Raw genomic sequence first — 72,089 nt, 5'->3', positions numbered from 1 at the left:
GGGATTTTCCAGATATACCATCATATCATCAGCAAAAAGTGAGAGTTTTATCTCTTCCTTCCCTATTTGGACTCCCTTGATTTTGCTCTCTTGCCTGATAGCTCTCGCAAGGACTTCCAATACTATGTTGAAAAGTAATGGGGACAGTGGGTAGCCCTGTCTGGTTCCAGTTCTAAGTGGGAGTGCTTTCAATTTTTCCCCATTCAGAATGATGTTGGCTGTGGGTTTGTCATATATGGCTCATATCATTTTTAGGTAGGTTCCATCTACACCTATTTTGTTAAGCGTTTTTATCATAAAAGGGTGTTGAATTTTGTCAAATGCTTTTTCTGCATCTAATGAGAGTATCATATGGTTTTTGTTTTTGCTTCTATTTATGTGGTGAATTACACTTATAGATTTACATATGCTGAACCACCCCTGCATCTCTGGGATGAAGCCCACTTGGTCGTGGTGGATTATTTTTTTGATAAGTACTTGGATTCGATTTGCTAGTATTTTATTGAAAATTTTTGCATCTATATTCATGAGAGAAATTGGTCTGTAGTTCTCTATTTTTGTTGCGTCCTTTCCTGGTTTTGGTATCAATGTTATATTGGCTTGGTAGAACGTGTTGGGGAGAATTCCATCCTTCTCAATATTGGAGAATAGTTTATGTAGGATGGGCACCAGTTCTTCTTTGTATGTATGGTGAAATTCTGGTGTGAACCCATCTGGACCAGGGTTTTTCTTTTTGGGAAGGTTTTTTATTGCTGTTTCGATTTCAGTTCTTGATATTGGTCTACTCAGGTACTCTATTCTTCCTGGTTGATCCTGGAGACTATGTGTTTCTAAAAATTTGTCCATTTCCTCCACATTCTCCAGTTTGTGTGCATAAAGATTTCTGTAGAATTCATAGATGATATCTTGTATCTCTGTGGCATCAGTTGTGATTTCTCCTTTCATGTTCCTAATGGAGGTTATTAGAGATTTTAGTTTTGTGCTGTTGGTTAGTCTAGCCAGAGGTGTGTCTATTTTGTTTATCTTTTCAAAGAACCAACTTTTTGTTTTATTAATTTCCCTTATAGTTTCTTTGTTGTCCTTTTCATTTAATTCTGATTTGATCTTAGTAATTTCTCGCCTTCTGCTGGGTTTGGGGTCGTTCTGTTCTTCTTTCTCCAGTTCTTTGAGTCTATTCATTAGGTTGTGTATTTACAGGTTTTCTGTCTTTTTGATATAGGCATTTATGGATATGAATTTCCCTCTAAGGACTGCTTTAGCTGTGTCCCATAGATTTTGATAAGTTTTATCTCCATTATCATTTAATTCAAAGAAACTTTTGATTTCCATCTTGATTTCTTCCTTTATAGAATAATTATTCAGGAGAAAGTTATTTAGCTACCATGACTTTGAGTAAGAGTGAGGGTTTCTGTTCGTGTTCATTGTTTTTTTATTCCGCTGTGATCTGAGAAGCTGCATGGTATAATTTCTATTTTTTTGAATTTTTTAAGACATGCTTTATGTCCTAGGACATGGTCAATCTTAGAGAATGTCCCGTGAGCTGATGAGAAGAATGTATATTCTGTGGACTTTGGGTAGAATGTCCTATAGATGTCAGCCATGCCCATTTGTTCTAGCATTCTATTTAGGTCCATTATGTCTCTGTTTATTTTCTGTTTAGAGGATCTGTCCTGTACAGTCAGTGGGGTGTGAAAGTCTCCAGCTAATACAGTATTGTTATCTATCATTTGGTTCAGATCTAGTAGGGTTTGCTTTATGAATCTAGGTACACCTAGGTTGGGTGCATATATATTGAATATAGTCATGGCTTCTTGTTGAATTGTGCCCTTGACCAGTATGTAGTAACCATCTTTGTCTTTTATTATTTTTGTTGGTTTGAAAGCTAAGTTATTGGAAATTAAGATTGCCACACCAGCTTTCTTTTGGTTACCGTTTGCTTGAAATATCGATTTCCATCCTTTTATTTTCAGTCTAAATGCATCTTTGCAGGTTAGGTGGGTTTCTTGAAGACAGCAGATACTTGGATTGTGTTTTTTTATCCATTGGGCCAGTCTATGTCTCTGGAGCGGGGAATTCAAGCCATTCACATTTATTGAGAAAACTGATAAGTGAGACGGTTTTTTGTTCAGCTTGTTGGGTAGAACTTCATTGGGATGTTTTCTCTCCTGAGCCATTGTGGTATGTGGAATTTCATCTTTAGCTCTTGAGTAGTTTTACATTCGTGGATCTTTCTTGTGCTGATCCGTGTGTAACTCTCTTTTGAGTACTTCTTAGAGGGCTGGTCTTGTCTTGGTGAATTCCCTCAACCTTTGTTTATCTGAGAATGTCTTAATTTCTCCTTTGTATAGAAAACTTAGCTTAACTGGGTACAAGATTCTAGGCTGGGCATTATTCTGTTTCAGAAGCGTGAAAATGGGGCCCCAACCTCTTCTTGCTTGTAAGGTTTCAGCTGAGAAATCTGGTGTAATTCTGATGGGTTTTCCTTTGTAAGTTACTTGTTTCTTTCTCCTTACAGCTCAGAGAAGGGACTCTTTAGTGGATATTTTGGTCAGCCTGATGACTACTTGGTGTGGTGTTTTCCTATTTGCTATGAATCTCCCAGAGGTCCTTTGAGCTTCTTGAATCTGTATGTCTAGGGTATTAGCAAGGCCTGGAAAATTTTCCTCCATTATGTCTTCAAATAGCTTGTCCAACCCTTGCTTATTGTCTTCTTCACCCTCAGGAATGCCAATAACTCTCAAGTTAGATTTCTTCACATAATCCCACATTTCTTGAAGACGCTGATCATTTCTCTTACTTCTTTGATCTATCTCTGTGACTGACTTATTTAGTTGGAAAGAGTTATCTTCAATTTCTGAGATTCTTTCCTCTATTTGATCTACCCTGCTCTTGAGACTTTCCACAGTGTTTTGTAACTCTCCGAGTGAAATTTTCATTTCTAGGAGTTCAGTTTGGTTTTTCTTCAATATTTCAATTTCTTTAGTGAATTTTTCCTCCAAATCCTGTATTTTTTTTTTTTTTTGTGGTTTCTTTGTGTTGGTTATCCATTGATACTTGTATATTATTCAGCTTGTTTATAATCCATAATTGGAATTCTTCCTGTGACATGTTGGTGTTTTGAGTCTGGTTTGTGTCAAATGGTTGAGAGCTGGTATTACTCTTTGGGGGTGAGCTTTCCATTTGATTCTTTGTGCTCCCTGTGTTTTTTTTGCTGGGCCCTTCCCATCTAGATTAATCATTGGATCTTTTCTTATAGATTTAGTCTGGTTAACAGCACTCTTTGCGCTCTATTCTTAGGCTGTGAAGCAGTCTATGTATATTGCTTCCTTTGTCAAGAGGGGGAGACTGTTGTTAATTGTTTAGAGATTTTTCTATTTCAGTTGGGGGACTGCTTCTGATGGGTCCAATCCTAGAGGATTGGAGTGATCCAAGACCGCTTTGGCGAGTTAGAACACTGTGTTGTGGTCTTTCAGAAGGCAGGCAGGGTCCACACTAGTAGTAGACCGAAATTCTCTTTATTTGTTTGTTTGTTTGTTTCCCTTTGGTTCTTCCTCTATAGGGGTGGTTTCTGTCGCTAACCGCAGGAAAGATACTAGCTATGGGGAGTGGACGGTGCCCTTGCTCACTCAGCGCCCCAGTTGCTGCAGCTCCCATGGGCAAAAGTCTGCCTTGGCCCAATGTCCCCAGGGACCAGGCTCCACACTCTCGCTTCTGGAGAAGTATTCAGTGTTTACACATGGGTGGGGCCCCTATATAAGGACCGTGGATCAGGGGAGGGGGCCATCCAGGGAGCCTGTTGGCAACCTATTGCTCCGCAGTGACTTGGCTGTGGGCCCCAAGATGGCGATTGCGTGCCCGCAGATCGCCGGTGCTGGGGTGACTACTCAGGTTCCGGTATGTACCAGAGCCAGGGGCCTGGCCTGTTCTGAAGCTCACTGTGGCTCCTCAGTTAGAAGGCAAAAGAGAGAAGAAAGAAAAAAAAGAAAAGAAAAGAAGAGAAAAGAAAGAAAAGAAAGAGAAGAAAAAGAAAGAGAAAAGAAAAAGAGAAGAGAAGAGAAAAAAAAGAAAAAAGAGGGGAAAAAAAAAAAAAACCTAACCAAAAACACCAAAAACACAAACACAAAAGAACAAAAACAAAACTACACAGCACCACACCACATCACTAAACGAAGAGAGACACAAATCTGAAGTATATAGTTTGGCGTCTCAATGATTGTGTTTTTACGTCTTAGCGCAGCTCCGCCCCTTCATGCTGAGCTCAGCCTGGCGGAGATTCCCCCAGGGTACAAGCTGTTCACCCTTTATTGTCTCCTGCCCAGTGTGCCCATGCCTATCCTGCGCTCCCGGCGCGGTGCCCAGAGACCAGTGGAGGGCGCTGGGCGGAGAGAGCCGCTCAGCACCTTATGGCTCCCGAGCAGTTCTGCTTTTGCTTTCAAGATGGCGCCCTCAGCGCTCTGGGGTGGGAGGGGGACCGGCTCCCCAGCAGGCAGAGACCGCCACTGCCGGGGGGCTCATGAGCAAAGACGCCTGGGGCCATCGGCTGGAGAACTGCCGAAAAAAGCAGCAGGGAGGCAGAATGCAATTCGCTGTTCGAGGATCCTTCGTGCCCCTCCCCCCTGGCACAGGTCCATCCCTCCTCGCCAAGAGCTGTCTCAGCTGAGACTCCCCAGGTTCCAAGCTATTCTCCCAAAAAAGCCTCCTATCTGCAATGCCCCACGTCTCCCTCGGTGATTCTGCTCTGGCTTGCGGGAGGTCTCCAAACAATTGGGATTGGAGGTCAGTGAGGAGAGCAAGCCGCTTTCCCAGGAGGCTGCCCCCGCCCCACCTGGGGGCGGGCGCAGCTGACCCACGCTCCGCTGACCACTGTCTGTCCCACGTTCCGCAGAGTTTCGCGATCCTAATTTTCATTCACTCAGACTTCACTCGCTCTGTTTTTCCCATGTTGATTTTCCGTGGATTCACACCGCTGTTCCTGTGTGGGAGCGGTCCTCTAGCACTGTGGCAGGTCCAGATCGACGACTTCCTCACCAGAGCGCAGATCCAGGCAGTCACCACCACTCCGCCATCTTCCCATCTGAGTGTATAAAAGACTTTGATGAGCTCTTACATTTTATGTTATTAGTCATATATTTGTAATATATATATATATTTACACACACAGTCATGCAGCACATGACAATTTTTTGATCAAGCATAGACTGCCTACGTGGCAGTGGTTTCATAGCATTATAATATCATATTTTTATAGTACCTTTTTATGTTTAGATATATATAGATACACAAATACTTGCTATTGTGTTATAATTGTCTATAGTATTCAGCACAGTAATGTACTATATAAGTATGTAGTAGGATCCACTGGTTATACCATATAGCCTCAGTAGCAGTAGGCTATACCATCTAGGTTTGTTTACTCTATCATATCCACACAATGACAAAACTGCTTAATGACACATTTCTCAGAACATATTCCATTGTTTAGTGATGTATGTCTGTATGTATATTCTTTCTAATAATTATTAATCATTTTATGTGAGCCTGTGAAAAATTATAATATACTCTTCTAATAATTGTTTATACCTTTCTTTTGTTAGAATTTCCCAAAGGCTAGTTCTATTGTTCAAAGTTCAATAACCTTATCTAATAGAAGTTATGATAAAAATTTTGACAGAAATTCAGAAGGACAAACTTAAAAATGTTAAATCTCTGATGAAGTTCTTGTAAATAGTGTATTTTAGGCAATACATTACTATGTAGATACTCACCAAAATAATAGCTTAAGATCAAATATTATATGACACTTAATTTCATGCAAACAATTGACTATATATTTTTAAGAAAATAAACATCTTATTTTCGTTTAAGAATGAGAGTATAGCCACGTAACAGAAAGCAACTTGGAAAGGAATTTATCAGTGAAGATATTTGCTGGAGTCTGAACAATTAGGGAAGTTGGCAAAGATTTTCAAAGCCTTGTGCTACTGCCAGCTTGTTTATCCTAGATGATTCTTTCCAAGGTAGCATATCTCATCAAAATACATTCAAATTAATAAGATTTATAGTCCTCTTTAACAAAATAAATTTGAACAGTATTTTTACTGAAACATCAATTTATACAATAAAACATAAATTTATTATTTACAATTGTAAATAGGAAATCATGTTATGAAAGTATGTATCTATTATGCTCTCCAGTGGCTGGTCAATATATATTATTTTTCCAAATTTAAAGAGGGAAGATCTTTTCTATATTATATTTTCTGAATCTTCCCATTGTTAGCTCTCTTCTGATTACTTTAAGAGCTAATGTCATCATGGAAAAGTAGACATTCCTTCCAAGGACTCAGTCATTTACTGATTTTGTGGTGCATTTTTTTTTTTTTTTTGCTTTTTTCATATTTATTAAAGCTAGTATACATAGTTTTCAGCTTGTTTACACAGGTTCACTTATGCAGGTAAAAGAAACTGTAGACCTAATAGGTTTTTAGCTTTGTAACTTAACCCAAGTAGCAAACCAGTTTAACATCTTCCTACAGACCTAGTCTCAATTGCAAAGAGAAAATTCACACTTAACTTTGTGCATTAGTTTTCCTTAAGAGCATAGCAGTGCTTTCTTATGAAACATTAAAAATTTATTGCAAAATATTCATTGAAGATCAGTAAATGTGTGCTTACACGAATTGGTTTTACAAAGGAGGCAGGGGTGTGCCTTATCATAGTAAACATGGCACATTTTTGTTATGTAACCAAGAAATTAAATCTCAATGAGTTTCCAGAAAAAAATATTTTTTACATTTCAACACAAGGGACAACATTTAAATATATATTCGCCATCTTCTTTACCATGACATTTTATTTCAAAAAAAGAGAAAACATTAGATCCAATTCTCATTATACGCCACAAAAATTTGGAAAGTTAAATAGTGTCTATGTTGCTTTCCTATTGGTCATATCACTAATTCCTATAAACTTCATGGCTTAAAACAACACAATCTTACTATCTTACAGCTTTAGAAGTTAGAAATCTGAAAAGTTTCTTAGGGGATAAAATCAAGGTGTCCTCAGAAGTGTATTTCTTTTAGAGACTCTAGAGGAGGTTCTATTTCCTTGCATTTGTCAGCTACAGGCTATCTGCATTCCTTACTTTCTGACTACTTTTCTCATCTTTAGAGCACATCATACCAACTCTACTCTTTACATCACTACTCGTCTTTCTCACTTTAATATTTTTGTCCACCTTTTATAAGGATCCTTGTGCTTACACTGGGCCCACTGGGATAATCCAGGATAATCTCCTCATTCAAGATTCTTAATACAATCACCTCCATAGAATCCCTTTTACCAAGTAAGATCACACATTCTCATGTTGTACGGTTTAAGACCAACTTAGGGAAGGCATTATTCAGCCTACCATCCTTTTTCTAACCTTAGAAAAAGGTACAATATAAAAATGAGCTATGCAAATTATCAAAGCAGAAAACAAGTAAAATATCTTCACAATGTTTGAATATTCTCACTCTAATTTTATTTAAATATCCTTGCTCTTAAAGCTATATAACAGATTGAATTATGTAGAAACAAATGTCTTTAAGTAAGAGGTGAGTTGCTGAAGGGATTGACAACATGACTATTGTAGGTACGTGAATAATGAACAAGAGAGAAAAATAGTTTGAACCAATTGCTCAATCATAACTTCGGAAATTTGAAGAGGGACTTAAAGAATAGTAAGATAACTGATAGAATAAAAGAAAAATAGATACAAAAAGATATGAATATTTTAAAATATGGAATCAAAACATTTTTATTTTCACGAACTAGAAAATTTTGCCTTCAATATTAAGACATGTGTATTAAGTTATAAATTTACATAAGATAAATTAATAAGAGAAACTTTGTAAAATAAAAAAACATTCTGCTCTGCAAAAGACATTAAATGATGGGAAGACAAGAAACACACTGGGAGAAAATATTTGTAGGTCATCTATCAAATAAAGGACTTATATTCAAAATATACAAAGAACTCTTAAAACACAACAATAAGAAACAAACAACTCAATTAAAAACTAAACTAGTCTGGTGTGATGGCTCACTCCTGTAATCCTAGCACTCTGGGAGACCCAGGAGGGAGGATCGTTTGAGCTCAGGAGTTTGAGACCAGCCTGAACAAGAGCAAGACCCGTCTCTACTAAAAATAGAAAGAAATTAGCTGGCCAATTAAAAATATATAGAAAAAAATTAGCCAGGCATGGTGGTGCATGCCTGTAGTCCCAGCTATTTAGGAGGCTGAGGCAGAAGGATCTCTTGAGCCCAGGATTTTGAGTTTGCAGTGAGCTGGGCTGATGCCATGGCACTCCAGCCCAGGCGATAGAGTGAGACTCTGTCTCAATAAAATAAATAAAATTAAAAAAAATAAAAAATAAACTAAAGATCAGAAGAGACACCTAACCAAAAGAAAATATACAAATGTCAAAGAAACACATAAAGTGATGCTCAATACACATTTTTATTAGTAAAACATAAACTAAAACAACAATGAGATACTAACACATACCTATTGGAAAAACTAAAATCTAAAAAACTGACAATAACAATTGTGAGCAAGGATGCAGAGAAAGGTAAACTATTATTCATTGCCAGTGAAAATTCAAAATTGTATACTCAGTTTGGCAGACAATTTGTCTGATTCTTGCAAAGGTAAACATAGTTTTTGCAATATGATCCAATAATTGCACTCCTAAATTTTTACCCAAATGATGTGAAAATTTATGTTTCTGTGAAAATCTGCACATGGATATTTATAGCAGCTTTATTCATAGTTGCCAAAAACTATAAGCAATCAAGATGTTCTTCAGCAGGTGAACAAAAAAACACAAATGTGGTACAATACAACAGAATACTAGACAGCAATAAAAGAGAATGAGGTATCAAGCCAGGTACAAACACTTGTAAACTTTCATGCATATTGTTAAGTGGAAAAAAGCCACTATCAAAGGCTACATAGTGTATGATTACATGTGTATGACATTTTTGGGGAAAGGCCAATTGATAGAGACAGTAAAAAGATCAATGGTCGCCATGGGTATGGAGAAAGGGATAGGGGGCTTGAATAATAAAGCACAGTGAGTTGCTTAAGGCAGGGAAATTACTCTGTATGATACTGAAATAGTGGGTACATGACACTATGCCTTTATTAAAACTCATAGAACTTTACAGTACAAAGACAAAATCTGAACATAAGCAATGCAATTAAAATCAAATAGAGTCAACACACAATGGATAACAGACTTAAACCTAAGGCATGAAACCTTCAGAATTCCAGGAGAAAATGTTGGGAAGACTCTTATAGACATTGGCCTAGGCAAAGAATTTATGAAAAAGACCCCCAAAGCAATCACAGCAGCAACTAAAATAAATAAATGGGGCCTGATCAAATTAAAAAGCTTCTGCACAGTCAAACAAACTATCACAAGAGCAAACAGACAACCTACAGAATGGGAGAAAATATTTGCATTCTACACATCCGATAAAGGGCTGATAACAAGAATCTATATAGAACTTAAGAAAATTAACAAGAAAAAATCAAACAGCCCTATCAATAAATGGGCAAAGGACATGAACAAAACTTTTTAAAAGAAGACAGAAGAATGGCCATCAAATATATAAAAAAGTGTTCAACATCTCTAATCATTATGGAAATGCAAATCAAAGCCACAATGAGATATCACCTAACTCCAGTGAGAATGGCCTTTATCAAAAAGTCCCTAAACAACAAATGCTGGAGCGGATATGGAGAGATTGGAATACTCTTACACTTCCAGTGAGACTGAAAATTAGTACAAACCTTGTGGAAAATAATTTGGAGATATCTCAAAGAGCTAAAAGTAGAAATACCATTTGCTCCAGCAATCTCACTACTCGGGATCTACCCAAAGGAAAAAAAAGACATTCTATAATAAAGACATCTGCACTCAAATGTTTATAGCAGCACAATTCACAATTGCAAAGATGTGGAAACAACCCAAGCACCCATCAATACATGAGTGGATTAATAAAATGTGGTATCTGTATACCATGGAGTTCTACTCAGGTTCAAAAAAAAAAAATAATAATGGTGAACTAGCACCTCTTACATTATTCTGCATAGAGCTTGAGCCCATCCTTAGAAGTGAGGTATCACAAGAATGGAAAAACAGCACCACATGTACTTGCCATCAAATAGGTACTAACTGATCAACACTAAGGTGCTCACATGGTAGTAATATTCACTGGGTGTCTGTTAGGTGGGAGGGGGAGTGGGGATTGGTTAAATTAACAACTAATGGATGTGGAGCGTATTGTATGGGGGAAAGGCACGCTTGTAGCCCTGGCTTGGGTGAGGCAAAGGCATTATATGTAACCAAAATATTTGTACCCCCATAATATTCTGAAATAAAAAATTAAAAAAATAAAATAAAAGGTCTTGTTCAGGAATCACATATAGATATTTCACTCATCAAACCTGATATTAAAGCAAAATATACCTGCAAAAACAAAATCAAATGGAAGTTTGAAGAATCCCAGAATGGAATATAGCCAGTGACCAAAAAAAACCTAATAGTATAACAGTATCAAAAAGTGTTCCTAGGGGATAGGGAGCATGGAAATGTGAAGATGTCTGTCAAAGGATACACAATTTCAGTTATGCAAGGTGAATTTGTCTGGAGATCTAATTTTCAACAATGTGACTATAGTTATCAATACTCTTTTATATTTAAACTTATCTAAGATGGTACCTAGGGTTAAGAGTTCCTACCAAAAAAACAAAAGGAGAAAAAAGGTAACTATGAGATGATAGACACTTGATTTGGTAATTATTTCTTAATGTATATGTATATCAAATCATCACATTTTTAATTATATGGAATTTTTAATTTTCAATTATACCTCAAAAAAAGCTGAAAAATATATAAAATAATCTCACTAAAGTGGGTAAAGAGGTAATGACCTAAATAATTTGGAAATGAATGGAGATTGTAAGATTCAATTCAAAAGGAAGAACATATAAGAACTATATTCTAGCTAGTAAAATTTTTTTCCCACAAAGGTAGCATCAACAATTCTGAAATCAGTATATGAACATACTGCAAATGAACAATTCAGTAAGTAGATAGTGTATGATGGAAGCCAGGTTTCTCACTATTGAGTGTGAAGTTACTGTCAAGCAAGGGGATTGGCTAGAATGATGTAATACTAAGTTAGATTTGGATACAACAGCTTAAAATCTCATGCTTAATAAAGAAACAAATATACTCCTATAAAAACAATAATAGTTATACATGTACACACAGACTAGGAAGTACAAATATATTTCCTTGCTGCGTTAGCTGTAAGGGCACAGATGCAACAATACCCCTGTAGCAATGAGCACCCTCAGTGCTCAGATCTTGGTTTCTATTAGTCTTCTCCAGTAAAGGAAAACGGGCCTTTTGGGAAATGGCTATTTCTGGGGCTGATGCAATGAAAATACAAGACAAGCCTCTTGTGGTGCCAGAAAGTTAGGAAGTGCTGAAAAGAAAGCAGAATGACAAAAATATGTCAAAAAAGCAAGGGAAACAACTGTTAAGAGCTTCCAGAAAAAGCTGGAATTAGAAGACTTCTTTCATATGTCTCAATAAAGTTTTGTAGTTTTAGCCATAGACATTTTGCACATCTTATGTTTGGTTTATTTCAGATTACTTCATATGCTTGATGCTATTAAAATTGACATTCTCTTATTTTAATTGTAGTCTTCTAATTGTTTGTTACTAGTGCACAAAGAGAAAATTGACTTTTATATATTAATGTTGGATCCAAAAGCTTGCTGAAGTTTCTTATTAAACTTATATTTTATTTTTTAAAAAGATAGAATTTTTGAGTAAAAATTAAATTAAATATTGTTTATAACCAAAATTATAAAATAAATATGCATGAATCCATGCTGAACATAAATAAATAAATGAAGAAATAAATAAATAGGTGGGGATAGACAAATCTCCCATGAAGAATTTTAAAAAGTTATTTATATACACCACTCTTAAAGATGGAGATCATAATTCCTAACCGCTTAAATGTTCACTGATTTCTTTCAGAGTACAGTAGGGAAGTAGGTGAGAGTAACCACACAGTGAAGTATTCTGACCATCACTATCTCAGCTGGGTGATCAAGGTTAATATAGTCGGTGATGACATTCATGTTGCTAGCATGTACCCTTGTTATGGGGTGTAACCAGCATGGCAGTTTACCTTTGTGATTTTCCACCTGAGAACTCCTAACCTCAATCTAGTATTGAGGAAAATATCAGAGGAACTCTAATTTAGGAATATTCTGCAAAACATCTAACAGGTCTTCCTCAAAACTCTTAAGTCATAGAAAACAAAGTCTGAGATATTGCCACAGCCTAGAAATGCTAAGGAGACGTGATGACTAAGTGTAGTGTGGTGTACTGGATGGGATCCTGAGCAGAAAAAGGACATTAGGTAAAAAGCAAGAAAATCTATATACAGCATGGACTTTGGTTAACCACAACATATCACCATAGGTTCATTATCATAATGAATGCATCATACTCTTAATAATATAAAATGTTAAAATAGAGGAAACTAGGATGGGGTATATAAAAACTCAGCCACCTTTGCAACTGTTCTATAAACCTAAAACTGTTCTAAAATGAAAATTCAAGTAAATCAATTACCCTGGAAAACTACTTGAACCTCTCTCTTATCACTCTTTCATTGAGCTAATGTCTTGTCCAGGATATTTAAATTATTTAATGACAAATGACTGCTTTATTTTTTAAAAATACATATAACATAAAATTTACAATTTTTACCAATTTAGAAGTACAGCTTCATGGCATTACATTCACATTGTTATACAACTATCATCATCACCCATTTCCAGAAGTTTTCATCTTCCCAAACTGAAACTCTATTCTCATTTAAAAAAAAAAAAAAAAAACTCCCACTCTTCCATCCGGTCAAACACTGCAATTTCTGTCTCTATGAGTTTTACTACTATAGGTAACTCATCTAAATAGAATCATATGATATTCGTCATTTTGTGCCTGGCTTATTTCACTAAACATAATTTCTTCAAGGTTCATTCATGTTGTAGCATGTACCAGAATTGCCTTCCTTTATAAGGAAGGATAATATCCAATGGTACACATGGGCCGTGTTTATCCATTTATTCTTCCATGGAAATTATGGTTATTCTCACCTTTTAGCTACTGTGAATAACGTTGCTATTATAATTCTAATAACTCTTTCATTCCCTCTTTTCAATTCTTTTGAGTATATACCCAGAAGTGGAATTATCAAATGATATGGTAATTCCATGTTTATGTTCTTGAGGAACCACCATAAATTATAAATTATTTTTAATCCATGAGAGAAACATATGCACTCTAACAAGAAAAAGAGGTTAAGAGAAAGAGAACTTACTAAAACAAAACAAAACAAAACAAGCTCCAGAAAAATGTTGCTGTAAGGCAAAGGAAATCTGTAACTAAATATTATAGAAGGAGTTTAAGAAAGATGAAGAAATCACTTTAATGAAGAAAGATCATAAAGTAGATATGCAGGATAGAAGAAAACACAAGAAAGATGAAAATAAAACATTAATTTTTAAATTGAAAGAGCATCTTATACCAAGAATAATTGATTTATAATTATAAAAATACAAACAAACCGCGTTATTTTTATGAGACTTTGCAAATAAAGAAAAAATCATTTGAACCTCTTCCTACGTAAAAAAAAAAAAATGTTTTACAAAAATTTAAATAATTTATAAGTAATGATATATCAAGATTGCATGGGAAAGTTCTAGTTTATAAGTGTCTAGAATAAATATATATGGTGCTTTTTTAAAACTTCCATGTCCTAATTTCACTAATAGGTCCAATGTTCTAAGTCATAAAATAAAATAGCAGATTGGCCTTAGATTTCTCCAGAACCATTTGCAGTACCAGTGGACTGTCCAGATCTTAGGAGGTTTTATAAACACATCTGTAACATATAAAATTAAATTAATATTTTCTTCTTTGCTACTCTAATGAATAAGTAGCCAAAATATAGCCTGGCCCTAGCACATATGAGTTAACATAGTTTCTTCTTGAATGAAGATACAGCCAAAATTCCCTTACTCAGAGAATGAATGCTAAATAATTCTGCCTGTATCTCTATAGACTCTTTAAATTGAATTTTAATGGCAGCAAAACATCCACATGAAATTGAAAATGTGTTTGTGTGTGTGTGTGTGTGTACTCAACCCTCTTAATATTTATAACACACCGTTGTTCATTTTTTTTTCTTTTCAGTTCTTCTCTGTATTACAGTTTGGTTTCTTATTTGTAAAGTATATAATGAATTACTAAGAAACAGGGAGATTGTCTTATTGCTGTTACTACATATCAATATTTAGCATATCCTATAAACAGTTAATGTGGACTAACAGTGAATATATAACTTCTCCCAAAATAAGATGAGAGAAAATAACAATATATAACCTCATCCACCCATCACACATGATGTTTAACAATATGTTTATAGAAAATAGCAAGTCTATCAAAACGTGAAATGTCTTTTGTTGCCTGGAAAATGTCATTCACTTTTCCAATACTTTGTCCCAAATTTGAAACCACAAATAAAATAGACATATTAATCAGAGCCAAGAAATTTAGTTGAATTTAAGCTAAGACCTATAAATAATAACTGTAAAAATATTGTTGGTACTGACATCACAGAGTTTTGATTTTTATGGTATAAGTCAATACATATAACATAACTAAATTATAGTGGAAAATAATAAACACCATGTTAGTATTAGTTATTATTATTTTGGCCACATTCTTAATGGATGTTTATCAAAGTTCTTCTGTGGCAGGCAAAATTTTGAGCTCTACACACCAGTGAACAAAACAATGATTCTTCCCATTGTGGAGTTATTTTTAGTAGCATGTGTTAGGGAAAGAGAATATGGGCAATGAAATATTAAGCAACTGTGTTACAGTATTTATTATGTGATAAGTGAAAAGAAAAAATAAACTAAAATTGGGCAAGACACCATATTTCAATATAAAATTTCTACCATCTCTTCTGAGACAATAATTATTTAAAAATAAGAATTTATAAAATAATAAAATAATATAAAATGTACAGCAAAGCATGTGGGGTTTTGTGAATGGTTCTACTTTTAATTAGTCAGGGTAGATTTTACTGAGTAAATAAATATGAGAAGGTGGGCACAAATAGAAAAGTAGAAACTGATGGGTTAATGAACTAGAGAGACTATCTTTATTTTGAAATATTCAATTTTTTGCCAGTATGCAAGCCAAAAAAATAAAAAATAAAAAATCCCCAGGCTGTGTTCCACTTACGTGCTATTATTTTGTTTGACCTCTATTTTAAAAGAGGAAATACCTCAGAACAACTGCATTCTAAATTTAGTCTACTAGCTTTCAAAACATTTATATTATCAGTGTTACACGCAAGATTTTTCGAGTTAATATGAACGTGGGTGGTTGAAATCTATGTCAGCTTTTCCTTGAGCTATTGCATAGCCTCTTAAGTAGTCTAGCTGCCTCTTGTCTTCTCTTTTTCCATCTCTCTTACCCAGATAAACTTACTTTGACCTAATATATGAATATTTTACTCTCTTAATCATAAACCTTCAGTAATATCTCAATAGTGTACTGAATCAAATCTGAACATTTTAATCTCTATCACCCTGTCTCTTTTGTTCTACATTACATTTTGCCACAGCTGCACTTTCAAATGACATACCTATTCTTGTCCATCATTTAGACTGTTGCATTATTCCCCTTTTCTCACTTCTGTTATTGTGCTTGGAGCATTAATCAACTAACACCTTTCTGCTGAAATAATACCCTATCTTTCAGGGTTGTGCATGCAATTTTGTGTCATTTTCTCTAACCAAAATAGTCTTCTGAAATCTTACATTCTCTTGTTGGTGTTCTTATTACAACATAATTTAGCTGTATTATAATTCCTCTTATTTTTTAGATTCCTTGTGAGTCGGAAAATGTTTGCAAATGAAGAATACATAATTTTTCTTTACTATTCAGAACCAATCTCAAATAGATTAAGTATTAAAGAAAAATTTGTAAGTATATGAGGGTCCCTATTCTTCTATTCATCACATTATGATTCAAATTAAACCATAGATGAAATTACTTCTTTATGGAGATACTTTATTTTGACATAGAGAACTGTTCATGATAAAAGTAGCTCTGCTTTACGCTGTTATTAAGGAGGGCAAGGAACAAAATAGGGTAGATATTACTATGTAAACAATTACTGTTTTTTACAGCTGCAAGAATTCATGTAGCTTAATATGTTTGAGAGCGACAGAAAGAGAACGAGCATAAGTAGAAGAATGAGAGCATATCTAATATCAAATTTTACATAAAAAAACCGTAGACTCACATGTGTGTAAGAGTAATTTACATTACATATGGCTGGGTATGGCGACTCAACACCTGTAATTCTAGCACTTTGAGAGGCCAGATCAGGGGATTGCTTGAGGCCAGGAGTTAGAGAGTAGCCTGAGCAACATAGTATGACTCTGTCTTTACAGAAAGTAAAAAAATTAGCCAGGCATGGTGGACTGTACCTGTAGTCCCTGCTACTTGGGGGCCTGAGGCACGAAAATCACTTGAGCCCAGGAGTTTGAGGTGACACCACTGCGTTCTAGTCCAGGCAACAGAGCAATACTGTCTCTGAAAAAAAAAAAATGCAAAGCAAAGAAAGAAAAGAGAATAATTATTTACATTATATATAAAAATAAAAATTCTTTAATTAAATGGCACCTTATTGTCCAAGTTTTTAATCATTATATTTTAATTTTAATAAAGCCCAGTTTATCAATTATTTCTTTCATAGATCATGTCTTTGGTGTTATTTCTAAAAAGTCATCACTATACCTAAGGTCATCTAAGTTTTTTCCTATGTTATCTTTTAGGAGTTTTAGAGTTTGCATTTTATAGTTACATCTATGATCCATTTTTAGTTAATTTTTGTGAGGTTCTGTATCTATTTTTTTTTTTTTTGGAAGTGGATGTTCTGTTGTTCCAGCACCACTTGTTGAAAAGATTATCTTTGCTTCATTTTATTGCCTTTGCTTCTCTGTCAAATATCAGTAGACTATATTTATATGGATCTATTTCTGGGCTCTCTGTTCTGTTCCATTGATCTATTTGTTTATTCTTTGCCAATGCCTTATTATCTTTATTATTATAGATTTATAGCAAGTCTTATAGTTGAGTAGTGTCAGTCCTCCAACATTGTTCTTCTCCTTAAATATTTTACTGGCTACTTTGGATCTTTTGCTTCTCCATATAAAATTTAGAACCAGTTTGTTGATATACACAAAATAACAGTGACATTTTGATTTGGATTGCAATGCATCTATAGATCAATTTGGGAAGAACTAACATCTTGACCATATTGTCTATCTATTAACAAGAATTATCTAGTCATTTAATTCTTTGATTGTTTTTCTTTATTATATTGAGTATTTCATTGAAACAATTGAAATTGTAGAATAAGTTAATTGGTTCAAGGAGAAATTTGAAAACTTGACTTGTGACCAACTACAAAGGTACTGAATTAGTTTTCAAAAATCTTCTCACAAAGAAAAGCCCAGTCTTAACATGGCTTCAACAAGAAAGGGAAGCTTTAGCAACTGATGTGCAATCTCTCTCATTCTACCTCAGTAGAATGCAATCTTGATGCATAAGATTGTATCAGATATAAGCTAATGTTATTGATGAGATTACTTAATGAAGGCTATTATAAGAATATATCTGTCAAGCATCTTGTGTGTGTGCACTGTCAAAATGGTTTATTTTATTTATCTATAATTGTTGAAAGCAGCAAAAGAAATGAAGCTAATCTAACACTTCAGAGTGCTGCTTGCAAAGCAATGTGTGAAAGTGGAAAGGATACAGAAATGAAGTTGTTTTTTTTTTCTGAATTGAGGTCACAGCATTGATTATTATTTAAAACATACATTGTTATGTAATGTGATTAAAAACATCTCAATCGATGCTGAGGAGTCACAAAAGCTTCACTATATTCTTTCTTAAAGCTAATCAAACTTGCTCCTTGGATATGATCTATGATATCTCATAGCTTAAGAATATCAACTGAGAGCTAATAAAACTAATTTGGTGATGGCAAATATGCCAAATATTTATATAAAACCAAAAAAAATCTTTCTAAATCACATTTTTAACTAATTTAAGAAGCGAAAATAGTATAGAAATGAAAATGAGGGCAGCTTAGCTGTTATAATAAAATCTAACAACTATGAAACTATGATAATTTAAATATTGAGACAAATTTCACTGATGACCAAAAATGGAAAATTTTTAAATAAACATTGGCATATTAAATCATGTAATATATGCATGTATGGTTGCATAGGAAAATACAAATAAAAATGTTAGATTTATCACATGAATGTGAGGTTGATCTACATTAGAAATATTGATTGATTTAATTCACTATATTATTTCTACAAAGAGAAAAGTATTTGATCATCCTAATGGACTTAGAAATAAAATAACATATGAAAGTTTTATAGTTTGTTAATTATAGTCTAGTTGATTTAGACCAATCCTGCTAAAGACAATTAAAACAAAAAGATCAAAACCATATTTTTCCTATATGTGCACTTAGTATTGGGTGTCAGGCAGATGGGATGGGTGAGGAGGGGATGGGTGTACACATACATAATAAGTGTGATGTGCACTGTCTGTGGGATGGACATACTTGAAGCTCTGATGGGGTGGGGCAAGGGCAATACAAATAACTTAACATTTGTACCCCCATAATATGCTGAAATAAAATAAAAAAAAATTTTCAAAAATTCAAAGTGAAGAATGATCAAGAAAAATTAAGAAAAAAACAGAAAGCTGGTGATTCTGATTTGGTTACACTGTGATGTATTTGGTGATCTTGACTAGCTATCTGAGAGATTAAACTAAGATTTAAAGAACAAATTAAACGATGGTGAAACAGGAGTTGAAATTCAATGCCAGCCACACTTGGAAACCCTGGCCAATTATCTCTCCTCCGAGCTGGAGCCACATGAGCTGAACCACTTTAAATACTTTTGTTCTTGTAAATTTAAATATAGAACTCAGCAGTCAGTGAACCTGAAGAGGTTAATGAACTTGAAGAGGTGAATAAACTTGAAGACGTGAATGAACCAAGATTGGATTCCAGCAACTGCCAGCCACTTAGACCTTCAGGACACATACCCAGCTCTGGATGAGGAACACATGAGCCTCTGCACTAAGAATAACAGTGTTGAGTTTTTCCCGACAGGTCCTCTATCGCATCTAGACTGCTAAAATCCACAGTGTATGCTAGGAGAAAATGATAATCTCTTGAGTAAGATAATGACATATTAGGTATCAAATTATTTGTATAAGTGATTATTTTAGCACGACTTACTGAGCATACTCTAAGACAAACAGGCACAGAAGACGAAAATTTCATTTTCTTCTATTAAGCACTGGGGCAATCAACCCAATTTAAGAAGCCCACCAGAGCCCAAATTTCATAAATAAAAATAAATGACACCTATATATTTCATAATAAAACTGCAAAATTCAAAGACATAGAAAGATTTTTAAAAGTCAGACATGGACAGGAGGAAGGATAGAGCAGCTCCAATGAGGAAAAATTATTCTGATGACTGAGTTGTCTGCAGAAGCAGTAACAGAAAAAATGGATCTATGTCAGTTAGTCCTATGTACTGATAGAAAATAACCATCTAGTAATGAACAAATATCTTTCAAGAATTAGGATATATAAAAGCATTTTTAAATGACCTAACCAAATTACAGTCTCTACCAAAAGATGAATAGTGTAAGAAATTCCAAGATCATTACACCAAATGGAGGAAACTAGTATCAGATAGAATATTGAAGTGCAATAAAATATTATCATTAAATATGTGAACAGATTTGGAAATAAAGTAAATATGTAGGTAAATTTCAATGAATTTCATTGTGCAAAACAAAAATGTTTTATGGGATTTAAAAATACACATATGTAGAATTAAAGCATCTAACATAATTGGCTTATGGGTTGGAATGCATGAAAGCAGGCAGATCTTCACTTGAGACTTAAAATAATAATAAAAAAAGTATTTCTTCTCTCCCCACTTCTATTCAACCTGATACGAGATGACCTAGTCAGAACAGGATGGTGAGAATATGAAATAAACTATAATGATCAAAAAAAGAAAGTAACTTCTATGTTGTTATCATGGACACCAATTTTGCTTCTTAGAGTAAATTTCCCAATCTTAGTTATCAGATTGTGTTCAATAGTAAACATGTTCCTGCCTGATTTCTTCTTAAAATACTTGGATGTACCAGACTAGTAATCATGGAAACAGTTAGGGTGAGGCATAATGTCTGTGGCCATTGAAGGGTTAAAATTTAAAATTAGGCTCGTTTCTATTGGTCTCTCTCTTAAATAGGATAATTTTTTTCTTTTTTTGGAAAATTTTTCCCCAGATTTTGCTGCTGTATCACTGTAAAAGATTTTTACACTATTACCAGCTTCTAGCAATTCCCTTATAAGATTAAAAAGCAAAAGCTTAAAATAAAGAAAGCTGAAGCCAAATTCCCAGTAAGTCTTTTATACTTTGTTATTGAAACACCTGACATAGTTAAAGAGAACAAAAGAAATATTAAGCACTCAGAAACCTTAATGCTGAAATAACTTATTTTTATAAGAGCTACATGTCTATAGAATAGATAAACTGCAGCCAAAACCTTCACAAGCAAAGTACACTGGAACAGAGAGCATTATTGTTTTGATGAAATATTCCTCATCAGAAAAAAGTCACAGTTCTATGAATAAGGTTGTACTGTTAAATATAAAGGAAGTACTTTCTATTCAGAGCTCACACTGTCCAGACTAATGGCTGTTTGTAATACATAATGCAAAAATATCAGTATGACTGTATTAAAAATAGAGCCCTTTATGTATACTTCAGTCTCATTAAATATAAAATTAGAACTGATATAATAGTGGAATGAGGTTGAGTTCTAATTTTCCTGCTAGATTGAGTTCTAATTTTCCTGCTTAGTAGTCATGATTCACATAATTTATGACTCCCAGTTCTCTCTGCTAAGTTTGGGGTAACAGTTCTTTGATTGCCTACCTGTGCAATAATCATACTGATAAAAACTAATACATTATAATTTTTAAAGTTCATTGATTCCCTGTACAAAAATATTTTAGAAGTATGAACTGTTGTTATCTGGAACTGCAGATTTTACAATAAAACATAAACAATACAAAACAATCTAATGGGGTCAAATTGAGAAATTTATTTCAAATTCATTTTATTTCTTACAATGATATAGCACTAGTCATAACATGGTTGTAACAAAAAATTTTAATACTTTAATGCAGTATTATTTTGGCAATAGGATTGTGACTATTAATAACTCCTATCTGATGCCTTAAGGTAAATATCCACACAATATACAAATACATATATAAATGTATTAAATAAATATATATAAATGTTATGTTAATTAATGTCTCAGCTAAGCTTTGAACTCAAGCAGTGAAATCTGAATATATTAAATAAATGTATTTAAATGTATATATATAATTAATCATATTTAACTAACATAATGTACTTATAATTAACATTCATGTGAAAATTAATTATTTTAATCAGAGAAATGTATTTGATGAGTAATATATAATTCATACTAGTGTTCCTCCAAACTTATCATTATGTAAAAACACCAAAAGTCATTTATTAGGAATTTAGATGGGAAAATAAGAAACTTTAAAAAAAGAAAAGGACTTGCTTTGGCATTATGGCAATTTATATATTCCAAAAAAGAAAAATTCCTCTTAAAAACATTTAGCATGCTTAACAAAATGCTACACATAGCCCATTAAACATATTGCTAGGCTAAGCTTACAAAAACAAATTTCCAAAGCCAAAAAACAAGGAAGGAACAAAAGGAGAGTCTTATGCATGAGCTAATACTAGTCATAAGTGGAAGGGGGTTTTATAATATTGGCAATTACAGCAGCCCAGGATGTAAGAAACAAAAATGTGTTCTCATACTTTGAGCGAAACAAAGTCACATTATGAAGTGAGAAGAGTAAGGCCTTAAATGTCTACACTCAAGTAAAATGATAGGCTACAAAAATCTAAATCCACTCATTAAAAGTAATAATTAAGGAAATACATCTCTTTTTGGTTTTAATTCAAGGTTGAAAACTGTCTCCCATAAGAATTTCTAACAATAACTCTACCATTATGCACACTGGGGGCTTTGGGTTCAAACTACCTGTGACTTCTCGAAAATCCCAAACCAAATACTTAAATTGAAGTGATTTCCTATAGAAAGCACACCCGAATAACCCAGAGGAAGCAACTTACAGAGTAATGTCAACCAAATATAAGTTCAAAATCACAAAATGTCTAAACCTAAGAAATACATAAAAAATGAGTAATTTCACAAAAAGAATCAGACCCTTTAGAAGTTTAGATACTGGGATTTTTCATAGTACAGAATAACTATAATATGACATAATATAATATTAAAATACAGCATTAAAATAAGGGCAATAAGTATTATCCTACAAAATAGTGCTAGGAAAAACAGTGAGCCAAATAGTGGGACATATAAAAAGATATAGATACACAGATAGGATGATATAGATACATAGATAGATGAGAAAGAGAGTTAAATTAAAATCTCAAATGATAGTTTAGTCCACAGAGTAATCAAGAAATAATTAGCATGGAAGGGAAAATCATTAATCAAATGATAGTTTAAACCACAGAGTAATCAGGAAATAATTAATATAGAAGGGAAAATCAGTAAAGTAATGACAACTGAAAAATTTTAAAAAATTGTTTAATAGTAAATTTTAGCTTACTACCCAAACTATAGCACACACAAAATTAAATGACAGAAAGGAGACTGAAAAAAAAAAATGACAAATTAAGAGGCAATTGCAAAGATACACAATTAATCTACCCATCAATTCATGAGTGTATGAACAAAATGTAGTCTATGTATACTATGGAGTACTAGTCAGCCATAAAAAGGGATGAATTAATGTCTTTGCAGCAATTTGGGTGAAACTGGAGGACGTTAGCCTAAATGAAGTATCTCAAGAATAGAAAAACAAATACCACATGTAGTCGCTAATAAAATGGAACTAACCCATAAACACAAACATGTGCACGGAGGGAAGGAAAAGCCATTGGAAATCAAGCAGGAGGGAAAGCAGGAAGAGGAGGGCAAACCTACCTAACAGGTACAATGAACACTATTCAGGTGATGAGCACATTTACAGCCCTGACTCAACCATTACAAAAGCTATGCATGTAACAAAAACATTTGTATCCACTTAATATTTTGAAATAAAATAAAAGAAGAGGCATGGAGGACACAAAATGTGGTCTACCTAGCATAAAAAAAATTGGTAGTCTGAAAATAGATGAAAAGTAGTAAAAGGTTAATATTGAAAGAGATAAAACTACTTTTAAGATTCTCAATGAAGTTTTAAAATTATAAATTAAATAGGATCTGCTCCTAGACAAAATGTAATCAAATTTTAGAAAGCTAAAAAACAAAAGAACAATAATACAAAATCAGAATTTTTGTAAATATCCAGCAGAAAAAGGAGATGACTTACAATGGACGAAAAATGAAAGTGTATAAAAATGATACTGTATATTACTTATGGATATTTATCTATCCATACATTGGTCTTCATATTGTCTTCATACTAACCCAATGAGGTACTAAATGTTATTTTCTCATTTACTCATGAGTAATTTATACTGCCAAAATTTAATAAATTTACCCTGAGTCATGTTAATTAGTGTCCCAGCTGAGCTTTGATCTCAAGCAGTGAAATCTGGAAGTAAAGACCTTACATACAAGACTATTCAGATGAACCTAGTCAAGCTCATTCCTCATGAATTTTTCTGTGGAAGGAGAGATAATTCAATTGTTTTAATGCATTATGTGAAATAACATAGTATGATTCCAAATGTAGTCACTGACGGGACTATTTTGAGTCCTGTCAAAATCAGGACTCAAGGGCAATGCCAAGGAAAATATTGATTTAAAGATTTACTTATTTTTGTATAAGTAGAAATTGAGAAAAGAAAAATGATAGAAGGGAGATGGTATTAATAGTACATCACCAGTATCCAATTGCATTGCATTCATTATAGATATTGCATTGGTTATGACTGAATTTATTCTTAATGGTAATTTTTTTTTAATTTGAAAGAAAATATCTTCTCTTGTTCTGTAACATATGAGGGATAGAGATTATACCTCCTTCTCTTTTGTATCCTGTCTATAAATTTAAATTTCTAAAATCTTCATACTACACAGGAAATATTTCATGTTATCTCAGAGTATCACTTAAAATCACAAGGACGTTCCTAATTTTTATAACAAAAAAAAAGGGAAAACAACAAATTTTCATGAAAAGAAGGAGAAGTTGTGAGTGCCATATTTTTATATATATAAAATTTTGAACTAAATGCATTTTAAGCAATAAACCAATATCTGAAAATTTGACAGAAATATGGATAGATTTGGCTAAAATATAAACAATTGAGTAACTTAATAAACTATGTATATTTCAGAAAAGGACAGTAAGTGATTGAAAGGCAAATATAGTACCAGAAAACAATCTGAAAACTTGTATGCCATGCTGGGATTAATTTCCACACAATACATAAGAAAAAATATTTTAAAATGTTAAAGAATATTAGACAAAAAGAAAACATTATTTCAAAGACGCCAAATTTTTAACTTCTAAAATGTCCAACAGTAGGATAGTGATTATAAAATTTGTTAAATCATGCCAGAAATGTTATGTGATCACTAAATAATGACAGTTCATTTGTTGACAGGGAATTTTTCCATGATAGTCTTATTTGAATTTAGTACAGATTACAAAATGGCATGCATATATAACATGTTATAATACCTTTTAGAAAATTCTGCTTGCATGTGTTTATGGCTGTATGTTTTGATCCTGCAGCAGGACCAAACATTCATGTGCACTACCTGTCCTTAAGAAAAAAACATCAGAAGAGTAAACACCAAATAATAATATTTATGTCATGGGTGTGTAGTTTTAAGTCTGTACAGCAATCCAGCTAGTTGAGAAATGATGCAGACGTAGAACCAAAGGCAAACACAGGCTGCATAACCTGTCCAAAGACACAAATGTAGTCAGACAGTGTGGAGTTGCAATTCAAAGCCAGTTTGTTATTGATGTTGTCCCAAAGCCTATTAGCCATTATATTTAGCAATAACAGGAAGTAAAATCACTGTACAAAAGAGATCTGTAACAGAACCATACAAAATATTAATTTCACAAAACTCTTAAAATAAGATAGGGACATTTTAGTATTTCACTATAGTGGTATTAGCTTACAAAAGAAACAGAGAAAAGTAAAATTAAAACAAAACAAAACAAAATTGTCTTGAGCTTTATAGTTACCAAATTTTACAATTACTCTTCATCAGCTATTCGCTATATTTGTGATGCAAATTTTCTTATATGCCATATGTGTATAGGACAGATGAATAGTGATTAAGATTTAGAAAAGAATTTAGCAATATTTATGCTAATCTCTCATTGATGTAATTGGAAAATTCTTGATTAATTATACAATTTATGGAAGTAAAACATCCATCTGTGCCATGATATTTGTAGATTTTGAAGTAAATTGGATGCTTTCCAACTATAACCACAAAAAGTCAAGTCAGGAAAAATAGTACAAGACAATTTTAAAAGAAATTGCATAAAAATATTTACATGAAAAAACTGTCACATATATCAGATGACATTTTAACCTTTAAAAGATATAGATTCATAATTATACCAATAAAATAGGCTATGTTATATAAAACCATTTTGTCTCTTGTGAAAATTACTGCAGACATTGACATTATAATAGCTTATTTTTCAATGTTCTTATTACCAAAATGATCAGTTGTATTGAATATTCTTTTATTTTTAAAATCTAAAAAGTAGTTAAATTATGTAGTGATTATTTACATTAAAAAGTGATTTACAACAAACATATTATGACAAGCCCTCACAGGGAAATGTGTAATAATCAATTATGTATATATCACACTCCTGAAAAACATTGCATCACATATAGGAATGTAGACTAGAAACAATCTGAATTATTTTCCAAAGTGAAAAATTATTTTATCATAAACATCAAGATATATATCTCTTTAATTAGTTAATATTTACTTATTTCAGATTTCTCAATGTTCTGGGCATGAAGACATACTTCTTTGAAAGACTATTGTCTTATTAAACACAATTCCTTCATCTTAAACACGTAACATAAATATCTCTGTGTATTTGCCCATGCACCAGGAAGTGTTTACATTGTAACAATTTATTGTATGCTTTCTTGAAATCTAAGACTTTTCTGGGTTATTTAAACAATGACAAAATATCATGATGAACTGATTTATATGGTAACGCTTACTATTAATATAATATATAGTCACTAAATCAACATAGGCTTGCTGACGTTAGATCTGTGCCCTCTGTCCATTGAGATAGATATCACAATAATAGTCCATAATTAAAGACAAGCTTAAGCATTTACTACAAAGAAAACATAATGCTGGGGCTTCGATTGCAGAAAGGAAGAGAGAAAGAAAGGAAGGAAGAAAGAAAAGAGGAAAGAAAGAAAGAAAAGAAAAAAAGAAAAGATAAAGGAAGAAAGGAAGGAAGGAGAGAGAGAGAAAGAAAGAAGGACGGAAGGAAGAAAGGAAGGAAGGAGAGAAAGAGAGAAAGAAAGGAAGGAAGGAAGGGAGGGAGGGAGGAAGGAAGGAAAAGAAAAGCTTAAACATTAATTCTTTGATCTGTACTAAAAATTCAGTCCTGCTTTACAGCTGGTTCTTCATGATACGCTGGGAACTATGTGAAAGTTGATACCTGCAGTACTGTATCCTCTCTTTGAGACACACTTGAAGGACAGTGGTGAAAGGAAATCTTCCTAGTGATTAGAACTTCACGTAGTGCATCTGGTTGTGCAGTTTGCTTGGAAGAAGAAATGGCCAGATGTGCAAATATATACTGATTCATGTGTTGTAGCCAATGGTTTCTCTGGAAAGTCAGGGACTTGAAGGAAACATGATTGGAAAACTGGTGACAAAGAAATTTTGGAAAAAGGTATGTGCATAGACTTCGCTGAGGGTAAAAAACATAAAGATATTTGTGTCTCATGTGAATGCTCACCAAACAGTGACCTCAAGAGGAGAAATATAATAATCAAGTGGTCAGAATGATTTAATAATCAAGTTCTCCAGATATTAGTCAACCTTTTTCTCTGCCACCCCTATCATCACCCAATGGACTTATGAACAAAGTGGCTATGTTGGCAGAAATGGAGGTTATACATGGCTTCAATATCACGGACATCCACTCATCAAGGTCAACCTCTATGGCCCTTCTGATTACCTCATCTGTCAGCATCAAAGATCAACCCTGAGCACCCGATATGGCATCATTCCTTGAGGTGATCAGCCAGCTATTTGGTGGCAGGTTGAATACACTGGACAACTTCTATCATGGATGAGGCAGTATTTTCTTCTTATTGGAATAGACACTCTAAACATGGATTTTCTTTCCCTGAATACAATGCTTCTGCCCAAATTACTATCTGTGGACTTAATGTTGTATCCACCAAAATGGTATTCCACATAGCATTGTGTCTTATCAAGAAACTCACTTTACAGTTAAAAAAGAATAGCAATGGGGCCATGCTCATGGAATTCTGTGGCTTTTCCATGTTACCCATCATTCTGAAGCAGCTGGATTGCTAAGATGGTAGAATGACTTTTGGAAGACACTGTTAAAGTGCCCACTAGGTAGTAACACCTTGCAGGGATGGGGCAAGATTCTACAGAAGGCTGTATATTCTCTGAATCACATCCAATATGTGGTCTGTTTTTCTGACAGCCAGGATTAAAGGATCCAAGAATGAAGGGGTGGAAATGAGAGCGGTCTTACTCACTATTTCTTCTAATAACTCAACTAGCAAAAGTTTTGCATTCTATTTCTGTGACTTTGTGCTCTGGTGGCCTAGAAGTCTTCATTTCAGAGGGAGAAATGCTTTCACCAAGATGTACAAAAATGATTCCATTGAACTGGAGGTTAAGACTACAACTAGGCCATTTTGGGCTCTTCATGTCTGAACCAACAGGCCTCAAGAAGGCAGTTTTGATGTTGGCTGGGTTAATTGATTCAACTACAAGGGGAAAATTGGATTACAACTCCACAGCGGAAGAAAGGAAGAGTATGTTTGGAATACAAGAGATGTCTTAGGATGTCTCTTAGTATTAATATTACCATGCCCTGTTTTAAGGTCAATGAAAAACTATAACAATCTAGTCCAGGCAGGGCTACAAATGGCCCAGACCTTTCAAGAATGAAGGGTTGAGTCACTCAGCCTGATAAAAAATGATGCCCATCTGAGTTGCTTCCTGAAGGCAAAGCAAATGTGAGATGGGTAATAGAATAAATATAAATACCAGCTATGACACATGACCATTACATGAAGGAGAACTGCACTTCTCATAAATATTTCCTTTTTATTTTTTTAGGAATATATTTTTGTTTATATATACATATACTAAGCAACATCTTTGTTCTCTTTTCTCATTTATTCTCTTATCATGTAACATAAGACGTATTGCCTTTATATCAGTATTTAAATATTATTAATTTTACCTTATAGCATTTAAGCTGTAGGATACCAGGAGAAGAGTACACATAATTCCTGGACTTTACTTATTCTTCTGGGGAAGGGATCGGTGCATTTTGGGTTATAAACAGGATAGTTATTTTATGTTAGATGGAATTATGACCTTGTTATTATCTTTATTTGGAGATTGAGTATAGTTTAAGGAGATAGGTATGGGTGCCAAGTTAATAAGGGCATGTGATGTTTAATTTTATGTGTCAACTTAGAGGGGTTAAGGAATACCAAGATAACTGGTAAAACATTATTTCTGGGTGTATCTGTGAGGCTGTTGCCAGAAGAGGTTAGCATTTGAATCAATAGACTGAGTTAAGAAGATCACCCTCACCAGTGTGGGTGGGTACCATCTACTCCTTTGGGGGAGTGACTAGAACAGAAAGGCAGAAGAGGAGAAAAGTCACCTTATGTTTTAGTTGGGCCATCCATATTCTCCAGCCCTCACATATCAATGTTACTTGGTTCTTTGGCCTTGATACTCAAAGGAGAACTTACATCATCAGCTCCCCTGGTTTTCAGGCCTTTGGACTCAGACTGAATTATGCCACCAGCTTTCCTGGTTCTCCAGCTTGCAGACAGAAGTCATGAAATTTATCAGCCTCCATAATGAAAGAACTGTGAAGTTAGAACAAACTCTTTGCTACTGAAAAGTAAGGAAAATATAGGACAAAAGTTGGTAATCAGGAAAAAAAAAATCACTCAACACATTTATTTCAAAGTTTACTTCTGGGTAGATATTTTGATAAAAACAATAATTTTATTTAAATTTTTTTCTTCATATCTCTATGTAAATATGCCAAAGGAGTCTCAATTCCTTCAAGCAAGTAAGAATCATGATAAAAAATTATTGATGTTATGTGGTTTCCAGAGTCCTGAGTAAATCTGAGAATCTGGCAAAAATAAGCCGACACAAATTAGGACAGGGTAATAGGCCCTAGGTAATAATATAATAAAGTGCTAGTTACAGATGATATTGTTAGGTAGATAGCAAGGAACTCTGAGTCTCCTAGGGACAAAAGTGGGTGTTGTGACTCATTCCCCACAAAATGGGCTTTCAAAGGGGTTCATGGGAGAGCTGTATGTACAGTAAGACTCAGGTCATGCAACTATCAACTGTCCAATCAAAGTGGTTTCATGGTGACCTTTGAACCACAAGGGAGGTCCCTATGCCAGCACTATGAAATAAGACACAGACCATAACCAAGCCTCTTTGTTGTGCCCCTTCTTTTGGCTTTCCATTTGCTGCAACAGTGGGTCCTATCATCATCTGTGGCGTATGTATCATGCTCTGTAAAACTATATCTTGCTCTTGCCCTATAATTCTATCTTTCTCTCCTCAATTTTGTGCTTGCCTTACTTTGGCATGTCTGGTCATTCTTTGGCCACAGGCACACCAAGAACAGACATTTTCACAATGAAACCTGACAATATCAATGAAGTGAGATGATTAGGCAGATTTTAGAATAACTTGTGGTAGCCATGTGAAGAAAGATTTAATAGACGACAACAGACTAGTGGCCTGAGGAGGTAAGTATCCCTTGCAATCCTCCAAGATCAAAGTGATTGGGCTAATATCAAGGCAATAGAGATATGAATGAGAAAAAGGAATTAGAGTTTTAAGTTATTAAAGAGGTGGGATCAATTTGATGCTGGGAATAAATAGGAAGAAACAGCTAAAGATAATCCTGAAGTTAATGCCATGAACCATTTGGTAGAGTCACTTATAAGGAAAAGGAGAGCAAAGGAAAAAGAATCAAAAGATGGATTGAGTGGCACACACTTGTAGTCTCAGTTACTCTAGAGAGTGAGCAGGAGGATCCCTTGAGCCCCAGAGTTTGAGGCCAGTCTGGGCAACATAGTGAGACCCTCATCTCTAAAAATAAATAAAAGAACAAAAATCTTTCATCATGGGAAACAAGGATCTACTTTTTTCACCATCTTTCAAATTCCATGTGTATTGTAGAATTTGCTAGTCAAGAAAAAAAGTGAAAAGAACTTGTGCAGAATTTTAAAACATGACATCACACACATTAACAGACTAAATTTTGAAATATTTTCTTATACACACAATATTGTTAATTAGTGAGTTTTATATCCAGAGTCAAAATTATAGAACATATCTAAAATTATCAAGAACTATATTTTATGCATGCCTAATAAAACAGATTTTACTGTTGTTTCAAAAATGCCTTGTGAATTTCATTTAAGTGTGAAAATACTTTCCAGTTATGTCAGTATTCATAAAATAGTGGCTTACCCAGAGTTGCCCTTTCAATATCATAATGAAATGGAAACAAAAAAGGAAAAAATGCAGATTTTTAATAAAAAGAGAATGATAATTAAAAGCTCCAGAGGTTTAAACTATAATGCATCTAAATCACAAAATGAATTTTGACTTTCTGCTCAGAACTGGCTTAGAAATCTATCTATTAAAATATTGTCAGGAGATTACTCTGTCAGAGCTGGAGAAAAATAAAAGACGTGAGCACACAAAATTATAGTAATTTAAACCTGATATATTTCTTTTAAATTTTTTTCACAAATGATTTTTCAGGCTGAAAATTGTTCTAAATGATATGGTTTCTTTTAATAGTGACCTTGAAATTATATTATCCAAATGAGTTATATCTATTATTTTAAAATTTTTAACATGATCAAGAAACAAATTTAAATCAGACATTCCCATGAGAAGAGATCTGGTTTTATTGTAGTTTAAAAAATTAGATTACAATTAGTGTAATACATGGTTTCTATCTTCAGAAAACACTTCATCTTTTTCTGCATCTGGTATGCACAATTAGATAATGTGTACTGAACAGCAACAACTGTAAAATATTCAGGAAGATGAATTGCTTCATATAAATTAGAGATGGTAAAGCTTGATTAGTTCACTTTGGGTTAATGCATCTTGAGAGTCCCTCTGTAATTCTATGAAAAATAATATCTGTAGTTATACATTAGAACTAATTCACCCTAGAAAATGAAGAGCATAGAAAATAGTATGTCACTTGTTCATTTCCATTAAACAAGGTGTTTCTTATAACTTGCTAATATGAATTTTACAAGATAATTTAAGCCCAAATAAAGTCTTAATTTTCAAGCTAAATATTTAGACTAAACTTACACCCTTAATTCAGTATTAATTTTCCATAAAAATAAATTTTATTAAATAAGACAATGTACAAAAATTACTTAAACTTAGAAGTTGCTCCCTCTCTCTATATTATTAGTATTATTATCAGCCAATGCTGTAGAAAAACAGAGACCAAATATAAAACAAAATGGATCCACTATTCTTTAGCTTTTGAATCAATGTTGTTTATCTTGTGGTTTATCACAGAATAAACTATTCTATTTTCATTAGTAAAAATTTTATTTTAAATATGTTTATATAATTTGATAGCATACACAAATGTCTGTTTTAATTTCAGGCTACACTATGCCATTAACCATTAGATTGTGTCTTATTTCTTGCTTTTGTCATCTGTTCACTTAAAATAAGATTTTTATTTGGTGGGGAATGGTTATGTACCTAAAGCTGTAATATTTGGAATATACATTTTAAAAGTCAATTTTGTATCCAGAATGTTTTGTCAGTTAGAAATAGCCACCTGTTTTGTTTTTGTTTATGTTGTTGTTTAAAAATTAATATATAAAAATATGAGCAATGATCTAGAATGAAATATGTAGATTTGAGAAAACATTAATATAATCCAATAACTTGATGTAGTACATGCAGATATTTGGAAGTTATTTTCACTTGCCTGATAAATAAATCATATAATCTTAAGATGTAAAAGAAGTAATTTTACCTCTTTGGAACTGTAGTTCTTACTTTCTGCCCTTCTAATACTAGAACATCAAATAAAGACACTCCTATATGAATCAGGGGTTGTTTTGTTGTTGTTTTTCAATCTCATCTCTCAAGCAAATTATTGATATTTAGTTGACCACTGAATCCAAGGTCTATATGTGTTATTTGTGCTCTGACAGCTAATTTGAATAATAATTTTTAGAAAATAGAAAGATGAGGAAGAAAAAAATAGTAAGGCCACAGGAAAGTATTAGAAATGTCTTTCCTTTTTTCCGATTCTAAGACTAAAGATTTGCCATCAAGAAAACAGCACATGTGGAAGAAGAAATCTGATATTCTATAAGCCAAGATATAAATCCATATGATGAAACCATGACCATGCCAAATGACCTTCTCCTTCCAATGTTCATGGAGGAAATTTCATTACTTCCTGTAGATGAATGTCCTATCTGGCTAGTGATCAAAGACAGAGACTACCAGTTATTACTACTTCTGGTTGTATAGTATAATGATGATAAGTGAGTAAAGTTACCTTTTTTTTTTAAGAAATAATGAAGACTCATGAAAAATATGCATAAGTGAACAAAAACTTATCACATAAAAATAAATGGAATGAATGTAAATCAGGACAAAAGCATGGACTAAAAATAGGTAAAGTGATGTTTGCAGTAGGAAATTAAATAATATGAAACCATGTATGATACTCAAACTAATTACAGAACATTCTATTGAAATTAAATTTGCCAAGATAAAGTGGATAGAGAATTAAGGAACTTATATCTACAAAGAATCTATATTTGGGCTAGGAGCAGTGGCTCATGCCTATAATCTTAGTACTTTGGGAGGCTGAGGCAGGAAGATGGCTTGAAGCCAGCAGTTTGAGACCAGCCTGGACAATAAGACTGGTCTCTCCCAAAACAAACAAACAAGCAAACAAACAAATAGCTAGGTGTGGTGACATCTATAGTCCCAGCTAGCTACTCAGGAGTCTGAGGAGGATCACTTGAGCCCAGGAGTTCAAGGCTGCAGCGACATATGATCGTACAACTGCACCCCAGCCTAGGGTAACAGAGCGAGACCCTAACTCAAAAAAAAAAAAAAAAAAAAAGAAAAGAAAAGAAAAAAATCTATATTTGTTTACATAGAATATAAATCAATATTAGTTTCATTGTGTTGGTTAAACCACCGAGCATATGGAGAGTTCATACTAAAGAAGAGTTTTGAGCTAATTTATGTATATTTTTAAATGTTACCTAGAGTCAATGTCAGTGGTAATGAAATATGACTAAGTATAGTTAGTTAAGTGGCTGCATGAAGCCTCCTGCAGGTAATAATTACGAAAGCTGAATAAAATTAAAAAGAATACTTAGAAATAGCAGTAAATGTTGCCAAAAAAGATGGAAGACAAGAGAGTATCTCTTTAAAAACTTCAATGAAATAACCTATTTGTGATTTTCTTACCTAAGCATGCTTTCTGACCACCATGACCAGAGTAGAGAAATAATCACAGCCTTACAAGTAACAGTTGGCAGAGAACATAGTTCAGGGATAGAAAAGCAACTGAAAATTTAAGAGAAAAGTTCGGAAAATAAGATATCTTCAGAAGACATGGTATATAAAGTCTGAATATAAACTCTGCTGAGTTTCACTACCAATCACTAAAGTGCACGTGTACAGAGGAGTTTCCAGGGGTCTAGGGAAGAGAGTTTAAAGTACAGGCAGAGATCAGAAAAGAAATTGCCACTAACAGAGTGACACCAGGTAATATTTGTGAATCTTTGCTGTTGTTTAAAACTGAATATATTCCCCAATGAGTCTTCAGATCACAGGACTAAACACAGGTTTTACTCAATCAATGTGCCAAAGGACAGAACCTGAAGCAGGAGAGCAGCTAGAAATTTAGGGTGGACTTTCTAGAAGCAAGAGTCCTTGCTCCAGAAACAAGGAAATTACTGAGAAAGTGCTCTGCAACATCTGAGCATGAATTCTGTCCAAATACTTTGTTAATAGTCAAACTATGTATGCATAGAAGGGCACCCCAGGAATTCAGGATAAAAAAGTACATTTGCTTCTAGAATGTGTAAAAGCAATAACAACAAAAAGTGAAGAACAGAAAAAGAACAGAATGAAATCCAAACTTACAGCAATGTATGATTTACAATGGAAAGATTCTGACCAAAAAATATTGGATAGGCAAAGAAACAGGAAAATATGACCCATAATTAGGAAAAAGAATGTAGTAGGTAGAAATTGCATCTGAGCAGGACTTGATGTTGGATTTAACAGAAAAAAAAGACTTCAAATTAATTATTATAGACAAATTCAAAAAATAAAGGAAAAATGTGTTCAAAGAATTAAAAGCAAAGCAGCCTTCATGAGTTACAGATAGGCAATGTAAATAAAGAGAAACTATAAAAATGAAAACACTCTAGTTAAAATGTACATTATTAAAAATGAAAAATTCACTAGAAGATCTCAGCAGCAGTTTAAAGGTGGTAGACAAAATAATCTGTGAACGTTAGGGTAGATTAATAGGTGTTTCTCAATCAAAAAAACAAAGGAAAAGAAAGCAGATAAAATATGAATGAAGTCTTAACAGGCTTCAGGCATAATATCAAGAAATACAACAACAACAAAAATTAATTAAAATCCTAGAAAGAAAGGAGAATAAAGAGCAGACAAAAAAAAAATCACAAATATTTTAAAAATATTATCCTAAAATTTCCCAAATTTGTTGGAAATCATTATATTTTGATTCTGAAAGCTCAAAAATTTCCAAGCAGGATAAACACAAAAAATACCAGTCCTGGCCTCAAATTGATATCTTTAGTGTAGACAGAGAAAAAGACATATAATTCTGAGGAGGAAAAAGAAAAAGTACATTATTCAGTGACTCACGAACAGTAACAATAGAGGCCAGAAATGACAAAAATTTTTCACGCTGAAGGGAGGTGACATTGGCATCTTGAATGTACAAGAATAAAATAATGAAGACCAATAATGAAGAGCAATAATGAAGAGTAAATATGTGCATAAATATAAAAGTATGCATACACACAGATGTCTTTTGTTTCTCTTAAATTCTTAAAAGCCATGTGACTATTAATAGCAAAAATTATAATCATTTGTTGCAGGATTTATGAATTTTGTAAAATTAATGCACATGATATAAGACACAGAGCAGAGATGGTTTATAAATAATGGATTATAAATCAAGTTTCCCATTTTAAACATGAAGCTATAATATATTAAATGTGAGAAAATTGCCTCATATTAAAGTTAAATCTGTAAATTTTAGAGTAATCATTAAATAATAATAATGATTAAAAAATAATGAGAAATCAAAGGAGAATACAAATAAAATATTCAAATGTCACAAAATAAGAAAGAAGACAGTGAAATAAATATAAAAATAAACAAACAAAACAGATAAAAAATTGAAAGCAAATTATCAAATGACAGACTTAAATATTAACATATCACTAATTTTATTAACTGTAAATGGAATAAATATTCTATTAAAGGCAGAGATGATCAGAACACAAAAGGAACAAGATTCAACTATTTGCTATCTGCAAGATAAACACATAAATAAATATGGAAAATAGAGTGCAAATTGAAGGAAAAAGTTGTATCATTAACTATTAATCATATGAAAGCTGGAATGGTTTTATTAATGTCAGGAAAAGTTGACATTAAAGGGGTATTAACAGAGAGGTAGAGGAGCACTTAAGCACAATAAGTGCCAACATATTAGAAATACGTAACAATTATAAATGTGTATGCATCTAATAAAAACATTTTAAAATATGTGAAGCAAATTATAACACAATTGAAGGAAGAAACAGAAAAATATGCAAACTTGGATGGCGGTTTTAATATTTTATACCAGTTATAGATAAAAGAACTGGAGAAAAATTCAGAAAGGTTGTAGAGAATTAAAATAACCATATTTATCTAATTCTACGCTCATTTATAGTAGATTACACAATTTTTAAAATACATATAAACTATACACCATAAAAACTCCTATCCTGGACCATAAGACAACTTTCAATAGATTTAACATTAAAATATTTCAGATTACATTGCTTGATCATAAATGAAATTAAATGAGAAGTTAAAAACATCTAGAAAATTCCTAAATAATTCAAAACTAAACAATTCACTTCTAAAAAAGTCAAGTGTAGAGGAAGAAATGACAAGGGAAAGTAGAAAATATTTAACTGAATGGTAATGAAAATTCAAAATATCAAAATTTGTAGAAAGGATATAAAACATGCGTATGTATAAATTTATAGATTAAAATATTTATATTGCAGATTTTATGAAAAGAACGCTAAAAAGTTACAAAACTTTTAACTTATCAAGGAAAAAGATATAACTTAAAAAAAATCTCAATATTAATTTTTGGTAAAAATCTCAGAACACTAAAAATAAAAGGGACCTCTCTCAACTACAAAAAGTACAAAAGGGATATTACAGAAGAGCAAATATTTAGAGAGATATGTCATATTATAATAACAGAAGACTCAAATTTGTTAAGATACCATATTTTTCCAAATGCACACAAAGATTTAATGCAATACCAATAAAAACTTCAGCAAAAATTTTGAGATTTTGCAAGGTGATTCTGAAATTTTGCTTTAAAGTGAAAATGACTTAGAATATCCACATTTTAAAAATAGAGTCTTATGCTATTATAAACAAGTAGAACTTAATGTACAAACTTATTTAATTTCAAGACACCTAGTTAATTTTAAGACTTTAAAGTAATATTATCTTGAGTTAATTGATAATTTACTTTTGAATACCTAGATAACACAATTTTAATATGCCTGTAATCTCATTTAATATATTATAAATTGATGTATAAATAACTTTAAGTAATAACAGTGCATGTGTTCTTATCTAAAGGAATGTATAAAATGAACATTTTGGTGCCAGAATAATGGATGCTTCTTTTTTTGTGTTTATTAAAAATTTAAAACATTTTTCGTAAAGTAAGAAATGTCTTCATTGCTCTAGAATATGAAAGAAGATCTTAAAATATATTTTTTTGGTTAATGGCTATAAAAATATAGTTAAAATAAGTGCCATTATAATATTCAATAGTATTATAGGGAAATTATAGTTAATAATAATTTATTGTATATTTCAAAATACCTAGCAGAGTAGAATCATAATGTTCTCAACACAAACAAAAGATAAATCATTGTGGTGATGGATATACCAATTACCCTGATTTGATCATTTAAACATTGGATGTATCAAAATATCAAATATGCCCCCAAATTATGTACAACTATGATATATCAATTAAAAATACAAAACTAGGCCGGGCGTGGTGGCTCACGCCTGTAATCCTAGCACTCTGGGAGGCCGAGGCGGGTGGATCGCTCGAGGTCAGGAGTTCGAGACCAGCCTGAGCAAGAGCGAGACCCCACCTCTACTAAAAAATAGAAAGAAATTATATGGACAACTAAAATATATATATACAAAAAATTAGCCGGGCATGGTGGCGCATGCCTGTAGTCCCAGCTACTCGGGAGGCTGAGGCAGTAGGATCGCTTAAGCCCAGGAGTTTGAGGTTGCTGTGAGCTAGACTGACGCCACGGCACTCACTCTAGCCTGGGCAACAGAGTGAGACTCTGTCTCAAAAAAAAAAAAAAAAAAAATACAAAACTAAATGTATTTTATAAACTATACTATTTAAGCATAATATCTAAGTGGAACTTTATTAATTTACTCAGTTTTGATTACCTACAAGAACTGAGTTTGTGAGATGTAATAATATTTCTTAAATTAAATTAGTTAATTATAATTTTTATAAGGAAGAAAGAATTATCAATAAATACTCTACTATAAATTGTCAGTGTGGATAATAATGAGAAAATATAAAACTCAATTTTTTTCTGTTGAAAATGTATAAGTCCTTCTGTAACAACTAAAATATGTTGTTAACACTTTGACTATGTTGTACATTTTAAAATAATTTTTATAAACATGCTTTAGTATTGAAAAAAGTGACATTTTCTAGTAAGTATTGCCATTGTCAGCTGTGTTTTTAAAATATCACCTTGTAACTCTTTCTTGCTTTAAGCACATCTGTCTCCTCTGATCACTGTTCTTGATTTTACCCTTCCAATTTCAAGCCATAACTGCAGAATAATAGCAAATATCAATTTTTCTTTCACACCTAAAAATCTCTGGGTTTCCTGAATAGCCATTCTACAAAATAAAGTTTTACTATAGCTATTTATAAAAGGAATGAAATTAAAAATGATTAAATATGCCTGGCTTTCTTTAAATTTTAATACCTTAAAAACTCAGTTATTTTGAGGGTTCCTTTGTTTACCAACTTACAATGAAAAAGAAAAAAATTAATGCACTAAAATTAAAAATCCTAGATTAATTATGTGTTTGCAAAATATAATAATCTAACGATGTTGCAATGGTTTTGTCCTCCTTTTATTATAGGAAATTTTAACCAAAGTTTAGTTAAAATGTATTCGAGGCTAAGTGAAACATACTAAATTTTATTTGCAAAGACAGGATCAATACTATCTAAAAATAATCCTTATTGAATATGCTAAAAAATTGGGGACATGCATGATATACTTTGTGTGGTAGATTAAATGTCTAGAGATATAATCTTATAAATTAATTATGTGCTTCCACAAGAAAGGATTCACTACATTGGAACCATTTTTTCAGATATTACAAATTAGGCAACTCACATCAAATTATAGAGAAATATCACTTGGTTACATTAAAAAAAAAGAACTAAGAAGATTGTAGGACATGTAAATCATGTTTCGAATGTAAATAATACTTATTTTATTGACAAGCAACTGCTATCAGTATAGATGATTCAAAGTAAGATCATCAACATCAATAACAATAAGGTCTATTGATGGTAAAGGTCAAAGCAATAGCCATTAAAAAAAAATGATATATGAGTTGATTTTTGTATATGGTAAGAGGTGAGTATCTTCTCTCATTCTTCTGTATATGAATATTGAATTTTCCCAGTATCATTTATTGAAAAGACTATCTTTTCCCCAGTGTATGTTCTCAACACCTTTGTCAAATATCTGCTGGCTTTAGATGTGTGAATTTATTTCTGGGCTCTCTATTCTGTTTCAGTGGTCTTTGTGTCTGTTTTTTAGGTCAATACCATGCTGTTGTGATTTCTATAGCATTGTAGTTTATTTTGAAGACAAGTAATGTGATGCCTCCAGATTTACTCTTTTTGCTCAGGATTGTGTTGGCAATTCAGGGTCTTTTGTGGTTCCACGTGAATGTTACAGTGTGTTTTTTTATTTCTGTGAAGAATGTCTTTGGTATTTTCGTAAAGATGGCACTAAATCTGTAGATTGTTTTGGGCAGTGTGATCATTTTAACAATGAGAGTTCTTCCAGTTCATGAACATGGGGTACCTTTTCATTTATTTATGTCCTTTACAATTTCTTTCATCAATGTTTTATAGTTTTTAGTGTAGAGAACTTTCAGTTCCTTAGTTAGGCTTATTCCTAGATATTTTTTATGTAGCTGTTGTAAATAGTATTTTTTAAAATTTCTTTTTCAGATAGTTCACTATTAGGGTAAAGAAACACTATTGAATTTTGTATGTTGATTTTGTATCCTGTGTCTTTACTGAACTTCTTTATTAGTTATAACAATGTTTTTGTGGAGTCTTTAAGATATTTTATGTATAAGATCATGTCATCTGCACACAGAGACAGTATGGCCTTTTCCTTTCCAATTTGGATGCTTTTTTATTTCATTCTCTTGACTAATTGCTCTGGCTAGGACTTCCTGCATTATGTTTTTTTTTTTTTTTTTTTTTGAGACAGAGTCTCGCTTTGTTGCCCGGGCTAGAGTGAGTGCCGTGGCGTCAGTCTAGCTCACAGCAACCTCAGACTCCTGGGCTTAAGCGATCCTACTGCCTCAGCCTCCTGAGTAGCTGGGACTACAGGCATGCGCCACCATGCTCGGCTAATTTTTTGTATATATATATTTTAGTTGTCCATATAATTTCTTTCTATTTTTAGTAGAGACGGGGTCTCGCTCTTGCTCAGGCTGGTCTCGAACTCCTGACCTCGAGCGATCCACCCGCCTCGGCCTCCCAGAGTGCTAGGATTACAGGTGTGAGCCACCGCGCCCAGCCAACTTCCTGCATTATGTTAAATAGAAGTGGTGAAAGTGCACATCCCTGTTATATTTCTGATGTTAGCTGTGGGATTGCCATACATGGCCATCATTGCACTGAGGTAGGGATTAAAGGCTTAAATATAAAACTCAAAATTATGAAACTACTAGAAGAAAACTTAGGGGAAATGCTTCAAGACATTGGGCTGAGCAGAGATTTTTTAAATAAGATTTCAAAAACATAGGCAGCAAAAGTAAAAATAGACCAATGGGATTATATCAAACTAAAAAGCTTTTGCACATCAAAGGAAACAATTAACAAAGTGAAGCTGCATCCTACAGAACTGGAGAAAATATTTGTAAAGTGTACCTCTGACAAGGGTTTACTATCCAGAATATATAAGAAACTTGAACAGCTCAAGATCAAAAATAAATAAATACATAACCCAATTAAAAATTGGACAAAAGACCTTAATATACATTTCTTTAAAGAAGACATGTAAAGGGCCAACAGGTATGTGAAAAAGTGTGCAAAATTGCGAATTATCAGGAAAATGTAAATGAAAACCACAATGAGATACGATCTCAATCTAGTTAAAATGATATTATCCAAAAGAAAAATAAAACAGGTGTTGGAGAGGATGTGAAGAAAAGAAAACACTTATACATTGTTAGTGGGAATGTAAACTAGTACAGCCATTACGAAAAACATTGTAAGAGTTTTTCAAAAAACTAAAAATAGAACAACCATATGTTCCAGCAATCTTACCACTATGTATATATTCAAAGGAAATGAAACCAATATGTTGAAGATATCTGCACTTCCATGTTTATTGCAGCACTATTTATAATAGCCAAGATATGGAATCAACCTGTATCCAACAATGGTTGAATGGATAAAGAATATTTGGCATAATATACACAATGGAATACTATTCAGCCAAACAAAAGAATGAAATCCTGTCATTTTTGACAAAATGGATAAACCTATTCTTCAATTAAGTGAAATAAGCCAAGCACAGGATGACAAATACTGCATGATTTCACTTATATGTGGAATCTAGAAAAGTTGATTTGATAGAAGTGGAGAGTAGAACAGATATTACCAGAGATAGGAGAGGGGATGGGTTAGGGGAGCATGAGGAGAGGTTGGTCAATGGGTACAAGGTTACAATTAAATAGGAGGAATAAGTTCTGGTGTTCTATCGCACAGTAGGGTAATTACGGTTAACAGGAAGGCATCATACATTTCAAGGTAGACAGAAGAAAGGTTTTTGAATGTTCTCACCACAAAGAAATGATAAATGCATGAGGTGATGGATACACTCACTACTCTGATTTGATCATTATATAACAGATATGTATATCAAAACATCAAAGTGTACCCAATTAATATATCTAATTATCATGTGTCTATTAAAAAGTAAAAAGAAAAAAATCACATAATATATGATTGTAAAACACAGATTGCATTACAGTGAAGATCTGGATTTTCCTATCTTCAAATGATAATTCATTTAGCTTAGGCTAAAGAATTATGGAAATTGGTGGCAGAAAAAACTAAAAAAAGTGCTGCTGTCAATTCACTAAAAGGGTACTAAAGATTAAAACAGAAACCACAATTTGCAAAATGAACTACCCCATCTCTCAAAACAGATAAACTGTAACAAACTAATTCATGACATGCATCATAGAATATCTAAACTTGAACTCTTGAAACAAGCTCTTTCACACCTATATGTCCCAAATAAAACCACAGATAATCTGACGGTACAAATTGCCTAAAGATTACAACTACCATCCATCAACAACCCTTAAGGTTTTCACAAAGTTTCTCCATTGGCATTCTCCCATACTGCAAGAAGCTCAGTAATCCCATTGCAAATAATCCAGATATAATCCAATAATCCAAGTATGTTTCTGATGATCTTTGACTTTATATGTTATTCAACTGAATTTGAAAGCTTAACTCAGCAATCAACAGAAACAGTATTAATAGATAGAACCAATATTTGATCGTTACATTTTTATTGAAAAGAAAGCCACACTGGTTAAATTTGATTTCCCTTTATGTTTAGCTTTCACACAATGATGTGCTGTGAAGAACAAAGTTATCTTTAAGATTAGTCATAAGACTTTTGAAATAGATAATCCTTTCTTTGCTCTTTCCCCTAGGATAAACCATTTTCATTGTCATGGTACTGACAGATAATTATTTTATTGATGAAAACCTTGACTCAGATAAAATGTCACAGGTAATTTTTTTAAAAATAACTGTTGGAGTTTGAGCTTTCAGAAATTGCTGACACATAACCTGTCATTTGGGGGTAGAATAAAATTATAATTTTCTGAAAAAGTTAGCAATTTTTAAAATATTATTTCCCATGTTCATAAAACTTCCCAATAATAATGAACACTAAAAAATATCCATTTTTTCTTAAGTTACCAAATGGACACACATTTTGTTTTAGAATTTAAGAATAGATCAATTTTTTTTTCAGTTAATTAGAATGTGTAGTGTATATGTGTGCCTTGAAGCCGCAAGTTTGCTTTTCTGTTTTGCTTTGGACTAAATTTTTAAATTTCATTGTAATTTTACATATTATCACAAACCGATCCAGAAGGATTGTCCAGTAAATATCTTCATTGGAACATTATATCATATATCTCTAGGATACTGGAAACCCATTTTGGAATTGGATTCCAGAAACTCTCCATTTTATTAAGTTATGTAAATCTCTATAATGATTTCTTGATCATGATAATTACAGCTACCTATTTCCAACATCCAGTAAATGGGTGTAACATGAATCTGCACTCACTTGAAGGTTTATAACTGATGGTAAAAACAAATGAGAATGAATGTAATTATATGGTTCATTCAGTGAAAATTTACTTAATAATCTTTTATTATGACCAAAGCTACATGTAACAAGTTAATAATACATTGTAGTACTTAATTTGAAAGGAAATACTTATTTTCATTATTTAAAATTATTTAAATTAGCAGAAAAGAAAATTATGCCACATACAAACATAAACTTTTTAAAATTCTATATTGCTTTTACATTTTTAAAGAGTTTTTTCTCTAGAAATATTTAATAGGGATTTTTATTTTTATTTTTTTTTATTTTTGAGAAAGGATCTCACTTTGTTATCCAGTCTACAGAGCAGTGGTGTCATCATAGCTCACTGCAACCTCAAACTCCTGGGCTCAAGTGATCCCCCTGCCTCAGTGTCCCACGTAGCTGAGAACACAGGTTTGTACTACCATGCAAGGCTAATTTTTGTATTTTTTGTAGAGACAGGGTCTCACTGTGTTGCTCAGGCTGGTCTCGAACTTCTGGCCTCAGGTAATCTTCCTTAGCCTCCTAAAGTGCTAGGATTATAAGCGTGAGCCACCACGTCTGGCAGGATTTTGATACTTAAAATTATAGGTGACCTTTTCAACTTATATTTTACAAAATCTCATGTTTTGTGATATTAACAAATATATTTCTTACAAAATGTGATTTTAAAAAAAAAACTTCATTTTTTGCATATCAAATGGATTACTATGTCAGAATCCGAGCCACGGCACCAAAGATGTCAGGGTGGAAGTCTGCCCTAGGTTCTTGGCTTGGTCTTGGCTGAAGAATAACCAGCCACAGCAAAGTGTCAAGTCCAGAATATTATGCGAGTCCTCTGACTCCTTTCTTAGAAAAATCACCAGCAAGGCCAGTAGTACAGAGTTAACCTCAGGCAGGGAGCAATTTTGCAAGAACGGCTCTTTATTGTAGACTAAAGCAGGTCTATCTCTGCAAGTGGAGACAGAAAGAACAACTCACTCACTCACTGACACACTCAGTTCTCACTGACTTCTCGGATTGTTTCCTTTTATTAGCCCAGTCTGGAGAAGGGCTCTTGGGAAGTGTAGGATGTTATCAAATGATCTGCATATAGGAGCTCCCTCTAAAAAAGCCCACCTGGGTGGGGGCCTGAACCACCCCCAACCCCCTCGCCAATGCAGACTGACGCTAATGGCATATTAATTACCCTTAGGTTACTCTAGGTCACTTGCTAAATCTTATCATGCCTGGCCTGGGCTGGGGAATTCCTAGATTGATAAAGCATGCTCTCCTTCCCCAGGTGTAGTAGTTGCTTGGAATCGAGGGTGGCGCAACACCAAAATGGAGTGCCTTCCCTTATCCTTCCTCCCAGGAGGAGCAATTGCTGGAAACAGCACCAAAATAGGGGAACCTTTGTCCCAAGAAGAGTCACAGATCCCATCTACCTAACAACTATTAATATATCTTCACATTAAATTGGCTCCTTATACAATGCCATGACTTGATGAAATGATTAAAACAATTCTCTTGCCCAGAATCTGCCTATTATTAAAGCTCTTTTTATTCAAACAACATATGGGAATTGTTCATTTTGGTAAGTACGGCTTTCATTTTGAAATTAATTAATATACAACCAACTAATAGATGCTTTGACAGCTAATTAAAAAAAAACCTTACATAAAGATAAATCAGACATTTCCTATAAAAATACCACAAATTTTAGTTTTCACATGGCAGAAAAGATACATTCTTAAATGTTTCTGGATGATGTGGAGAAGTATTGTATCTTCCTTTGAAAAAGGACCTTGGAGAGAGAAATTCAACAAACATTATATTCTGTTGAATACTTAGAAACATTTATAGTTGTGTTTTTACCATATTCTCCCATTCGACTAACCTTTATTCATTGAAGAAATACCAGTGCTCCTAGATGTCTCCTATAGGACAAAAACAAATATGCAATAAAATCATTTGGGCAACACCATAAGCTACACATATTTAACTTTGTTTTGTCTTATATTTTTCAAGATCATTTTGTCCCAGAAATGTTTTCTTTAAAGCATCTGTTAGTATTCTAAATATGAGATTTTTATTGAGTAAACTGTGAATATGTAGCTAACAATTGTCATTTTCTAATAATTTTACAGGTCTTAATAAGCCCTTTTCTCATGTGTGTGTGCATTTCATTTTTTCAACAGCTACTGGATTGGATGTTATTCTGATTATTACCATTTTACATATTAGGAGCCTGTCACCAAAAGTGATTAAGTATACTTTAGAGGTTGCTAGATCTGCAGCTATAGAATGGTGGCTACTAGAGTTTGGTAAGGGTGGTGGGAAGGGGTAATGAAGAGGTGTTAGTTAATGGGTAATATTGTTAAATAGAAGGAAAAAGTTCTAGTGTTCAATGGTGCAACAGGGCAACTATAGTTAACAATAATTTACTATATTTCAAAATAGCTAGAAGTTTTCAAATGTTCCCAACATAAAGCAATGATAAATGTTTCAGATGAATCATGTCCCAGTTGTCCTGATTTGATCATTATATGTTATATGCTTGTATCAAAATATAACATGTACTCCATGAATATGTACAATTATCATGTATCAATAAAACATTTTTAAAAAGGTGATAAAGTAGTATGTAACATATGGAAGTTAATTTAGGGAGGGTGCATACCAAGTTGGAAATAAAACAAGGACAATCTTACCTCAGAGCCTATGAAGCTAACGACTCTACATATTTCTCAACTTGTGAGTTGGTTAAGAGAAAGTGACACACTTACATTTGAGCATAAACTCTGTCATGTCAGTTCTCATGGAGGTTTGTTTTATTTTACATTTTCCTATTGTTTGGCCCTGCCTAGGGTTTGTTTTTCCTAGGTATGTAGTTATAAAATTCTACTATAATCCTGACATCTTGCTTTCAGATGTCCTCAATATCAAGGATCCCAAAATATTTTTATTCCTTCTTGAAACATGAGTAGAGAAAACTTAAAGAGGTCAGTTATCTTGTGTTTGGAATCACAATGTGTATGTGTGTTATTACATTATATATATATATATTTATATATATACTATTATATGTAATGTGTACATATATGTGTGTATTTAAATAATTTCCATTTTCACAACTGTTTACACTTTTAAGGCAACTAAGACAGTTAATTAACATTTGTTTGGCTTATTCCTCTTTAATGTGCAAATGACTGGTAATGCATGATATAACCCACAGTGTTATTATTAAAATAAATGCACTAAAGTATGCTCAGCTCTATTAGTTAGCTACAAATAACAAGAAGCCTACAAACACTGGCTTATGAAATTGTGCTGAAGCTTTATTTTTCATCTTTCTGTGTTAACCTTCATACTTATCATGGTTGCCAGATAATTTTAAGATCGATATAGCCTCTACATGTTTTGGAAAAGAAGAAATGAAGAATACAAAACAAAGAAATCCTGTTTCAGGTAGGCAAACGCTTTCTCAGAAACACCATTTATATCACTCCTTGACCAGAACTGCGTACTCACCATTATCTGTGATGGAGTCAAACAGGTGAATAGTTTAAGATGAGTCAATTGGCCTTCCCAAACCAAATTAGGAAAGAAAGAATGAGAGAATGGGTACATGGAAGGCAGTTAATAATGTCTTGTCACAACAGTATTTAGTGATAGGCACACAGTAAGCCCTAAATGAATGCTTGCTGTTATTATTTGGTTAGAGCTCTGGTGATTGAGCCACTTTTATATAGGGAACTTATCTTTAATATCTAAGATCAATGCTCACAAGATTTTCACAGAAGTCATTGGAAATTTTTAGTCTGTTCTCCTTGTGATTGTTTGCAAGGAATCTTAACAGGACATGAGAAAAATTAATCTTCACCTACAGGTTAAATAGGACTCTGATATAATTTGAGTGGCATCATAAGATCCATGGTTAGAAAAATCTATCACTTACCTGACTGTAATTAGCACTATCAGTTAATCATTCTTTGTGTCAGGAAATATCAGCTTGTCAGATGCCTCAGAGGAAGAAGAAAGAAGTTGTAAAAACTATTTTACAACCTTAAAGTTCCTACTAATGAAACATTCATATTTTAGTTCGAAATAAAGGTGAGTTTCTAAAAGGACTTAACAGGACATTATATATTTATTCAGGTAAACTAAACATGAATACTATAAAAGCATATATCTGTATGGAGCACAAGTATGTACCTGTTATACAACCTAATTAATGAGAGTAGAACAAAAGATAAGTAGAGTTCCATGATGACTCCAGTTTTGTCGTTTTAAAGCAAAGACCAAGTTACAAGTCACACTGTGGATCTATCTATTGATTAACTTGCAGAGGTGCTGAGACATGGGTGCATTAATTAAACTGTCTTAGAGGATGCTAATTATTCTTATTGCTCAATTCGGCTTTGTATGTATTTGTGTCTGAGCCTACGTGTAGGCGAGTGGGTACTACAACAAAAAGAATGAATAGCTCTATTACCACTATTGTGGTTAATTAAAAACTCAGACAAGTAGAAATGATTATTTCCCATTCCATCCTATTTTTCTGTTACTTTGTTTTACAAAGTTATTTACCAACCACAAATGAAATACTTGGTGGTTGTTAGAATGTACTTATCTTCCTCAAGTTAATATTGGATATTTACTTACACTTTTTTAAAGCTCCAATAGGCTTGAGGTACACATAATTTGATTGTTTTATTAAAGAGATACAAGAAATACAATGCCAATAGGATTAATTTTGATACTGAAGAATAGACTTTTTTGTTATATGGTAATAAAATAAATATAAAAGAAACAATAAATTACCAACAATGGATCATTCTTTTATATCTGGAGTGAGGGATAACCAATAAGTATGTTAAGCAATTATGGTTTTTGGGTTGGATTTGTTATGAAACTAGTCTCCTAGTTTTTGACAATACATTTTATTGTGTATATGAAACCAAGTACCTTAAAGGTATTTAAAATCCTAAAATATTAGATTCTAGAACAGACATTGAATGTTTACTCCACTTTCCTTATTTTGCAGATGGACAAACAAATATAGAGGGTTTAAAGGCAGAGCTGGGAATGAATGTCTTCTGTTGTCTTCCCCAAATCATTCTAAGAAGGTCTTTTTAAAATGACATATAATCTTTTAAATCTTGTTAAGAAAATGAATTTCATCATTTTAAGTGGATGTGGTATAAAGAAAGACTTTTAAGTAACTATATTTTATAAGAATATATTTATAAAATTTTATTAAAGTGTTCATTAAATTTAATATTTACTGATAGGATATATCATGAAGACAAAGTTTTACTTTTTCCAATTTTTTTTTCAGATTAATAGTTATTTTCTTATATAAATTTTACTTTCCCCAATTAAAAATAATACATTTTATATAATTTATTTAATACATAAGAGCTTTACATGTTCTCTCCTCCAAACTTGATCAAACCCTCCTCACACATGCTGTAGCACAATAGTATTTAGTGCCTTCATATGGTAGTGATGGGGTAGGGTCTAAGCATAACAAGAGATAGGACAAGTCCCAATACACAAGCAATTCCCAAGTCTCTGTTTATGCCATTTTTCCTATTGTCTTACTGCTCAAATAACATGAGATGGACAACCCCATATTCAACATGTAAGATCAAAACCCACATTGCAGATACAGGAAAGCATGAATAAACTAGGAGCCATTACTGAAACAATCTAGTGTACTATGCTTCTAGCACCAAGAATTCACCTGTTTTCCTCATGTAAAATATTCACTCTATTACAAAAACACTAAAATTCTTTTTTTTTTTTTTTTTTTTTTGAGACAGAGTCTCACTCTGTTGCCCAGGCTAGAGTGAGTGCCGTGGCATCAGCCTAGCTCACAGCAACCTCAAACTCCTGAGCTCAAGCGATCCTCCTGTCTCAGCCTCCCGAGTAGCTGGGACTACAGGCATGCGCCACCATGCCCGGCTAATTTTTTCTATATATATTTTTAGCTGTCCATATAATTTCTTTCTATTTTTAGTAGAGGTGGGGTTTCGCTCTTGCTCAGGCTGGTCTCGAACTCCTGAGCTCAAACGATCCGCCCACCTCGGCCTCCCAGAGTGCTAGGATTACAGGCGTGAGCCACCGCGCCCGGCCTAAAATTCTTGTATAATCAAAGCATCATGTTTAAAGTCCTGAATCTTTGGTTGAGACATCACAATAAAAAGGTGTATTATCTGCTCTATGTAAATCCAATTTATGATGGTGATACCAGATGGAATAACCACAGGAAATGCTACTATTTGAAAAGGGGAAAAAAAGGACCATATCCATTCCCGGATCTATAGCAATTCTGAAATCACAGTGGGTAAATATGTCATATTTTCCTATTTCAAGGATGAGGATGCTCCTTGATCAGGCCCTGTTCTGTTTCCTGTGACTGACTCCCCATTTTTTTTTTCATGTTTCTTGGTTCTACCTTCTGAGATTTTCTTTCTTTTTTTTCATACTCCATAACTATTTCTGGAGAGGTAATTGGAAGGAAAAATTTTTCCTACTTCTTTCTCATAAAGCTAGAGAATCAGAGATTTTTTGAAATTTGAACAGTAGCAGGGCCTTTCAATAACGACTGCCAAAATATTTGTTGGCACAATTCTATTAAACACTTTATGAGTTATCTATGAATCTGATTTCCAACAACCTGTAACTCAAAAGAGACATCAAAAATATTTTGGAGAATTGCCTCCAGATGTGTTAATTGATACATTGAGGATTTAGGCTGCAGAGGAGCAAATCTCTTAAGCTATCTAGTGAATTAATGTCTAATTGAGAATATCTAAGAAGTACTGACTTTAATCCTTCAGAGGTCTTAACAAACAATCTCACAGTCGAGTCATTGGTTTGATGTACTCCCCTACGTTGTATTTTGCCTTAAAATCTTTAGTGTATTTATTTATCTTTGTACCAGTTTGTTAAGGCTACCATAACAAAGTCCTACAGATTGGGTAGTTTATTTTTTTTTTATTTTTATTTTTTTTTTTATTATTTTTTATTATATTTTTTTTTTCAATTTAGTTTTACAGAATCAAAGAGTCTAACAGTATATCTTGTTAGATACAGTATGTCCTCATAATGTATACATTATTTCTTGTACAATGATATGAAATAATATGGGAAATATTCATGATAAATTATTAAGTGAACAGTGCAAGTTAAAAACAATAGTTTCATATTTTTTCCCCACCCCCCCTTTCCCGAGTCAGCACCTTCAAGTGTTACCACTCCCCAAACGGTGTGCAATGCACTCGTTGTGTAGGCATACCCCCATCCCCTCCCCCACCCCCTACCTCAGTCTGATGTCCAATTGGTGTCATTCCCAGATTTGTATTTAGGTGATGATCAGGGAAACCAATTTTCTGGTGAGTACAGATTGGGTAGTTTAAACAACAGAAATGTATTTTCTCATACTCCTGAAGGCTGGAAGTCTAAGATCAAAGCATTGTCAGAGTTGAATTCTTCTGAGGATTCTCTCCTTGGGTTGTAGATGGTTGTCTTTTCCCTATGTCTTCACAGCTTTATTCTGCACTTACCTATGTCTAAATTTCCTCTTCTTAGAAACACACCAATCATATTGGAACAGAGCCTACCATAATGACCTCATTTTCCATTAATTACCACTTTAAAGACTTTATGTACAAATAGGGTCACATTCTGAGGCACCGGGAGTTAGGACTTCATAAAAATTTGGGAGGACACAATTCAGTCCATAATAATTTTTATGCTAGATCAACCGTAAAGAAGAAAAAAAAGTATTTCTCAACCCATCAAACCCTATCCTCTCTATAGTCCCTCAGAATCTGGCTTGCGAATCAGTCATTACTTACCTTTGCTTACATCTTTTTTTTTTGTACTTTATCATACTTATTGACAATCACTCAGCTTACCTCTTCAAGGTTCTGCCTGGAGATATCCTTGCCTACACTCGACAGTTTAGATGGTAAAATTTTATCTTCCAAGTACCACAGGCAAATGACTTTTTAAATGTTTCACTGCTATGTATCAGGAGTTGCCATTTTACCAGCTTACTATAGCAGTCTCCTTGCCAGTCTCTGTCTGCCACCTTGAGGCAAAGCCAACATCACTCATTCTAGGTATTGTTATAAATAGCAACTAACTTCTATGTACTGATTTCAATACTACACATAAGGGATTTGAGCATCTGTGGATTTTTGTATCTATAGAAAAGTCTTGGGATCAATCTTGAAGGGATCCCAAGGGAAGACTGTAGATCATCTAAGGCTATATAACAGATTATTCCTAGATTTAGTGGCTTGAAACACCAATGATGTGCTTTGATCATTATTATTTCATTGTGGCAATTTTTGCTGAACTCAACTGATTGGTTTTCTCTTGGGTAGGTTCATTTATGTGTGTTCATTCCAGGGCCAGCTATAGTTAGTTAGCTAAGGGAGCATGCCTCTGATGATTGTTAGCGTCAGGTAACTGAGCTACATTTCTGTAAGGATTTTACAGGATCCTGCTCACAGAAGCAGTGTCGGAAGTCCTAAGAACAGCAAGGGGAAGAGCAAAGCCCAAGGACCTAGCCCTTTTCTCCAGTCTTCAGTTTTGTCATCTTTGCTGTTGTATCAATGGATTAAGTCAGTATATTGCCAGCCTAATCAGTGAGGGCATGACCAACCAAAAATGTGACTAGGATAATTAATGATAGGAGAGTAAAAATAAAATGGCAGTAATCAAATCATTTTGTATGGCTCCATCACATAGCCCATTCCGCTTTATTCAGATCCACTAATGGGACCACTGACATTTACCTTGCCTCAGGTATAGGACAATGCATCTAACACTAAAGATCTACTCAAAGGCCAGAAGTACAAAGTTCACATAAATTGAATCTTCTATATTCAGTTCTTGTTGCTTTACACTTTTGCTCATATGCCTTAGTGAATTTCCAAATAATTTTGCAGTGATTTCTTCTTCATTGCTCATGGCTTCATAAATTCAATAACAAGGGTTTGCTAATTATTTAAATAATGGCATGCAAATTTTGAAAAGTACTAAATCTAGTGGCAGCTTGAGCATTATGGAAATGTTGTTTGTTATTGCTTTAGGACTGAAGCATTTTTCTGTGTATGGCGTATTTGTGGGAATCACTAATAGCTGTTTTATTTTAAAATGACTAAGATTAAGAAAGAAACATCCCTAATAAGGGGGATAAAAGCAGGACTTTGTGCAGTAACTTTTTGTTCTCCTGTGACTTTCATCATGAGTATAAGCTTTGAAATTAAACAGAGAGATACCATAAATATGGGCAGAGTTTCAATCTGTTTCAATCTATGAAATGATATTTCTTTATGCTTCTTCAAATAGTCTGATTTGAGTATAATTCATAAGAAGTATTCTTTCCTACCTTTTCATAACAACTTAAAGGACAGCTAGCTTGAAAGTCCTTTACTTATCTGCTTAAAAATCTTTTAACTCCATGAATGGAAGCAATGAATTGGAGGACAAAACTCTGTGAGGTTAAGTGCTTTACAATAACTCTCTTATGCAAGTCTATTCTGAAAGTTTACATTTCTTTACCAGCAGGATTTTTTTCTAAAGGATTAGATAATATACAGTATAAATTCAAAATGAATTCGCTTCTACATTGAGTAGATGTTAGAATGAAGTAAATAAAATAATATCCTACCTGGAACAGTGAGATAGTCACATTCCTTTGCTATTGTTTGTCATGGCCCAGACAGCTTTCCAGAAGGGCGCATGCTTTAAACTTGTGAGCAACTGAGAAGTATGCATACAAATAAGTCATGAAAAAGAAACCAAAGCACAAAAGTTAGCTATTTCACAGAGGAAGTGACAGAACTTCATCTTAAAAATTTAACAAGTGGAAGAGATGTCAACTGATCAAATTTTCAAGAGCTCTTAAATTACATGAGCAACATAGTAATATGCACAGTTATTTTTAATAGTTTGAGCATCATTGACAACAGTGGAATGTTATTCACTTAGTTATTAGATGTAATACCATAATGTGTTGGAATAAATTGCCTGTAAAAGTAGCTGGCATTCTTAAAGTTATTTAAGTATTGAGAAGGAAGAATAAAAAGGATAAACAAAAACAATTACCAAAAAATGACTGTTTCTTTATTCATTTCTTATACTAATGAGATCCTTGACTGGGAAAAAAAATAATGTTCTTATTCATAGAATAAAATAATTCACAGAATTATTTCATGTCTCTACTACAAAGTGGGCCATTGGTGACCTTCTGGTTTCTAATGAAAACAGTACAAAAGCACAGAGGAAAATATATTTGGAACTTGATAATTCAGAAATGAGAAAAATACGAAGGCCAATTAAAGACCACAAAATATACAAAATATACAGAATTGTAGACATTTAGTAAGTCATGATCATCATCATACTCTTCACACCCCTTCCATCTATATTTTTATGTCTAGTTATTTCCATCATTTTAATTTTTGTAACAAGTCAAGTCATTTGTTTTAAGTCAGTTAATTTATTCAATTGATTCAGTGTTTGATTGAACTCACTGATTGTTTCAGAAAGTATTCCATAAATACACACTGCCCAAATGCTGCTGCTTTGGCTTATAGTCTCAGAGACCCCCATGCATATTTAAATAGTTGGAAGCAATGTAATAAATTGTTGATTTCTGGCAGTGGCAGCTGCTGCTCTTGCTGCTGTTTTTTTTTCTTTTAATTTTTTTAATCTACTTAGTTTGTCAGCCATATTCTTCTGTTATTTTTCTTTTCTAATTTTGTGGTGTCCTTCCTTATGTTTGTCTCTATCATATGTCAGGATTTTGCGTTTAGTGACTTACTAGATTACTATGGCATTTTGAAAAAAATATTAATTATTTTTAAACAGTATAATTGACTTACAGGTGAAGTTCAGAATCACTATTTGAACTACTAATGTTATATTCTATTTAATGATTTATTTAATTTAATATTTTATTGTAATATATTTAAATAGTTATAGCACTTATTACAAAAAATTCTATTCTAAGATGATACGCATTTATGTATTATCACAAAAGTATTACGGGATTCATCAGATCCCATTAATAGCACGGAAGGAGAAGTCACACTTGTGAAAGAAATTTTGCAAGTATCCCACTATGCTTTATGAAAGGAGATACCTTATGGACATCATTGAAAGGATAGAATTTGAAATTTAATTTGATAAAAAGTAATAGAAACAATATGCCCTAATAGAGAATGGAGGAGGAAAAAGAAGTATCAGCAGGTAATGTATAATAACTGACAAACTTTATGAGGATGTGCTTGACCTTCATTAGTTTCTATGGTTCAACCAGAGCCCAATTCATATTTAAGGTAAACTGTATAGGCATATTAACCATATAATGCTGTTATTATGATAGCTGTTCATAAATGCCTCACCTTATATTTCAAGACCGCAGTACAATTTGGGAATTAGAATTCAGACCCAGGTTGCTCCACATCTCCTCTAACATTCCAAAGGAATTTGTATTTAACTGTATCATTGAACTCATGAAAAACATATAAACAATACATTAAATATCCAAATGCCCTTTGCATTTTATCTTTTTGTATATAACTCTTGTTACAGTTTTAAGCAAAAAAAAAAATTACTCAGTAAATTCTATTGAACATTTGTCCTTCACTACATCATACTACCTGCAATAATGAGGAATATTATCTAATAGATATTAATAACTAAGTTCTTGTTGGAGTATGATAAGTAGGTTCTCTTTTATGTAATTTAATTAATGTGGTACAAATGTAGGGGGAAATTGACAAGCTAGTGCAGAATTTAAAACAACAAATTACACAAAGGGCATATCTAAAGCTTCTGTTGCCAGAGCTTCCTCATCTTTCTCACTATCATCTTTCTCACTAGTTCAGTGCTTTAACGGTTTTTTCCCCTGGCATTTTTCAATCTACAGTAGTCAACTCAGCAGTGCAGCTGTAAAAAAGATAATGCAAATAATGTGCACCAAGTTTGCATTTAAGAAATATAGATAATGGTATTAAACATCGTTATTTGTTCAGGAAGTTGGCAACTGCTATGATTTTTTATTCTCTTAAAATTAAGTAAAATATATAATGAAGTAAAAAATAAAACCATTTAACTGCAGAAGCAACAGAATCATGGAGGTAGACTCATCCTCTATTTCTGTATAGATTTTTTTTTTTTTAATGGTCATATTGCTTAGGTTCTTCTTTGAGAAAATTTTTAACTTTGCACATTAGAATATTTAACTTCTCATTCGAATAAGAGAGAACAAGTGTGCATTTGGGATTATTTGTTCATTTAACTAAAGTTTATTTTACTACCCAGCATTTTCAGGTGCTATTAAGCCCTTGCTTATTCAGAAATTAGGAAAATATGCAAGATCTCTGCCATCTTCATTCTTAAAGATAGGTGGGAATGAAAGCATTGGAAGTATAAGCATTGCATCAGAAATGGTTTCTATTTCACATATTGTCAAATTCTACCAAGATTTTGTAACTTATGTTTACATAATTTATGTGTAAGTATGAGCTGCACTGGTTTTCAAAAGGAATCATGAAACTAGAAAATAAATTTCATATTTTTAAAATAAAATTTTTTAGTTTCAATTAATTTTAATAAAATCTGAAGTGTGATTACTTGTATAAGATAGACGTTTAAGTCTCACAAATAATTTATATGTACATTTTGATCATTTAAAATTCAAGCCAACAGATTGTTTAAAAGCATATTCAAATATCAGAGCTAAAAACGTGCATGAAAAATGTTGCCTCAAAAACACATAAAGTGAAATGATCTAATTGGTTAAATTAATAATTTCAATTAAATTCTATTTTATTATTCAGCCTCTAGACAGTTTGATTATTTTTAGCAAGCTTCAACAAAATGCTGTAAGAAACTAATATTCTTCAGACAAAGCCTATACTAATTCTTAAAACACTAAATGACTTCTGGATTTGAGAAAAAAGAAAATCTTAAATCAACAAAATTTCATCTAACACTAGGGAACCACTTTTTGACAAAACTTATGATATGAAAATAGTTATTGTTCTTTTAGTCATCAAATGTTACAGATTTTAATATTCTTTGATATTTAACACTCAGAACACTGACTTGCCATGTGGGTGTATTCTTTCATATGTTTTAAGAGTTTTAATAGATTGTAAAATCTGAAAATTGTATTCTTGATATTTTGGCTAGACACAAGTTGCATTTACTGATATGTAGTCAATCTAATAATATGCCATGCCAGTTAATGTCAGATATGTAAATAATTTATTTCTTAGCAGTAACAATTATATTCTTGGTTTGTATTCCTATAAATTCAACTTACTAACTATGCATTTCTATTTATAGCCAATGGGATTATACAAATACATTAAATAAAATTTAAAATTTCTGATAGATATAACTTTGGATATTCTATTTCACTTTTTTACCTTTTAAAAAGTGTCCAGCATTAAAATTAACTATCCCAAGATATCTTTAAGTTTAGATTTATAAGCTTAATAAGGATTTATATATTCTTAGAATTTGTGACTCATGGAAAGATGTTCAAGTCATACAATTATTAGTACCAATATAATTTGTTCCTTAATTTTCAGTTACCACCTTCATGATATAACTTTTTTAAAGAACACAATGATTATTCATTCAATAATTTTTTATGCAATAGTCACTCAAAGGATTCTTGGATATTATTAATATGGTAGCTTACAACCCCTGGGAATTAATCACAGACAAATGCAAAGTTACATTCATGAAAGCATGTTTATATAAATGTTCATAGCAGCATTATTCATAATAGCCAAACACTGGAACAACCCAAATGTCCTTCATGGCTGAATGATGAAAAAAACAGTGGGACATTCTTTTCTTGGAATATTACTCAGCAACAAAAAAGGAACAATCTATTGATGCATACAACCACTTGAATGATCTCAAGAGCATTATGCTGACTGAAAAATGCATCACAAAATGTTACTTATTGTATGAGTCAATTAATATAACATTCTTGAAATAACATTTTAGAGATAGGGACAAATCAGTGGCTGTCAAAGATTAGCAATGGGATGGAAGGTTATGATCACAGTGATAATAAAGGGGTAGCACAAAGGAACACTGTGGTGATGAACAGTTTAGTATCTTGATGGTGATAACAGTTACACAAACCTACCCATGTGATGAAGTTTCGTAGAACTACACACGTACACACACAAACACAGAGTACTTATAAAGCTAGTGAAATTTGAATAAACTGTAGATTATGCATATGACAATTTACTGCTTTTGATAGTGTACTATAGTTATGCAAGATATCACCATTGGGAAAAGCCAAGTGAAGAGTGTATTAAACCACTTTGCACATTTTTTTGAAACTTCCAATGAATCTATGATTATTTCAAAATAAAATTTTACAAATACATTAGACTAAAGAAAAATCAATACAAAATTTTGGAAAATGTAGTGAAGAGTCTTTTCCAGAAAAAAAGCATAACAGACATGGAAATTAGGTAGAAAACTTTAAGAGCCAGTCCAAAAAGTTCAATAACTAAATAAAACATTACTATAACAAGAGAACAAAGAAAAAGGAGAGAAAGAGTATTCTGAGGCACAACCTGCACAATAGTTTACATTTTCTAATTAAAAAAACTATATTTCACTGCTCTCCAAATGAATTTTCGGCATGTTACATAGTGCATACCCGCTCACTCTCAGTGGGAGTTAGCCAACGATGCCTGAGGAGCAAAGATGGCCCACCACTTGTTTTTGTGCAGTCTTCAAAAATAATAATGATTTTTAAAGATAATTTAAATGGTTACATTACAAATAATCATATAAGTGTCTACATAATATCTTTTCATTTTTCATATGATTACCAAGCCAAAAATATTTACTGCCTGGCCCTTTGAGGAAACATGTGCTGACCTCTCATCTAGAGAAATCTGAAAAATGAATTTTCTATAGGAAGAAGGTTTGGATAACACTAGACGGTAACTTGATTATCAAAATTAAGAATTACCAAAATTAAGGTTGGAAATATGTTCTACAATCTAGAGATGGAAGGGTTTGTTGACAATGGTAAACAAAGTTAATTGAGAAACATTCAGAAAATTCACTGTAATTTCAAAATTAAATTCATACCAGTAGTAGAATTTAACAAACCCAGAATACCAAAAAGAAAAAAAAAATTATAATTACTTTCTTGGAATGAAAAGCACAGTGTATAGTAGTTCTGAATAACTCAATTCCACAAAATCTCCTCAAAATTGGCTAATATCTATAGTTAAATTGTCTCAGGGCCTCCCAAGAAATTTGGGGTAAGCCAAAAAATCCAAAGGGGTCCTCAAAAATCTCTTTTTGAGCATATTTTAACACATCAAAACCATACAAAGAAGCATAATGTATAATAGTTTATTTTTATAAAAGAAAATATTTTAAACATGTACTAATTTATTAAAGGTAATTTAAGGTACATAGAGCTAACATATTCTTCTTGGTCAAATATATTTTTCTTACTACTAATAATATGTACAGATAGAATTACAGAAAGCAACTAAACACATTGATATTTTAGCAGATGAGACACTTGTGCGTGTGATACATATTAAAAATGGAAATAAATATGTATTATCTAAAGCAATTTGATTGTCTAGTACAACCTTAGCCAGCTAATCAATAGCTTTTGGTTGAGCTGCAATGGTAGCATCAGTTTCCTCAGTAATATTTCCTAAGGTTATATAATGATTTCTATTCATGTGTTGATGAGAAGTGACACCCTAGCAAGGCAAAAGTATTCTCCCAATGAAATGCATGGAGCTGTCTTCTTGATGTCCAGGCAGATAATTAGCAAGTTTCCCCCAAATAGAATCTTTGTCTGAAATAGATTTATACCAGAGAAAAGTTTGAGGGAACTAGTCTAAGTTTTTTTTTTTTTTTTTTTTTTTTTTTTTTTTAGAACTATATATAAATAAAAGTGTGACCAAATATCTTAAGGGATATTGACCTTCATCATTCCATGCTCTTATACATTTATAGGCCCATGGATGGTGATCTCCTTCATAGAAAAAAATAAATCTTAGTGGAGCACAGGTAAGTGTACTATAATTTCAGTACATCAATTTTGGGGAATTATTAAACCATGAGTCACAAAAGGTAGAGCAAGAGGATAGGTTGGATACTGATGGCAGGAGGGATTTTTTTTTTTTTTTCTTTTTTACTGTTCTGACAACATGACAGATTTTAGCAGTAAGGTGGCAGTTATTTTGACAGCAGAATTTTGATGGATTTAATTGAAATACTGGACAATCAGGTTAGGATGAATCAAATTGACCCAGTAACAGGTTTTGTTTTATGTGTCCCCTGAGTTGCATTATAAGTTTAGCCAAGAATATCTGTAAAATTTAGGACAGGATGTACCAACAGGTCATTGTGGTCCGAAGTGGTTCATGGTTTAGGGTGACAAACCTGGTATCTTGCGAAATTTCTGAATGTGGCAATGGTTTATGAGACTCTGATCAGAAAATTATTCCTGCCTGTTATAGTTGAATTTATTAGGGACAGAAAAACTGAAACTTGATTACAGTCATTTTGTTAGGGTATATGCATGTACCTTAACATATATATCATATTATATATAAAATAAGACTGGTATAGTGTATTTTAAGAGATTATGCATGGGACAATTTTACAAAATCACCAAATATTTCAGGTGCCTTAAGCATTAGAATCATGAAGAACTGTGTGTACAGGTCTGATTCAGTATCTTGCATAGAAGCCGACTACCTCAGATGTCAGCTACTTGCCATCCCGGTCAGAAAGACTGTGAATCAGCTTCAGTGGAAGATATCCAGTGACAGAAGGTGTCTATTCTGGTGGCGGTGACTTTTTAAAAATAGAAATAAGAATCTGCGAATCAATGCCCTTAAGTTTAGTGGCACAGGGATTTTAGGGTCAGCAATACCTGATATAGTCTCCTCCAATAATGTTGGAGGGAATCTTTTTTTGGTTTTGTTTCCAATAAACAAAACCTCCAAGTTGCAGGCCATGATTTTTAAGACTTCATCTCCCAGGAACTTGCTATGAAAGGAATCCTTTATTAATTTGGATTTCTTAGTGAGAAGTTTTGTGAGACCTTGGGAATAGTGGAGGATATCATCTTTAAGAAGTGTGGGTCCATAAGCTCCTTCATTTAGTCAGATGGACTTTCCTGTTATTATTTATTAGAAAGAGAGCTGGTGTTTTCCACATGGGGTGGATCACAGGTTAGGCAGGACCAATAGGAGAGCCATTGGCCAAGGAAGGTCAAAAACTTCTATTAGTTTTGCCAATTGAGTTGTTATTACACTATTGGTGGGTTCCACCAGTCCAGCAGAGGATGAGTTGATAGACACAATGAAAGTGTTGGAATATAGGACAAATTTTTAAAATGGATTGAATTACTTAGCCAGTAAAGCATATTTCTTGGTTGCTGTAGAGTTTAGATGTAACTCACTATCAAGGAATTACCTTTTCTAATAACAATTTACCTACTGCTTCAGCCATAGCTCCTTAGCATGGGAATGCTTCAGTTCAATGAAAGAACATACAAATTAGCACCAGAACATATCTGTAACCCTGAGATGGAGGCAACTGAACAAATTCCAAATGCCATGTCTTAAATGTTCCTAAAGGTAAAATAAAAAATGTTCTGTGACCCATGAAGGGATTTTCCAGGATTATGTTTGGGACAGACAGAACAGCAGAAAAGAAATCTGGTACAACAGTAGGGGAGGTTTCCAATGATATTACTTTCCCCATGTTATCATTTTGTCTGCATTCTAATTAGGCAGCTCATGAACATACTGCAAAAAGGGTAATGGAAGCCCTGAGGAAAAGATTGGTCTATCATTAGGTCCATACCATAATCCTGTTTCTGGGGAAAAGTTGTCTTCTTTATCTTTCAAGAAGCTTATTTTCTTCTTGGGATCTTCTGTTTGTGCTTCTTCTAATAAAGTTTTAAAAGGACAATAGGTCTGTAAGTGAAAGGACATCCTTGTTAATAAACTAGAGAAGAGAGAAGGATAAGCTATCAAACAAAAAGGAAGAGGAATACACTCTCAACACAACTGTTTTGTTTGATTAAACACCTGGGACTCATCTCTTTGTCTTTAATATTAACACATTATCTTCAAGAGTTCATTTTCACAGCCTTGAAGAACCCTACGCCCCAGCTCTTGCCATGCCAGATTCCAAGGACCCTGATAAGCAAGCCTCACAGAGAAAAGAAAAAAATTAAAAAAGCAGATGCAGCAGCTTCACAGCTGTTTTTGCTATCGGTTGGCAGCAAGCACTTTTCTTTCTTTCTTTCTTTTTGTCCCCATAAAAACCCCAAATCTCTTACTCTCCCTGCCAACACTTCTCCTTTCTTTCTTTTCGTGTCGTGCCCTTCTCACCCTTTGAAAAGTAAAGTAAAACTTTCTTTAAAACTATTTCAATCTCTGTGTGAGAATACTTTCTCTATTGCAGGTACAAATTCCCACCACCTAGTTAGTTCCTCAGGCGTACAGAGATGAACAGAAGCTTTTCAAAAGAAGATAGACTAATGGCCAATAAAGATCTGAAAAAAAATGCTCAATGTCACTAATCATCAGAGAAATGAAAATCAAAACAACAATGAGATATCACCTAACCCCAGTAAGGGGTTAGCCATTTGCAAATGGCTTTTATCAAAAAGACCCAAAACAATAGATGCTGGCAGGGATGTGGAGAAAAAAGAACACTTATACACTATTTCTGGGACTGCAAACTAGTATAACCTGTATGTTAAATAGTATGGAGATTCCTCAAAGAACTAAAAGTAGATCTACCATTTGATCCAGAAATCCTATGAGTGGGTATTTATCCAAAGGAAAAAAAGTCATTTTATCAAAAAGACACTTGCACTTGAATGTTTATTGCAGCACAACTCACATTCACAAAAGTGAAGAATTAACCCAGTTACCCATCAATTAATGAGTTGATTAATAAAATGTGATATATGTATACCGTGAAGTACTATTCAGCAATAAAAAATGAATTAATATCTTTTACAACAATCTGGGTGGAACTGGAGACCATCTTCCTAAGTGAAGCACAGCAAGAATGGAAAAACACACACCGCATGTACTCACTATTAAATTGGAACTAACCAATCAGCATTCATGTGCACAGATGGAAGTAAAAGTCAACGGAAATCAGGCAGGTGAGAGGGAGGAGGAGATGGGTTAAATCATACCTAACTGGTACAATTTACACTACCTGGGTGATGGGCACACTTATAACTTTGACTCAAGCAGTACAAAAACAATCCACGTAACCAAAACATTTGTACCCCCATAATACTCTGCAAGTAAACAAAAAATTAAAAAAAAACAATTAAGTAAAAAATGTTTAACTTGCCAATGTCTCTACAAGTCTGCTTCTTTGATCTCCTCTGATGACTTGTCCAATAAGAGTGCATATTCAATCTATCTCACCTAATAAGTTAGTCATTTGGGAATATAATTATAGAAAAATTCTGCTCTAAATGGTGACTAGGATGAAAACAAATAATCTTTGTAATTAAACTGAAATCTTTTCAAAGAGTTCTGTTTCTCAGACCAAGGCTTCCCACTGTTTAAAATAAATTACTGTGGAGACATTTTGGGGATCTGAAGTCTTCTCTCAGATTCACTGGGACACACAGAGTTCTCCAGCACATGGCCCCAGGGATAGCTTCACTTCTGAACAGATGCTAATGTCTCATGCAATTTAGTGGTGGATATGGTAATGACACAATTTTATTTAACTGTGGTCTAGAAGGGAGACACAACCTGCTTGATTTCATGATGTTCAAATCGAAACTGCCTTAAGGGTATGGAAATTGACACATATTTAAAATTGTTTAAAATTTACAAAGTACTTAAAATGTCTCTTTGTCAGTAAAAATGTTCTTTACTTTTATCTGTATTTGGAATGAAGTTTTTGTCATTCTAACCATATTGTACTTGCTATGGCAAAGACAGGAGATACTGTTTTATTGGCCTTCTGTGTATATCAAATGTTTTCTTTTTTCCACAGTAAGCTATCTGATAAGAAAAATACATATTTTAAACTGATATGGAACTGAGGAACTGCAGAGTATCACATGAAGTAAATTTTTCTATGAAATCTTTATAAACTGGTTCAAAGAAAAAACTTGTATTGATAAATTTTTGGTTTTAAGTGACAGATGCTCCTATTTCTTAGATCAGAAAATAATATCCTCCAAAGTTGCATTGTTTCCTTTCATAGAACTGGCTGCATTGAAACAACCAGAAAACACTGGTATAGTCCACAGTTATTATCCATTATCAACATATCGTGACTAGAGGCCAACTGCGAGAAGACTAAGCTGATTTTTAAAGAGAATTTTACATGTTCCTTATTTGACACCAAATACTTAGTAAGCCACTCATATTTATAACCAGTTCTCCGTTAGCATACGGTTGTGTTCTGTCAATTATTCAAACTTCTATTGTGTTTGCAAGCTGTGGGGGTACCAATTTTTTTTTTTTTTCCCCTGTCATAAGGGGATCCTGAGAGGATCTGGATGTTGGCATTTGATTGTGTTGTAATGAGTAGAACCAGGAGCAAATTGCCATTTTAATCTATCAGCTGGCAAAAACACAGACAGGACTCTCTAAAAAGCAATCATGAAGAGTCAAAGAAAGGATAATTTACCTGAGTGGCCAGGATTAAGGCAAAGTAAGAGATGTTACCATCCATAGGACAGAAGCGTCAAAGGGTAAAATATGGTTTAATCCACAGAGAGACCCAGAACCGGAGCTTTAGAAAAATCACCCAACAATAGCTTTAGACTTTGGTGGAGAAATGAAGCCACTGGCTACCCTCATCGCCCTATTCCTGTCTTCCCATCTCCTGTCAGTGTTTTCTGAAGGATGGAGGAATATACCATCCAAATATGCCACACTGGTATAAGGATTATTTTGAGTTAAAGGCATTCAAAACATAACAGATGCAAGAGCAGCACTTTGATGTGCCTTATTCTTCCTGCTCACAAGAGATGAAACTATCATGAGAAAGCTATCCTCCCTGTACCAGGAGGAAAAACACATTCTTATCACCAGAGACAGGAAGCTGAGGCCCATGGGAATCTGTACAAACAAGCCTTTTTAAAGTAATTTGTATCTTTGTAGTCATTTCTCTACCATTAACTGCCCTAGTTCAAATCCCTCTGTCTCGTCTTGTTTTCACAATTTACTATTCTTCGTCTATTGGTATGTAAGTGGCTCTAACTGCTTCTTTGGGTCTTCACTTTCCTATGGGTGCTCCCACGTACACATAAAATCTGTATTTTCATTGTTGTTGTTGTTGATCTATCTCATGTCAGCTTAATTCTCAGGCCCCAGCCAGAGAGCCTAAGAAGGTAGAGGTAAAATTTTACCTCCTCTAAGTTCTCATTAGATAAACACAGTGGCATAAAGGGCAAGGAACCCTATAGATTAGCCCATAAATTCAGCCCCTTGGGATATAATCAGAACAGAGAAGGATGGAAACTGAATCTGGTAGGAAAAGCATATTCTACATAGGGAGAATGCTATTTTATCATTTCCAATGTTTCCTTCTACTTTTCCTTTTTTTTTTTTTTTTTTTTCCTACTCTATCCCTTGTGTGGTAGAAAGAAACGTGTTTGTAAATTTGGGGTAAATAACTGGTGCATCTTTTATCCTCTGGGAATCCAGTTGGCCACAGAGATATGTGCTCTCTGCCTGCTATGCTGGTCTCTAAGCCTTGCTGACCAGTACCAGCTCTAACAGCTGGGCTACGTCTCGTAATTCTGCGTGAGAGGATCCATTTTGTGTTCATACTAACCTATGTCCTCCTACTTTTCTATCCATAACAAAGATAATATTTTGGCCTTTATATTGACTCCTAATTTTCTATCTCAGCTTGTTAGGCATCTGGGGAGAAAACAGAGATGATCTGTATTAGGGGTGGTTCTCAAGGAATCCCTGACACTTGGAAGTTATTCTATGTGATATCTCATTGATTGTCATAATTACTTTGCCCTCTCAGTAGAGGTATAACCTGTTTTGTACTCCACTTGATGGGACATATAAAAAGTATTTTGATTCCAGACGTGATAGCTCCTGCCTAATCCTAGCTACTCAGGAGGCTGAGGCTGGAGGATCCCGTGAGTCCAGAAGTTGGAGACCAGCCTGGGCAACATAGTGAGACCCTGTCTCTAAAAGCATAAAAAAAGTTCAGACATTATTGCTCATGCCTGTAATCCCAGCATTTTGGGAGGCTGAAATAGGAGGATTGCTTGGGGCCAGGAATTCGAGATCAGCCTGGGCAACATAGCAAGATCCCCATCACTAGAAAAATTTTTTTAAAACTACGCGGGCATAGTGGCATATGTCTGTAGTCTTAGCTATTTACAAGGTTGAGGCAGGAGGATCATTTGAGCCCAGGAGTTCAAGGCTTCACTAAGCTATGATCAGGCCATTGCACTACAGCCTGGGCAAGAGAGCAAGATCCTGTCTCAACAAACAAACAAACAAACAAACAAAAAACATTAAAAAATATTTTGCCATACAGTTTAAATAGAGGTAATGATAGAAATATGAAAATCAGCACTCCCCTCTTACAGACAGAAAGGTCATTACAAAGTCAGTCCTGAGAAAGGTGTGTCTTATCATAGTGTTGGTTGTCTCATAACCATCATCAATATAAAGAATGATGTGCTCATCTGAGAAGAGCAAGGGACAGAAAATATTATGGGCCAATTCCTAAAATATTTAAAAAAAAAAACTTGAAAAAGTTTTAGAAATACTTAGAAAAAGCTATGGGGCTAGGTAATTTTTACTAGTAAAGTAAATGAATGTTTATGAAATGTATTCATAAGCATTTCCATCACAAAATGATTTTTCTGTCTTGTCGGAATCACTATCGAGTCCAGTTTTTTCCAGGGCAAATAAATTTTGACAATTATATTTATTTTTCTATAATTAATTTTTAATATTAGGTATAGTCCTAATTTTTTGTCATTCATTGAGGTTTAAATTATATACAACACACCCATTTTAAGTGTACATACCAATTAATTTTGTCAAATGCATACATCCATGTATCCATGAACACAGTCAGGATATAGAATTTTCCATTATACCAATGTTAACCTCATCCATATTTCCAGTTAATACTTCCCTACTCCTGGGCCCAGGTAACCAGTGAGCTTCTCTCTGCCACTATAGATTGGTTTTGCTATTTTATAATTTAATATAAATTAAATCAAATGGTATGTTTATTTTATCCAGGTTCTTTCACTCAGCAAAATGTTTTTGATAGTCATACATATTATTGAGTGTATCAGTAGTTGATATCATATTATTCCTGAGAAGCATTTCCTTGAATATAGCTTCATCAAAATTTACCTGTACTCAGGGGGTGGGGATAAAAAAAAAAAAATTACCTGTACTCATGCTGATGGACATTTGTGTTAGTTACAGTTTTTGATTATTTTGAATAAAGCTATTATAAATTTTCACATACAAATCTTTTTGTAGACATATATTTTCATTTCTCTTACATAAATATCTAAGGGTAGAATTGCAATGTCATGTATTAAGGCTGGGTTTAGCTTTTAGAAACCTACAAGTAGTTTGCCAAAGTTGTGCCATTTTACAACCCCACCAGTAGTGTAAGTATAAGAGTTCTGCTGTCATTACACACCACAGATACTTGTTATTATCAATAGTTATTATTATAAGTATTTAAATGGATGGTTATTGGTGCTTCATTCACTCTCATTTACTTTAGTTACGCTTAGGAAAATATTCTCATATATTTATGCAAAGCACTTTTAAATAAATTTTTATTTGCTACCAATGAATTGATGTTACCTTGATAATTTATGCAAATATATTACTGTGTGAATTAATATTTCATTTTAATTATGGTAATTTTCAAAATTAATCCCCATCTTCTCATATTTCTAGATGTTAAACAATCATTATTCCTATTAAATAAGAGTTACCACTTATTTAACACTTACTATATCTCAAATACTCTTCCAAGTGAACACATATTAACTCACTTGATTCTCAAAACCACTGAGTAAATGGGAAAATTAAGAAAGTTGGCTAAATATGTTTGTTTCACTGTTGTGTATATATGTGCATATATTTATCTCTATCTATAGTTAGATGTGCATATATATTAATAGTTGTCCCTTGGTATCTATTAAGGATTGGTTCCAGGACCTCCCTTGATGCCAGAATCAGCAGATGCTCAAGTCCTTTGTATAAAATGGTGTGTATAACCTACATGCATCCTCACATATACCTTAAATAATCTCTAGATTATATGTAATATTTAACACAATATAAATGCCACATAAGTAGTCATTATATTTTATTGTTTAGGGAATAATGATAAGAAAATTAAGTTTGTATGTGTTCAGCATAGGTATTAATACTTTTTTTTCTTCTAAATATTTGGTATTCACAGATGCAGAATCCATGGATACAGAGAGCCAACTGCACATATGCATCTATCTATCTCTTTCTACTTTTAATGTCAATTAGTCTTCTGAATTAAGAAAGAAATTTTTTATACATTGCACTCAGAATTTACCTTTATCATTATACATCTCTATTCTATGTCGTTCTAGAAGAGACTGTAAATCTCCACGAAGACCTCATCTTAGCTATTACGTCTAAAATAACCTTAATTTCCAAATAAGGTCATATTATGAGGTACTTAAGGGTTACGCTTTCAATATATCTGTTTTTGGGGAGAGGTGGAGGCACAGCTCAACTCAACCCATAATATGAGGCAAAGAGAGGTTAAGATAATGATAGGAGGAGAAATATTTGAATCTCCAGAACTAGTTGCACCTGTTGCCAATCCTAATTGTGAACATCCCAAATGCAAAGGCTAATAAACATTAATATGTTTTGCTTTAGCTAGTTTATTGCAAATAAAATAATCCCAATATACCTGCTTTACTTCTCTAGTTTAAGACATTCCTATTGCTTATAACCAGCCAACTCTGCCTTTTTGCATAGACAATCATATTTTGCTAAATGTAAGACCTGCGATTTAATAATTCAACTTTTTAAAGCCTGTTCTAGAGTGAGGGGTTTTATTAGTGCATGAGACCTTGGCCAATAAGAGTAGGATCCATTGCTCCTTCTAGGCTCTACTAAATTTGAGAATGGATAGAATGCCAGGAGCTGTAAGTCTTTACCCCTTTGACTCTGTGTGTAAACAGTCTTCTGAATTAGTTAAGGGGAATTTACCTTTGCCAGGTCAGGGCTTGTCACAGTCTATTCCAAAGACCTCACGCATCAAATAATCTGACAGAATTTATTACAAATATAGTCTCTCATGCCTCATCCCCAGTTAGTAGAATAAGAATCTTTGATAAAACTTATGAAATCCATTTATATGAGATTGTTGTCCATGGTAGCAACTACATGTAGGGACACTATGACTGAATCATTAGGCGTTATCCTAAGTGAAAGAAGCCGAACTAAAATGGACACATATTGTATGATTCCATTCATATGCTATTCAGGAAAAGACAAAATTATAGAGACAGAAAACACATTAGTGTTTGCCAGAGACTCAGGTTGTGGAAAGGGGTCGACTACAAAGGAGCATGAGGGAAAGGCAGAGGATGAGGGGAGGGTGCCTTGTAACTGTTCTGTATGTGATTGAGCTGGTGGTTACAGGACTCTGTGCATGTGAGAAAACATAGAACTACAAACATAAAAGACAATTTCATAGCATGCAAATTATATCTCAATTTAAAAAATAAATTAAATCCAACTACTTGAATGTTTCTATTTTCTCTTACACTTTCTAAAATTAATGTTGCTGGTACATTTTTTGACTCATAGATAATTTAAATTATTGTATTTTATTTTGAGCTTTATCTGTTAGCTTTAGAAAGTGCCATTCTTTTTCTTATTTAGTGATTTTATTTCATTTTATCTGGTAATAAAATTGTGGTTCATGTTTTAGTTTTGTTAGACTTGCCTCATATTGCATTGTCCATAACTATATGCAACATTACAAAATTGCTTCTTTTTATATATGTCCCTTTTATATATTGCTCCTTATATTCAGGATTGAGTTGGGAATATTTACATACCCAACATGCAATTTTTGTTCTTTTTAAGGTACGTTTACTATTTTTCCCACACTGATTGGTACAAAATGAAGAAATTAGAATTATATTTCTTCTTTGTGTCATGTTGAACTCAGAGAGAGGGGAAAATAATGACTATACCACTTGTGTATTTTTTTATTGCTAAAATATCCTGCAGTTTTTTTTTAGGCAGTTAAAAATACAGACACAACTTATTCTATGTCACTGCAATTGCCTATGCCCATTTGACTCTTTTTTTAAACTCACTTGACGGTGTTGATGATCTGTAAGATATGTTGCTGTAGCTACAGCCTCATAGAGATTTCTGAAAATAATACTCAGATAGTAAGGAAAGGCCCATATTTAGTTATGTAGTCCCAAAACATGCATTTCGTTTCGTGCATGTGGAAGGAGCCATATGCTTCACTGAATGTAATGATGCATTATAAACCACCCATGAAAACAAGTACCAGTGAGGAGGCAGGAGGAAACGGGAAGTTAATACAAATCAAAGTGCAAGGCTGAAGTAAATTGAACCACTGTGCCTTTGTTTTCTATAAAGTTTATGTTTAATTTTTAATGGAAGTCTATATTTAAAGAGTTCACTGTTTTATTGTGCTCTATTTTTTACTCATTTTCAAGAAGAGCATTAATAGTTTGTGTCACTATTTTAAGTATTCTAATTATTATTATATTGTATTTGTCTAGAATTTATGTTGTATATTTCATACTAGGTAAAAGCTAATATGAAATATGATCTTTAACATATGATAAATATTTTCATTACATTGAGGTATTTTTCTATGATATCCGATTACTAGCAAATTAAGACTTGTAAGATTATCACTGTTTGAGACCACTATGAGGAAAATTAGCTAACATTTTTCTCTTAAAGCTAGGGTTATGATATAGTAATTTTGCCAATTTACTGTATATATGCCTTATTTTACAAAGAGTTAATCAGCAAGGTCTCAGTTTTATATGACATTTGGATGGATTTTTTATCCATTTACTTAATAGTGGTAAAATTTCTAAAGTCTAAGGACCAGAGCAAGAGGAAATTAAGAATCAGAGTAAAGGAAATATACTGGTATTTAAAGAAGACATATTGGCTTATTCCATTGTATCTGCCTATCTATGCCATCTTCTCTTCAATACCCTGAGTAAGTTACAGTTCATAATAACTCATGTAAATATTATCTACAATAAATTCTGTTATTAAAGTAAACTCATAGAGAAAAAAATTCTTTTAAAATATGCTACTCTTCCTAAGAATATCCAGTATCATACTATTAACATTATAAATCATGACTGCATCTAAGTCTAATCAATGGTTTAAATGTTCTAAATGTTTCTAGTTCAACTATATTAGCTATTTGCCACCTTTAGATATTATCAGTTAGAAAAAAGGGGAAATTAATGGCAAAATATGTTCTCTTTTAAAATATTAAGATTTGGGAAGAAAAAGAAAGATTGGAAAGGGTTTAGTAGATCTGTGTAGTCTACACAGAGATAAACATTTATGATCATTTAGAAAAAAAGGAGAAATAAATGGAAAAATATGTTATTTTTAAAATACTAAGATTTTTGGGAAAAAAACAGATTTGAAGGGGTTTAGTAGATCTGTGCAGTCAACACAGGGGAAAACATCTGGACTGACACTGCATTTTGATAGAAGCTAAAGTTATTTAGTGTAGAATTCTCTGGTTTTTGAACATTGGTTGAAGGTCACATATGTAGGTGAAGTGGCGTAACATTAAAAGAGCATAAGCAAAATGTTCAGAGTCATATAAAATATTTTTAGCCATAGCTATGGTGGAATAGGGAGCTATTCAAAAGTTCAAGTGGGCAGCCAGTTTTGATACATATATATATATATCTCAAAATATATGTATATTTTTAATATGAGTTGCTATGAGAGGATAGGCTAAGTTATTGGGGATGTTTTGGGAAAATATATTAATCTTAGTAATATTTATAGAAGTTTTCAGAGAAAATGTCTGCCCTCTGAATTAAGATTGAAGTAGCATGTATCTTACTCCCATGATGCCAGTAGTCAATAAGGAGTTTTCACAAAAGTCTAACAAGTTTTCTTTATTCATAGTGACACAGGACATTCTTTAACTTCATTACTACTCTAAGACCCTAGGATCTTTTGCTACCAATAAGAGAGTCCTGGAAAACAGTCGCAGTGTGGTGGCCATGTGAGCATACTAGCACACCTCTTCCTACGGA

Source organism: Eulemur rufifrons, chromosome 7 (genome assembly GCF_041146395.1).
Source record: "Eulemur rufifrons isolate Redbay chromosome 7, OSU_ERuf_1, whole genome shotgun sequence".
Taxonomy (NCBI): Eukaryota; Metazoa; Chordata; class Mammalia; order Primates; family Lemuridae; genus Eulemur; species Eulemur rufifrons.
This window is presented reverse-complemented; position numbering follows the sequence as displayed.